At 39.5% G+C, this 72,089-nt stretch overlaps 2 protein-coding genes and 2 pseudogenes across 4 annotated transcripts; 1 reads left to right on the top strand and 3 right to left on the bottom strand.

The window, feature by feature from the left end:
• Positions 1–10,845: 10,845 nt before the first annotated feature.
• Positions 10,846–12,216, bottom strand: LOC103292832 (ATP-dependent RNA helicase DDX39A-like; annotated as a pseudogene).
• Positions 12,217–12,946: 730 nt separating this feature from the next.
• On the top strand, positions 12,947–13,834 carry LOC129151505 (28S ribosomal protein S7, mitochondrial-like; annotated as a pseudogene).
• A 10,557-nt stretch (positions 13,835–24,391) lies between these two features.
• On the bottom strand, positions 24,392–36,853 carry SAMD9 (sterile alpha motif domain containing 9). Its single transcript, XM_028157047.2, has 2 exons — positions 36,795–36,853; positions 24,392–29,202 (listed from the first exon to the last, which is right to left on the bottom strand). Exon 2 carries the CDS (start codon positions 29,192–29,194, stop codon positions 24,452–24,454), a length of 4,743 nt encoding a protein of 1,580 aa, XP_028012848.2. The 5' UTR covers positions 29,195–29,202; positions 36,795–36,853; the 3' UTR covers positions 24,392–24,451.
• A 13,502-nt stretch (positions 36,854–50,355) lies between these two features.
• SAMD9L (sterile alpha motif domain containing 9 like) lies at positions 50,356–66,099 on the bottom strand. Of its 3 annotated transcripts, XM_054726533.1 has the most exons (3): positions 65,906–66,099; positions 61,892–61,966; positions 50,356–55,447 (listed from the first exon to the last, which is right to left on the bottom strand). In XM_054726533.1, exon 3 carries the CDS (start codon positions 55,424–55,426, stop codon positions 50,663–50,665), a length of 4,764 nt encoding a protein of 1,587 aa, XP_054582508.1. In that variant the 5' UTR covers positions 55,427–55,447; positions 61,892–61,966; positions 65,906–66,099; the 3' UTR covers positions 50,356–50,662. The 3 variants fall into 3 exon arrangements, with proteins under 3 accessions (XP_054582508.1, XP_054582509.1, XP_054582510.1); XM_054726534.1 differs by lacking the exon at positions 61,892–61,966; XM_054726535.1 differs by lacking the exon at positions 61,892–61,966 and having other exon boundaries at positions 50,356–55,443.
• Positions 66,100–72,089: the final 5,990 nt, after the last annotated feature.

The following is a 72,089-nucleotide window of genomic DNA, read 5'->3' as shown; positions in this document are numbered from 1 at the left end:
TAGATTTGCTACAACACCAGTCAAAATTCCAGCAAGTTATTTTGTGGATATTGACAAACTGATTCTTATGTTTATATGAAGAGGCAAAAGACCAAGAACAGCAAACACAGTATTAAAAAAAGAACAAAATTGGAGAATGGACACTACCTAACTTCAAGACTTACTCTACAGCTACAATAATCAAAACAGTGTGGAACTGGCAAAAGAATAGACATAGAGATCAGTGGAACAGAATAGAGAGGCAAGAAGTAGACCTACATAGATACAGTGAACTAATCCTATCTAATAAGAGGGCAATATGCAAATTAACCATCACTCCATCACAAAGATGGCGACGCCCATAGCCACAAGATGGTGGCGCCCAGTCCCCTCAGCCCTGCTGGAGTACCCCAGTCCTGGGGGGTGGCCGCTGAGAGCAGGCAGTGTGAGCGGCCTGGCAGAATGCTTGCTTTGTCACTGCGGCGACAAGGCAAGCGTCCCGCCCCAGCCCCGGAGGGCCTCTGGGCTGCGGAGAGCCTCTGGGCAGTGGGCACGGAGCTGCCAGGCCCCACAGAGAGCTACTGGCACATGGATTCATGCGCAGGGCTACTAGTCTTTGATAAAGGGGCAAAGGTAATATATAATGGAGAAAAGACAAATTGTGCTGGGACAATTTGACATCCACATGCAAATGAATCTTGACACAGACCTTATATCCTTCACAAAAATTAACTCAAAATGGATCATAGATCTAGATGTTAAAAAAAATGCAAAACTATAAAATTCCTAGAAGATAATACAGGACAAAACCTAGATAAACTTGAGTGTAGCATTTACTCAAAAATGAATGGTTTGTAAATTACAATTTTGTTTTCTATTACTCTGCTGTGACACAGGGCATAACATTTTCATAAGGCTTTTTTGGGACTACAGTCAATGATTAGCAACACATAATAGTAGTCCGACTCTCTAAATAACAAGCACTAGACAAACTGGACACCCTCTCACAGGTGCACAGATCTGCACAGAAAAATACTAAAATTTTAGACTTGAACTTGTATACTTCAATTTATTTCCCCTTTGTAGTGTATTAAGAAATGACATGCACTTTAATTTGCCAAAAGCCATGCTTATTTTCTTGCAGCAACATGTACTTCTATTATGTAGTAAAGTGGATACCAGAACTACAAAGGTAGGAGGTGTAAGTGAATTTTTATTGGGAAGGGAAGTTGTCAACTGAAACAGCAGCAAATGAAGAGTGAATGAGGAAACTCCCTATTGTAACGGAATCACAAGACCTCCATCATAATGACTTTTTAGGTACAACACCAAAAACAATCCATGAAAAAAATAATGGATAAGGTGGACTCCATTAAATTTTAAAAACTTTTACTCTGGAAAGAAAATGTCAAGAGAATAAAGGCTAGCCAAAGACTGGGAGACAATATTTGCAAAAGACACACATGATAAAAGACTTATCCAAAATATATAAAGAACTTGACTCTTAAAACTCAACAATAAGAAAACAACCAACCTTATTGATTACAAAGTGGGCCAAAGACTGTAACAAACACCTCATCAATGAAGATACATAGATGGCAAATAAGCATATGAAAAGATGCTCCACAACAAATGTCATCAGGGGAATGCAAATTAAAACAACAGTGAGATAACACCTAGTAGAATGGCCAATATCCAGAACACTGAGAGCACCAAATGCTGGCAAGGATTGTGGAGCAACAGGAACTCTCATTTGTTACAGGTGGGCATGCAAAATGGTACAGCCACTTTGGAAGACAGTCTGGCAGTGTCTCAGAAAACAGCATACTCTTACCATATTAATCCAGCAATCACACTCCTTAGTGTTTACTCAAAGGAGTTGAAAACTTATGTCCACACAAAAGCCCACACACAGATATTTCTAGCAGCCTTATTATTAGGTGCCCAAACTTGGAAGCAACCATGATGTCTTTTGGTAGGTGAATGGATAAACTGTGGTACACCCAGACAATGGGATATTATTCAATGCTAAGAAGAAATGGATTGTCAAGCTATGAAAATGCATGAATGAAGCATAAATGCATATTACTAAGTGAAAGAAACCAATCTGAAAAGGCATTAAAAAAAAACATACAATAAGACAAAACTGTGAGATAGTAAAAAGATCAGTGGTTGCCAGGGCTTGTGGAGTGGGGAACGAATTGGTGGAGAACAGAGGAGTTTTAGGCCAGTAAAATACTCCGTATGACACTATAATGATGGACACATGTCATTATACATTTGTCCAAACCCGTAGAATGTATAGCATCAAGAGAGAACCTGAAGGTAAACTATGGACTTTGTATGGTTATGATATGTCAATGAAAGTTCATCAGTTATAACAAATGTACCACTCTGATGAGGGGTGATGGTAGTCGGGGAGGCTATGCATATGTGGGGACAGAGAGTATATAGGAAATTTCTGAACCTTCCTCTTAATTTTGCTGTGAACCTAAAACTGCTCTAAAAAAAGGTCTTAAAAATAAAAAGCCAAGAAACCAACCAACCTCATGCTTGTCACTTTTCTGCCATGAGATAAAGCAACAATTTCACAAAATATTAATAGAAGGATGTGGAAAGTATCCTTAAATTATGACCCTTAAACCGTTGTATATTCTCTATTCATCATTCCTATTTTTCTGTTTTGTGGACGTAAGGATGTTTTCTAACTAATGTAAAGAGTTTAAAAAAAAAAAAAGCCAAACTGAACGGTAACTTCCTAGGAACTTTTGAAGAACAATTTCACATCGCCTATCAAAAACTCTAATTGCCGTACCTTTGACCCAACAATCTCCCTTGTAGAAACCTGTCCCTGGAAATATTCACATTAAGTGCGAAGAGATGTGTGGGCAAGGACGTCATTGCAGTCATGCTTGGAATAGGAACCAATTGGAGAGTGTTTGCAATGGTTAACAAATTGTGGCACATCTATGTTCACAAATACTGTGTAGCTGTTAAAAGAAAGTATAAACGTTAGAAGTTTATAAGATAGTTTTGGGTAAAAGAAGCAGGCTATAGAACAACGTGAACAATATTATCCCAGTTCTGTAAAACTATCCTCCCCCCCCCCCCCCCATTCTCTCTTCCTTCTGTCTCTGCTCCTCACCTTCCCTTTTCTTTGTAAATGAATAGACTTTGCCCTGAAGGATATGCATCAAACTATTGTCAGTGGTTACTACCTGGAGAAAAGGGGTGGAGACAGGGCAAGTGAGGAATTTAATCTCTTTTAACTTTCTATATGCCTATACTGTTTAATTTTATTTAAAGTATATTATTGATTTCAGAGAGGAACGGAGAGATAGAAATATCAATGATGAGAGAGAATCATTGATTAGCTGCCTCCTGCATGCCTCACACTGGGGATTGAGCCATCAAACTGGGCGTGTGCCCTGACTGGAATCAAGCCGTGACCTCCTGGTTCATAGGTCGACATTCAACCACTGAGCCACGCAGGCTGGGCTGTATTGTTTAATTTTTATTCTCAATGAGTATATGGTTGACTTGTAATTATTTTTTTCAGTTTTATTGAGATGTAATTGACATATAACATTGTATTAGTTTAAGGTGTACAGTACAATGCTTTGATATTTGTGTATATAGCAAAATGATTATCACAATAAGTCTAGTTAACATCCATCAGCTTGCATAGTTACACTTTTTTTTCCCCTCGTGATGAGAACTTTGAAGATCTCTCTTAGCAACTTTCAGCTAGGCCAGTGGTCGGCAAACTCATTAGTCAACAGAGCGGCAAATGGCGGCTCGTGAGCCGCATGTGGCTCGCGAGCCACAGTTTGCCGACCACTGAGCTAGGCAATACAGTGTTATTAACTAGAGTCACCATGCTGTACATTACATCCCTAGAACTTAACTTCTTTTATAACTGGAAGTCTGTACCTTTCTCCCATTTCCCCATCACCACCCCCCTTCTGGTGGTTTCAGAAAGAAAGGAAGAGGAGAAAAAGAAAGACAAAAAGAAAGGAAAGGGAAAGGACACAACAGGTATTTGTACTGCAGAGGCAAAGGACAACCTAATCCTGTGTTAAAGATCGGTCAGGCTTAGATGAATGATTCTTTCTAGTCCATATCCTGACTTTAGGTAGGGCTAAATTTAACCACCCCAGATGATTGCGAATATTATATATATATATATATATATATATATATATATATATATATATATATATATATATATGTATGTATGTATGTATATATTCAGAGCTTTAGATTCCACAACTTCCCATGGTAACCATTTTCATTTACTCGGAAGTACTATTTATATTTGAGTACCTCTGTCCCTAGTGTACAAACAGAACAACTGAGCATCCTATATTAACTCACACAGTGTTAACTTTCAGTGACCTATGTTAAGGTTAAAGGAGGAGCAGTGACCTGGATGAGGAAACCCACCCTGCCTCCTATTTTTATGTTTTCTTTTTAAGAGGCCATCTCTGTATAGCTGGAAGAACTTGAAGGGCAGAGGTGTTCTGTACTAGCCCAGCCTTGGAGTCCACCTTGGAGTCCTGACAGAACTGAGAGCCTAGCTCTGTCTCCTACCAGCTGTGTGACCTTGGTCAAAATAATTAACCTTCCTGAGCTTCAGTTTTCTTATTTGAAAGTGGTTAAAATCATAATGGCAATAGTGATAATAATAACCCCTTCTACCTTGCAGGCCAGTTGTAAGGATTATAAGAATTAGTTAAAGCACCTTGCTCATAGTAGATGCTCCATCATGATTATATTTAATCCAGCCCCCTAAAGTAATCCGGATTGCTGGTAGAGATAAGGACCCATATCTCTTTACTTTAATCTCTTTTGTTAGAGATTCTCTTTGAACCTTTGAGACCATTAACTTTTGGACTATTACTACTTCACCTGACAGTTCCTCGTGCTGCCTCCCTTGTTGAGATTCACTTTGTAGCTCATGAGAGCCTTATTATATACACATATTCCAGGATGTAAAGGGTTAGTCTCTACATGAGGATGGTGGGCAGTTTATTCTTTTATCCTCACTGAAAAGGTTCATGCTAGAGGAAATGGCATTAAACTTCACCAGGAGGGATTTAGATTAGACAGGAAGAACTTCCTGACTGATGATTTCCTTCCCTGCAGTCTTTAAAAATAGAAGAGTTCTCAATGTGTCAGTTTTTAAGGTGCAGTCAGTTAGAATATGTAGATGGTTTTTCAAGATCTTTTTCACTATTGGTATTACTTTGTCCCAGGGCTGAATTTCTAAGAGGAACTCAATTTATGTACATATATGACTTGAAGACAACTTAGAGGAATTTGTACCTCCAAAGCAATAGGGGAAATAAATTAGGTTTGCCTTTGTCTCTTTAAAAAATTTTATGTAAATTTTCCTTTTTTACTTTAAATAATTTTTTTATTTTTCAATTATAGTTGACATATATTATATTAGTTTCAGGTGTACAACCCAGTGATTAGACATTATATAACTTACTAAGTGATCATCCGATAAATCTTATACCCATCTGACATAGTTATTACAATATATATATATTTTTAATTCTTACCTGAGGATATGTTTATTGATTTTTAAAGAGAGAGGAAGGGGGGATAGAGAGAGAAAGAAACATCAATGTGAGAGAGAAACATTGTTTGGTTGCCTCCTGAACATATCCTAACAGGCAGGGAATCAAACCCGCAACCTAGGTATGTGTCCTGACTGTTAAATGAATCCTCAATCTTTGGTGTTTAGGATGATGCCCCAACCAACTGAGCCACCTGGCCAGAGAAATTATTACAATATTGTTGACTGTATTCCTTATGCTGTGCTTTATATCGCCATGACTATTCTATAATTGCCAAGTTGTACTTCTTAATCCTTTCACCTTTTTTACTCATTCCCCCCAACCTCCCTATCATCAGGCAACTGTCAAAATGTTCTTTGTATGTATGAATTTGTTTCTGTTCTTCTTATTTATTTTTATTTTAAATGCAATTCTTGATAGATATGTATTTATTGTTCTATTATTCATATTTTTAATCTTTTCTTCTTTGTATTCTTAAAGATGAGCTCATTCAGCTTTTTCTTGTATGGGAAGCTCTTTATATGTCAATTCCAAAATCTTTGTTGGGTAGAGTAATCTTGGTTGTAGATCCTTGTTTTTCACCACTTTGAATATTTTTTGCTAGTCCCTTCCAGCCTACTAAGTTTCTGTTGAGAAATAAGCTGACAGTCTAATGGGAGTTCCCTTAAAGATAACTAACTGCATTTCTCTTGCTGCTTTTAAGATTCTCCCTTTTACTTTAACCTTTGGCATTTTAACTATGATGTGTCTTGGTGTAGGCCTCTTTGGGTTCATCTTGTTTAGGACTCTCTGTGCTTCCTGCACTTGTATGTCTGTCTCCCTCACCAGGTTAGGGAAGTTTTCTGCCATTATTTTTTCACATAGGTTTTCAATTCCTTGCTCTCTTTCTTATTCTGGCATTTCCATGACGCAAATGTTGGTATATTTAAAGTTGTCCCAGAGGCTCCTTATGCTATCTTCATTATTTTTTGGAATTTTTTTCTTTTTTGACTTGGTGTTTTCTGCTTCCTTATCTTCCAAATCTGACTTGATCCCCTGCTTCATCTATTTTACTGTTGATTTCCTGTAATGTATCCTTCATTTCAGTTATTGTAATCTTCATTTCCGACTAGATCTTTTTTTGTTTTCTCTCACCGTTTTTATGTTTCCTATTGAAGTTCTTACTAAGTTCCTTTACTCTTGCCCTAATTTCATTGAATTATCCTTATAGCCAGTGTTTTGAACTCTACATTGGTAGATTGCTTGTCTCTATTTTGTTTAGTTCTTTTTCTTGAGTTTTGTTCTGTTCTTACATTTGTGACATATTTCTTTTTGTCTTCTCCTTTTGGCAGCCTCCCTGTGTTTGTTTCTATGGATTTGGTAGGACTGCTACATCTTCCAGGCTTGAATGAGTGGCCTTCTGTAGTAGGTGTCCTATAGGGCCCAATGGCACAGCCTCCTTGTTTACCTGACCTGGGTACTCCAGGTGCACCCCCATGTGGGCTGTGCATGCCCTCCTGTTGTAGTTGAGCCTTTATTGCTCTTGGCACATCAATGGGAAAGATTACCCCCCCAGGTCAATAGGCTGCAATGACTGGCTGTAACTAGAGCAGAGAAGTTGCTGTGCAGAGCCTGACCCTTTGGAGCAGGACTTGCTTTAGCGGGGCTCTGGTGTCTGCTGAGACCACCTCTTGAATGTGTCGCTTGTGGATGTGGTTGTGTGGTGCTTTGACATGGTTTGAAGCTGTCTACCAAGTGTGTTGGCTCTAGGGCCTCTTGAGAGATGCAGGCCAAGGTCAGCTGCCACCATGTTCTGTATTGGGCCACCCAACATGAGCTACAAAGTGATCTGCAGATGGCTGCTACTTGTGCTTGGCTTGGAGGTGCCCAGGAGAGGCCAAGTTATGAACTAAAGCTGGCTGCTACTAGTGCCATGCCTGGGGCCACCTTATTGAGAGGTACAGGGCACGCTGAGGCCAGATGCTGCTTAAGATATTAGGAAAGTCTGAAGCATGAGCCAAGACAGGCATTTGTATTGCCTTTACCTCTTAAAAGGCCTTTAAAATCCTACAAAACTGCTTTAGCAAGGTAATAAATAATTCACAAAAAATATTCAGAAAAAGATTTAGGGAACTATTGTGGACAAAAATTTACATTTGTATAGCACATTAAAATTATTCATTATATATATTAATATTTTATTATTATTAGATATTTGAATCAACCCTAAAAGGGTTTAAGATTAGGTCTGAAATCCAATTAGTTGAACGGGATGATCTGTGAACTGCACCATTTGGGCAAATGAGAATAAAGATAAAGTCACACTGACATCTAGTGGATTCCATGAGTTACTGCAACTGTCTGAGTGGCACTTAAACTCTTGATCTCATTCTGGTACATATTTTATAAATTGGACTGGACAGGACCTGAGAGTCCCTTCTTAGTTTAAGAATCCATTAAAACAAAAGTTTTCAAACCTATGTCAGTACTTAAAATGATCATTTTATTGTTTTCTAACTTATTTTTATTGTGGTAACGGAGTGTGAACTGTGTGATGACTTGGAATTTGTTGAGACTTCTTTTAAAAGCTAACTTGTGTCATTTTCATCATTTTCTATGGACACTTGAAAGGAAAATATGCAATAGTCCCTTTTATTCAGGGTTTCACATTCCACCGTTTCAGTTACCTGTGGTCAACTGTGGTCCAAAATATTAAATGGAAAATTCCAGAAATAAACAATTCATAAATTTTAAATTGTGCATTGTTCTGAGTAGCATAGTATAATCTTGTGCCTATCTGCTCCATGCAGCCTTGGAGGTGAATTATCCATTTATCCAGTGACTCCTTGCTGTATACACTCTCTGCCTATCAGTCACTTACTACCACCTGGGTTATCAAATTGACTGTTGTAGTATCACACTGCTTGTGTTCAAATAACCCTTATTTTACTTAATAATGGCCCCAAAGCACAAAAATTATGCCAAAGAGAAGTTGGAAAGTGCCTCTTTAAGTGAAAAGGTTAGTAGAGTTCAATACTGTATTTGGGAAGAGATAGAGATAGAGATAGAGGGAAGACCATATTTACATAACTTGTATTACATATATTGTTGTAATTGTTCTATTATTCTATTTTGTTATTAGCAGTTTTTTTGTTAGCATCTTTCTGTGTCTAATTTTTAAATTAAAGTTTATTATTGGTATGCATGTATAAGAAAAAACATAGTGTATATATATATATAGGGTTTGATATTATCTACAATTTCAGGTGTTCACTGGGGGTGGGGGTGTCTTGGAATGTATCCCTTTTGAGTAAGGGGGGACTAGAGTACTTTCATTTTGTTTTCTTTCTTTCTTTTTTTGCAGGGTTCTATTTAGATATACCTATGAAGTCTAAATACTAATTTGGTTGTCCAAATTTTCTATATTTTATAGATTTGGAAGGTGGGGAAGTTACTCAACTTATCATATTGTGATATAAATGGGATAAAAATCTTTCTTCATGACTATGGTTTGTCAATATCTTATACTTTTGTCAGTTTTTTGCTTTTTATATATATTGTTAAATACATATTGATTTAAGACTTTTGATCTCACTTTAATTATGTAGATTATCTCCTTAACCCCATTATTACCTTTTGCCTTAAATTCCATTTTATCTAACATTAATATATCTACAATAGCTTTTCTTAGGAAAAAATTTGCCTGTTATTTCTTAAATCTCTTATCTTTAATTGTTGTGTGCCATTTTGTTTAAGTTGTGTCTCTTGCAAGCATTACATGGCTGGCTTTTAAAAAATCACAGGGTCTCTGTTTTTTTAATAGTGGCTTTATTCTCCTTACATACACTGAGTGGCCAGATTATTATGATCTCTGAACGCATAATAATCTGGCCACTCATTGTGTGTGTGTGTGTGTGTGTGTGTGTGTGTGTGTGTGTGTGTATTAGAGGCCTGGTGCATGAATTTGTGCATGGGTGGGGTCCAGCCAGCCTGGCCACGGGGAGGGGACATGGGCGGTTGGCTGGCCTGTCTGCTGGTCGAACTCTTGGTCAAGGGGACAATTTGCATATTAGCCTTTTATTATATAGGATATACACTTGAGTGGCCAGATTATTATGCATTCAGAGATCATAATAATCTGGCCACTCAAGTGTATATTGTACTTATTGATTTATTTAAACTTCCACCATGTTTTTAAATCATTTTTTTCTTTGTATTTTATTTTTCTTTTTTCCTATGATCTGTTGGATTGGTAATTAAAAACATTCTTCCCTGTGCCATTTTAGGATATATTATATTATTTTTTTATTTTATATATATCTTTTACTTTTAGCTATTTTTATTAATAAATTATTCAACTGTACATATAGGTATAACAACCAATATGCCCACCTCTCAGCTTTACAAAGTTTTGATAACTCTAACATTTGGCTAAAACTGCCTTAGATTTATAAATTAAGAAAAAAAAAATTACAGGTTCAGTTGAAGCCCCTGTGTACAACCTCATTAATCTCATTTTCCCTTTTTTTCCTCTTGAGAATTAACCTTTGTCATGAATTTGATGTTTATTAATTCTATGAATGTTTTAAATTTTTGTTCTATATTTTCTAGTTAAACAACATGTTTCAATAGTTTTAAATGTTTTGCTAGTTTAAACATAAATAATTTAGCTTTCTTGTCAACATCATATTTTTTACATTCATTCATGTTTATTTACTAGTATATACATCTGGTTCATCATTTTAGTTCCCATATAGTAGTGTAATACACACACACACACACACACACACACACACACACACACACACACACACATTTTTCCTTCATTCTTCTGTTGATGAATATTTTTCTCTCTTAAGTTTTTCTTATTTCAAGCAACATTAGAATGATGTTCTTTTACATTTCTCCAAGTGCACATGCATGAAAATTTCTTTAAAGCAACTCTTATGTACCTCCTAAAATAATCTTAAACTAAGTGATTTCTTGCACAGTTTCAAGATAATACTTAATTTTTTTATTTCAAATTTGAATAGTGGCAAATGTGATTTTTGACTTTTTGTAAATATTGACATTTTAAAATACAATTGTTTAGATATCAAAATAGGTTGGTAGCACCATCACCATCAATATAAAGAAACATAAGCTCTATCATCTATCATATAATAGTCTGAAATTTCATTGTTTTTATTTTCTTCTTGAATTCACATTTCCATTCTAAACAACATTTTTATCCTAATGCAGTGTTTTTCATAATAAAAATTTATTCTCACACAAATCTACAGTTTTTGAACAGTAAAAAGAAAGCCCCAGTGTCGCCTGGAAATAGGACTTGAAGCAGCACGTGGGAAGCAGGGTGGGTCCGGAATGTCAGGTGTGTGGTTACTGGCTCTGCTCAATGTATGTGGAGATGTCAATTTCTTCAGGAAGCTCTGCCACATTTACTTCAAACCTGTCCTGAACATCAGTGAGGATTTTGGCATCATTCTCATCAGACACAAAAGTGATAGCCAGGCCTTTGGTGCCAAAGCGACCCGCACGTGCCACCTGGTGGAGGTAGGTGTCCGAGTCCTCAGGCATGTCATAATTATGTCATAATTGAGGACAATGTTAACTCGCTCAATGTCCATCCCTCGGCAAAACAGATTGGTGGCCACCAGGATCCGCCCCTGAAAGTCCTTGAACTGCTGATAGCGTGATAGGCGCTCCTCTTGGGGCATGCCCCTATGGATGGCGATGGCCAGGAAGTTCTGCTCCATGAGTAGCTGGGCCAGGGCCATGCAGTGCTGCACCAACTTCATGAAGATCACCACCTGGTGAAACTCTAGCACATCCAGGAGGTAGAAGAGTTTATGATTCTTTTCGCTGTCTTTGAGCTTGTCATAGTACTGCTGCAGTCCATGCAGTGTGAGCTTGGTCTCGACGTCCACAAACACCTCCATGGGACCTTGCATGAACTTCCTGCAGACAGGCCGGATCTCCTTGCTCAGGGTGGCGCTGAACATCATGCACTGCTTCTTGCGTGGTGTCAGGTGAAAGATCTCCTGTACATCCCGCCGCAAGTCCAGCTGTTCCAGCATCTTGTCACACTCATCTAGCATGAAGTGCTTCACGTTTCTCAGGTGGAGGCTTCTGTTCCACAGGAGTGCCAAGATGCATCCTGGAGTCCCCACCACAATGTGGGGACAGTTCTTCTTCAACACCTCTTCGTCCTTGATAGAAAGACCCGTGAAGAGCACGGACACCTTGACACTGGGCATGTACTTGGAGAAGCACTCATACTCCTTGCTTATCTGAACGGCCAGCACCCGAGTGTGGCCCATGACCAGGGCTGTCACCTGTCCATTGACGGCTCAATCTGCTGTAGGGTGACCAGGACGAAGACTACAGTCTTGCCCATTCCAGACTTGGCCTGGCACAGGACATCCATGCCCAGGATGCCTTGGGGAATACACTCGTGCTGAACCTCAGATGGATGCTCAAAGCCACAGTCCACTATGGCTCTCAGGAGCTCAGGCTTCAGCAGAACGTCTCGGAAGCCAGAGCTGTGGATGGAAACGTAGGACTCCTTGACATCTTTCTTGGGGGGTTCTGGGAGGCTCTCTGCAGGTGCCTGGGGCTCTTCATCTTCCTCATAATCCAGAAGCTCATTTTCCACATCCTGTTCCACCATATTACTGGTTCCCCATTCACCTCCACAAGCTCCAAAAGTCGACCCACTATGGATGCCTGTCCCACTCCCTGACCCCTAATGCAGTTTTTGATGTTTGAAAATATTTTCTTAATTGCCCTATATATTTTTCTACAACTAAATATAAATAAAAATTAATTTATTTATATTAAAATACATTTTTATTGATTTCAGAGAGGAGAGTGAGGGAGAGAGAGAGATAGAAACATCAATGATGAGAAAGAGTCATTGATCGGCTGCCTCCTGCACGCCTCACACTAGGGATTGAGCCCACAACCCAAGCAGGTGCCCTGACTGGGAATCAAACCATGGCCTCCTGGTTCATAGGTTGACACTCAATCACTGAGCCATGCCGGCTGTGCTAAATCAACATTTTTAAAAGATTTTTTTCCATGACAAAAGACTCTGAATTTTAAAACATTTTATTCTGAACTGAGTTATTAGCACTATTAGTAGTAGTACACAATTAGCCAAGGCAACATAATTACTTTGGTGAATAGTTATTTAACATAAACATAAAAGTTTTATTAGAAACATTAGATAAAATGTATTTGAGTGTTTTTTTATAGTTTATATATACATGGGGAAAATAGTTATGAATAGAAAGATATGAATTAAGCATCAACTCTATTTCTGCTTTCTATTATTATGGCTGAAGCTGCTGAGAATCTTATTCACATAAAAAAGTGGGCGGGTTGTGTGTGAAGGCAGCATGAACGATGGTCAGACCTAGCACTGGTCTAAACAGTGCTGCCTATGGCTTCCAGGGCTAACCCAGGTGAGGTGGAGCCCTGTCGCCCTGAATCCCAGGATCCTCAGATTGACAAGGAATATTACTGCAAGGGCAGAGCTGACTGAGGAGGAGAAGTCTGAGCAGGAGCCATGAAAACAAGCTCTGTTTTTGAAGACCCTTTGATCAGTAACTTCACCAATGTGATGATGAAAGGAGGAAGCAAAGTACTGGCCAGATCCTTCATGACACAGGCTCTGAAAGCTGTGACAAGGAAGCAGTTTGAGAAGTACCATGCTGCCTCTGCAGAGGAACAGGCAAACACTGAACACAACAACTACACCATCTTCCACCAAGTACCGAAGATCTGTGAGCCTGAGGTCGGGCTGGTACCCATCTTCAAAGGTGGCCATTTCTTTCTTTCTTTATTTAAAAAAAAGTATTTTTATTGATTTCAGAGAGGAAGGGAGAGGAGAGAGAGAGAGAGAGAAATGTCAATGAGAATCATTGATTAGCTGCCTCCTGCATGCCCCCTCCTGGGGATCGAGCCCGCAACCTGGGCATGTGCCCTGACCGGAATCGAACTGTATCCTCCGGATTCATAGGTTGATGGTCAACCACTATGGCCGGGCAAGGGTGGCCATTTCTACCAGGTCCCAGTGCTGCTAGCTAACCAGAGGCATTGCTTCCTGGTCATGGAGTGGATGATTACTGAGCGCAGGGAGAAGCTCGGCAGATGCTGATGCCAGAGAAGCTGTCGGCTAGCTGCTGGAGGCATTCCACAACCAGGGCCCTGAGGTCCAGAGGAAGCATGACAGGCATCAGGAGGCTGAGGCCAACCTTGCCCTGGCCCACTGCCGCTGGGAGTAGAGGAGGGCAGAGGCTCCAGGAGGAGCCCAGGACTCTCTGCTGCAAGAAACAATGTGAGCCACTGTTAAATTGAAAAGTACCTGCGGTGGAGGACATAGTTCCTTTATAAAGGCTGGGGGAAGGCCTCACAGGAAGGATGAAGCAATTTGTTTTTTGCTTGTTAGTCCTTCCGTTGTGGGCTAGAAGTACTCTCTCTGCCCCATCTTCTTGCTAAGAGGCAACACATGGACTTGATTTCCCCCAAGGAACTCAGGGCCCAGCCAGGCTTCTTTTCCCTCTGCTCAGGGTAGATCTTAGGGTGATATGAAAGGAAGCAGTTTAGTATCAGAAAGGTTTATTAGAAAATTCTCACCCTGAACTGTGTAGCTGGTGATGCAGTACTGTCACTTATTAAAATCGACTGGAGGAAATTAAAAAAAAAAAAGTGGATGGGGTGTTTACTAAAACTATATCAATTATTTGAACTTATGTTATATTGAGAAAATAAGGCAATTATCTATCATAACCATTGATGATCTATCATCTGACAACTCAATTAGGTCTGCCTTCAATTTTATTGAAAATGAAGATTTGGAAAAAACCTGACTTGGAAAATATTTTATTTTACAGATATTATAGTCATTACTTTCTCACTTTCTGGGAAATATACCAACAGGGCTTTAATGGAAAAATGATTAGTTATATTGGTTGCTTTTTTACTTAGAGGCATCTTGTTTAACCAAATATAATCAGAAAGTTTTTTTGGGGGAAATGAATATGTTGTTAATTTTAATATAGCTTTGCTAATGTAATAATTTTTATAAAATGCAGTACTCTCATGTTCTAAAGATATTTTCATCAATATCGTAGAACTAAGATTTATCTTAATTCAATTCACTGAAAATGACAACCTGAAATTTATTTTGCAAAACTATTAGCCGAATTAAACTCTTTGAGAAAGTGTGACTTCATTTTTAAAAATTCAGATATGTGTTAATACAAATTTTAAGGTATATTTTAAAAACCAATGAGAAACAAAAATGCCCTCTTTATTCAAAAATAAGTCACCATAATATAGATTAAAGTGGCCAGGGGCTTGTCTTTATATCAGTCAGGATAGGTAATTTATGTGCTAGTAACAAACAGTCACATTTCAGTGGCTTTCAAAAAAACAGGGTTTGATTATTTTATTCTACATTCCATCTTGGATTAGCTGAGCTCTACTGTATCTTGTCCCACGGTAGGACCCAGACTGATATAGCTGCCTCCACCTGAGGTGTGGCCCGTTATTGTAGCAAAAGTAAGAGAGTTCTGTAATGGTTTATTTTGGTAATTCAGTGATCTGAGGACTGTAAAGTCAGCAGTGCATTTGTAAATGGGGTGAGGAAAAGCACAAAGTATATGAACCTTAGAGTGCATGGAGCAGGTGTTTTTTGTTTTGTTTGTTCTTAGGTAGATCACTTTTAGGAAAGAATAGATATGAAAATTAAAAGTCTAAAACTGATTTTATTTTCTATACCCTGGTATCCATTGAAATGCTTTTATGTACCCTCAAAAAACAAATATTCTGGTGTGAAGATCAACAATTTAAAGGAATATAATCAAAAGTGGAATTGCTGGGTTAGAAAATGTACATCTTCAACTTTATAAAATATTGCTAAATAAATCATATTATAAGTATATCTTACATAACAGTATATTTTATGTCATATATAACTGGTAAGGAAATATTGGTCTTGAACTATATACTTTAGGCCGAATGGACCTAACAGACATATACAGAACATTCTATCCAACAGCAGCAGAATACATTCCTTCTTATATTTACATGGAACATTCTTGAGGATAGATCATATGTTAGGCCACAAAATGGATCTTAGCAAATTTAAGAAGACTGATACTCATGCCAAGTATTGTTCCAACCACAGTGGTATGAAACTAGAAATCAGTAATAGGAGGAAAGTGGGAAAATTCACAAATATGTGGAAATTAAATAACACACTAAAAGAAGGTCAAAGAAGAAATAGAAATATTTCTTGAGACAAAATGGAAATAACATACTAAAATTCATTATATGCAGCTAAAGCAGTTCTAAGTGGGAAGTTTATAGTGATGAATGTCTATGTCAAGAAAAAAGAAAGATATCAAATAATCTAACTTTATGCCTCAGGGAACTAGAAAAAACTAAGCTGAAAGTTAGTGGAAAGAAGGAAATAATAGGTTGGAGCAGAAATAAGCCATAAATTGGAAGAACATTAGGAAAGAATAATGAAACTAAGCTTCTGCTTATTTTGAAAGATAAATAAAATTGACAAACCTTTAGCTAGACTAAGAAAGAAGAGGAAAACGCAAATAAATAAAATCAGAAATTGGAGACATTACAACTGCTACCACAGAAATACAAAGGATCATAAGTGACTATATCCATGATTATCTATCTATCTATCTATCTATCTATCTATCTACCTACTTACCTACACATATAGGAGTATTATTCAACCATAAAAAAAGAAGGAAATTCTTCCCTTTGCTACATGGACAGACCTTGAATACATTCTGCTAAATGAAAAAGTGAGACAGAGAAAGAGAAATAATACATGTTCTCAGTTACATGTGGAGTCTAAAAAAGCCAAAGTTGGCCAGCTGGCGTGGCTCAGTGGTTGAGTGTCAATCTATGAACCAGGAGGTCACAGTTCGATTCCAGATAAGGGCACATGCCTGGGCTGCAGGTTCGGTCCCCGGTGTGGGGCATGCAGAAGGCAGGTGATCAATGATTCTCTCTCATCATTGATGTTTCTATTTCTCTCCCTCTCTGAAATCAATCCTACCTAATAATAGACAAATATGCAAATTGACCGTACCTTCGCTATGCCCATGATTGGCCAGGAGGCGCGGGGGGGGGGGGGCGGGACTCGGGGTGGTCGGGGTAGCTGATTGGGCCGGCGGGACGCTGAGCTGCATCGCCAGCAGCGGCATGAGCTCAGCGTCTGCGCCATGGCTGTGCTGCGGCACAGAAGGGGCCTCTGGGGCAGCGAGCTGACATCCCGCCCCGCTGACCATCAAAAGCGGGGGAGCTGGGTGCCTGTCCGCTCAGGCACCAGGCCTTTCAGAAGCTTCCGCCACGCCTGAGGCTTCTGAAAGGCCTGGTGCACCAGCGAACGAAAGCAAAAGTGTGGGAGCTGGATGCCTTTTCGCTCAGGCAGAAGGCCTTTCAGAAGCCTCCGGCGCCTGGTGCACCAGCGGACAGGCACCCAGCTCCCCGTGATCAAAAGCGAAAGCGTGTAGGGGACCCTACACGTGCATGATTCAATCATGCACTGGGCCTCTAGTAAAAATATATAAAAATAAAAAATAAAAAAGCCCAACTTATAGAAATAGCAGAATGGTGGTTGCCAGAGGCCGGGGGTGGAGGAAGTGGGGATATGTTGGTGAAAGGGTACAAACTTCCAGTTCTAGGATGAATAAGGTCTGGGGATCTAATGTACAGCATGGTGACTACAGATAACAGTACCGCAATTTGAAAGTTAAGAGAGCAAATCTAAAATGTTATCACCAAAAAATTAAAAAGAATTAGATAAAGATTGACTTAGCTGGCAATTGGGATTTGAAAATTGTCAGAGGCATCCATGTTGACAAAGAAACAGATCATCAGAGCTTTTGAGTGGTTGTTCATATAAGCAGCTCGTTATGGGGCATAATTTGAAGTGCATTGGACTGGAATAACTTGACTCTAAATCTCTACACTGTTACCAGCTCTGTTTCTTCCATTACCTGAAATTCTACCATTAGAGGTTTCCTTTTTGAATCTTAGAGTTTGATTTGTCAGTGATTATTTAGTTAAGTGAATTAAATCAGTTGTTAGAAACTTTTTAATTGGTAGAATGAAAATTTCCTTCAAATAAGATTTTATATAGGATAATAGCATATAAATTTAAAAAATCAAAAATGTTCTGAATGAAATGGGTGCTAGAAAGTCCTACTGCTTAGGCTGTCTTCATTTTTGTTATAATTTTTCCTCCCATAGAACCTCCCAAAGACTCTCCACCAAAATTTTGGGTTTTGCAGGGCAAAGTTTAGAAAACAATCCACAAAATTACCATCAGCAATCAGTTAAGGCAGGGGTATAGGAGTGTCTGACCTGAGGAGAGTGGAGGAGAAAAAGGACCATATCAAAATTTTTTCTGTTTTTTTTTTTTTTTTTTTTTCATTTTGGTGAGCTCCAGGCTTCCTAGTACTAAGTGTGAGACTTTTTCTACAAAATTTTCATCCCTTCTGGAATTGGCTGAACTCCTTCCTTGCTAATCACATCCATCGACCAGGAGATGCTTCAGGGCAGCGGTTCTCAACCTGTGGTTTGCGACCCCTTTGGGGGTCGAACAACCCTTTCACAGGGGTCGCCTAAGGCCATCGGAAAACACAGATATTTACATTACGATTCATAACAGTAGCAAAATTACAGCTATGAAGTAGCAACGAAATAATTTTATGGTTGGGGGTCACCACAGCATGAGGAACTATGTTAAAGGGTCGCGGCATTAGGAAGGTTGAGAACCACTGCTTTAGGGCAAAGAACAGAATATATATGCATCAGTCAGATCCCAGAAGGAAATAGATGACACATGCAAATTCGGATAATTTGAGGAAGATTATTAAAGGAAACATATAAAAAGGCATCAGTGGAGGGAAACCATTAAGCACTATCCTGGAGTTAGTGGCAGCAGAGCTATTTCCTATGAGGCCTGAAGAAATGAAGACAAAGAGGTTTTGGAAACCCAACGGAAAGTCTTGTGAAGCAAGATCCTTAGAAGGAAGCAGTTACCTTCACTCAGGAACTCAACCAGAAAGGTGGCTTTGCAAAGAGAAAGACAGGGTAATAAATATCCTTGCTGTTCTCCATCCTTCCCGTTTCTGAGTCTCCTAATGGCCAACCCCAACTGGAAGCCAGAAGGCAAGAGGGGTCCTATTGATGTAGTCCATATAGATGAGCAACTTGGGCAGAAAGGAGGGTGGAGAAGGGAAGAGAGGAGAGTTAAGGGGTATAAGGCAGCTACCAGAACAATGAAAACCTTTGGAGGATAAAATCTACCAACCAATAGTTCCAGTGCTGGCTAATGCAAAATCATGTGCTAAGTACAGAGTAGTAGAGAAAATAATACTTAATTTTTCTAAAGCCTTCAGCAATAATTCAGATTAGACAACTGATGAGCCTTTGGGTATTGGACAATGGATTCCAGCTTCTACAACCCTACTACGACTTGAGCATTTTATTCTCTCTCTCTCTCTTCATTGTATCAATAGGGCCTAGCAACTACCAACTAATTCCACAGGCTTAGTAGTTACTGTTTTTTCTTATAAGTCTCAAATGCCAGATGTATTACATAGGTCAGTGCATCTCCTTCTACTGTACCCCATCCAGATTTACCACAGATGAAAATCTTACTAACTGCAGTGCTACAGCATGCCCGGGGCTATTAACAGTTAAGTTATTTTAAGTCATAGGAATTATTTATACATATATTTTGTATATATAATATTTATATTATACATTTACACAATATACATTTATTCTTTACTCAAGTTGACCTAAGTTAGAGAAAACTTACAAATAGACTAAAAAAGTAAATTTGAAAAATTCCATTACAGTTAAAGAAATCACATTCATGGTTTTAAACCTTCCTACTAAGACAACTGATAAGCCAAATATATATATATATATATATAAATTCTGGAATATATACATGTGTAATACATATGAATAAATTTATACATGTTACATACATGAATTTACTTGTTTTCAAAGTTGTTGGTATAAATTATTGATAGTATTCCTTTAACATTTTTTTAATTGAAAAACTTTGGAGGGGAAGATTGTAGATACACAAGTAGTTGCAAAGAATAATACAAACAGATCTAGTGTATCTTTCAGCTAGTTTCCCCCAATGGTAAAATATTGGAAAGCCAAGAATGAAACCATAAGTAGGATAGTGACATTGATATAGTCAAGATACAGATAATTCTATACCTGCAAGTATCACTTCTATTGCCTTTTTATAACTATACCTATCTTTCTCCCTACTTTCCCACACTGGAACTTAACTCCTGGCAACCAATAATCTGTTCTCTATTAATATAACATTCTTGAAATGATAAAATTGTACAAACTGAACATTGAAATCAGCTGTTGATTCCTCACTTTATTCTTCTTTTAAAAAATTGTTTTAGCTATTCTACTTCCTTTGCCTTTCCATATAAATTTTATAATACTCTTGCTGCATCTGCAAAAAATCTTGCAGAATTCTTGATAGAAATTGCACATTAAACTATATATTAAGTTGGGCAGATTGATACTGTATTGTATCTTCTAATTCATGAACATATCTCTCCATTTATTTAGATTTTTTATTTCTTAGCACTTTATAATTGTCAGCATAAGAGTTATAAACACGTTTTGTTAGACTTACAATTCAATATTTGAGTAATTATACATGGTATTGATATTTTAGTGTCGATGTGTTCATTGCTCATATGTAGAAAGAAAATTAACTTTTGTATGTTTATTTTTTAAAATATATTTTATTGATTTTTTTACAGAGAGGAAGGGAGAGGGATAGAGAGTTAGAAACATCGATGAGAGAGACACATTGATCAGCTGCCTCCTGCACACCCCCTAATGGAGATGTGCCCACAACCAAGGTACATGCCCTTGACCGGAATCGAACCTGGAACCCTTCCGTCAGCAGGCCAATGCTCTATCCACTAAGCCAAACCGTTTAGGGCTGAATGTTTATTTTATATTCTATAATCTTGCTGAACTCACTTGTTAGTTCTAGGTGGGATGTTTTTTTTTGTGTTGTTTTTTTTTTTTTTTGTAGATTACATTGGATTTTGTACTTAGAAAATTATGTCATTTTTAAATGAAAAGTTTTTTTTTTTCTATTTGTTGTTATTTCCTTTTCTTGATTTATTGCATTAGCTTGAACTTCCAGTACAATGTTGAATAAGAATATAAAGATCAGGTATCTTTACCTTGTTCTCAATCTTAGGAGAAAAGCACACAGTCTTTTACCTTAAGTATGTTGCTAACTATAGGGTTTTTTGTTTGTTTGTTTGTTTTTGTAGATGCTCCTTATTAAGTTGAGGAAGTCCTCTTCTATTCCTAATGTTCTGTGATACTTTATCTCAAATGGATGTTGAGTATTGTCACATGATTTTTTTATCAGTTGATATAATCATGTGATTTTTCTACTTTAGCCTGTTAATATGGTAGTTAATTAATTTTTTGGTAGTTGATTAATTTTTGAGTATTCAGTCAGTCTTGTATCCCTGGTGTAAACCCTACCAATACTTTTAAAAAAATAGTTCTCTTATTAAACTGTCATCAAATAACTCCTTTGGAATGTGCCTTTTGCTTCTGGTCAGGACTTACACTTGTAAATCATCATCGTACGCGAAACACTAAAATATAGGCTTAAACTCTATGTCTTCCAACTAGGAAGAGATGATGATGAAATCTCATTAAAAGGTAGATTCTGGATTTAAAACTGAACACTTCCCTTCTTCCACTAATGAAAGAAAATGCACTTTTTTACTTATGTGCAAAATTTTCAGTGGAGAGGTAGGACCATCATGCTATTAAGACTGCCTTAGAATTGGAAACTTGGCTACAATATTTTAATGATGGTATGTATACATATATAAGTTTTAAAAATACAGAAAAGGCCCAGCCAGTGTGACTCCGTAGTTGAGCATCGTCCCATGCATCAAGAGGTCACTGGTACTATTCCCTGTCAGGGCACATGCTCCATGTTGTGGGCTCGATCCCCAGTAGGGGATGTGCAGGAGGCAACTGATCAAAGCTTCTCTCTCATCGATGTTTCTATCTCTCTCTCTCCCTCTCCCATCCTCTTTCTCTAAAAAACAATAAAAACATATTTAAAAAAAAAACAGGAAAAAAAAGACAGAATAATAGTATACATATTTTAACTGGCTCTGTGTTTTTTGCCGATAAAGTGCAAAAAAATCTATAAATATTTAAGTGCATATGAACTCTTTTCTAGTACATTCTAAATTGTGCAGCAGGGGATAGAAAATAATATAAAAAACTAGAGGCCCGGTGCACGAAATTCGTGCACGGGGACGGGGGGTATCCCTCAGCCCAGTCTGCACCCTCTCCAATCTTACCTTCTAAATTCTATTTTTCAAGACTAAATTCCATGGACCTAAGGAAAACATAAAGCTAAATGGGTAAAAAGAAATATGATAGATCAATTAGCTTGTTCAATTTATCCAGCATCATTCAGTTTTATTTTTATTTGCAAAAGGAAAACCCACATACATTTATTACTCTGCTGTTCTTGGCAGTGTTAGACCTGGATTATTATAATGTGAAAAAAATTATTGTGTTAAAAGGTTATTAAGTTTTAACTTTGGTCCTAAAATGATAGAAATCAGATATCAAATTAGTTGATAAACTAAGATGCATATTTGCAAAATAAATGTCTAAGAACCAATTAGACAGCTGACCTACAAAAAAGATGTGAGTTGATAGCATAAAGCAGGAGTTGGCAAAATTTTTCTCTAAAGAGCCAGATAGTAAAAATTTAGGTTTGTGGGATATATGATTTCTGTTGCAACTACTCAACCTTGTTGTTGCAGTGCAAAAGCAGCCATAGCCAATACTTAAACAAATGAATGTAGCTGTGTGCCAATAAAACTTTATTTAAAAGACAGGCTGGATTTGGTCTACAGGCTATAGTTAGCCAGCTGGTGGCATTCAGGAAGCGAGGCATTTATGAAGAGGTTCTTATGGCAAAAGTTCTCCCAACACCATGAGACTCTCATCTCCAGCCTATAGAGCAGGGGATGGGGGAATGGGAGGGGACTTCAAGAAGTCTTTGTGAAGTGCCTGACCTGTGTCTTCCTGACATTATGGGGCATATTGTTTCCAAGACTGGAAATTAGCTCTACTAACTACCAGTGGTAGAAGTAATATCCATGAGTGTTTCTTGTGCACCCAAGGTAAGTTATGAGAGAGAGAGAGAGAGAGAGAGAGAGAGAGAGAGAGAGAGAGAGAGAGAGAACCTGTCTAAGCTGGTTTAGTTTGAGTTCAACAGAATCACCTGGTAAGACACAAGGACTCCATAAGAGACAGTCTGTGTAGAGCAGACTGAAACCTGGGGCAAAGTGGGAAGTGGCCCCAGAGAAAAATGTGACTGGACATTCTCATTTTAAAAATTGAGACTGTGTTTAACCAGATAATTTTTTTTTAAAACCATGAGTGAGCTGAAAGTTAGGGAGCTGAAATTTCATTCAGGAGCAAGAGACTGTGTGCAGCCCCCCTCCCCCCAAACACACACATAACCCACTATTAAAAATCGGAATGGAATTGTGAAGGAAAAAACAAATTGCATTTTTTGTTTTAGAAATTGTTTATAACATAAAATTTCAAGAGCATAGTCCAAAGAACAGAAAAGAGTATGCAGAATTCCCATATATGCTTCATGCAGCAATTGTTAACTCATGTCCCATCTTGTTGCAGTTATACTGTTTATCTACTTTCCTTTCACCATCTCCATACTTTACACATGGAATTACTTTGAAGCATATCCAACATCTGTATTTCCTTTCAATTGGAAGAAAGATCCTGAATTGATCCAGATTCAGGTTCAATTATTTGGTGATGTGTGCACTCCTATAATCTCATATATCTGGCTCTCTCTCTGTTAATATTGATCAGGATTTAGGAAAGTATGATTCATCTGCTATAAAGTTGTTTATCAGCTTTTTATCAGTTTTTGCAACCATTGGTGATTGTCCATGTCCATAATTTTATTGGATGAAAATTGCATTTTGATTACCTCTCACTGGTTGTGCTTATTCAGTGCAAAGGTTACATGCATATCTTCCCAGTATGTTAGGATTCCGTGGATGGGAGTCAAATTAGTCTTTTTTCACAAGAGACCTTTTTATTCATTAGCTTTGGAGTTCTGGTGTTTTTTGTTTGTGTTTGTTTTTTTGGTTTGTGTGTGTATAGAGTTCTATAACCGCCCCCCCCCCCCAACAACACACACACACACACTTTTGCTCAACTGCCTCCTACTACATGAAAAGGCAGTCTAATTCTCCAGCCTGCTTTGGTAAAATCTGCTGACTTCTGTGGGTATGACCTTCAGAGAACTGGTTGCTTCTCTGCTTTGAAAGATCCTTGAGTGCTGGTGTGCTTGGTAAGAACAAATGTTGCTCTTCAGCTTGAGAGGATTTCACCTTTTTAATGAAATGCTTCCCAATATTATAATGTATTGGAATCATAACTATTTTCTCCTATTCTGAAAATTTTTTCCAGTTGAGAAGAAAGGAGGCACTCTACCTCAGTCCATGCCTTGGTTGGGTAATTGGGGGAAGTGGTGGAGTTCTGTGGGGCTGACTCATTACATTCACTTTTCCTAATTCCATCCCTAGCTCCTTCTTATCTTGTCCTTATCTTGTCCTTGATAGTGTTATACAAACCAAGGAAGATATTTGATACTGTCCACATTTCTCACTTTTTTTTTCTTTTTCAAGAGGAATTTAAAGTCTTAGGTAAAAAAAAAAAAAAAGATTGTACTGAGATCACATTCCTGCAGGGAGAAGATCAGGCTCTTAAATAATCTCAATATCATAAGCAAGTGGGCCTCCAATGGAAAATCCCAGGTAAAAGGACACTTTTTCTATGCTTCTACCACTTCTTAGTTGACCCCAGAAAGCAGGTGTGATGGGTATTGTGATTCGTTCATTGATTCCATATTCTATGTATAAACAGTTATTTTCAGCTCGTCCCTTTAAACGAAGCAAAAGTTCTTGGACTTTTTTCTCCTTCCATACTTCTCCACTCTGCCACCAGATATTAATATCAAGTGTTTTTCCAAAGCATTGATCAATTTTCCCTTTGTGGACAAGTCTGTTCATATTGTTACCTTTCCCAAGAAAGAAATATGCAATTGGTTGCTTCGTACGATACATATGTTTATACTGTCCCCTGAAAGAATTTTGTAGTGACCGAGCATGTTTTTCCATTTGTTTAGAATCTTGATCTAGTTTTTGGTTTTCTGGCCAGAATAAGAGGGAAGCTAAGAAATAAGGTTCTGATAATTGATGAGACGGTCCTATTTGTTGCAAGATTTCTCGAAGCTGATCTTTCAATTTTTTAGTTGGCATCACAATTTTGGAGGTAGGTTTAATGCAATAGAGAATGATATTGGCCAAGATGAAATTCTGTTTTTCCTTTTGCTGGATTCTGACAGTGGATTGTTCAAAGAGAAAAGTGTATTTTTTCACTATATCTTCCATGGTTTCTTGATTTTTGGTAAGGTATTCCAAGAGCCCAGAAAACTTGTCTGCTTTTAAAACTTCTAGGCTTCTCCGATACAGCTCTACTCGAAGTGGAAAACTAAGCTGTGATCCGAGATCTTTGTTTTGTAATTCCTCGGAGGGACCAAATATATCTGCATATTTCTTAAAATATCCAGCCACCTTTCTCCGAGTTTTGGACTGTTCATTTTGCTTAATGTTGTTCCTTGGTTTTAGAAGGACAAAATAATCATCAAAAAAATCAAAGGACTTTTTCAAAGAAGATCGCAATTTAGTTAGATAGGGAATAAAATTCTTGAGGGCTAATTTAAATTCATTGTTTGGATCCCCAGGAATATCACTATTTCCTGATATAAAATTGATCATGTCTCTTTTAGATAGTTCATTTTTATTGTCAAAAAAAGGAATGAGCTGGAGAATCTGGATTGCATAGAGCCCAACTTCTATCTCCCCTTGATAACCAGCAATATTGTAAGTATCATACCGCCTCTTTGACTTCTGATTAAACCTTTCCGTTGCCTCATCCTCTTTATATTCACTTTGCTGTTGAGATTCCTTGAATGCTTCTGAGGCATGAACTGCTAAATCCAAAAGTTCAGTTAGATCAGCAACTGAAATGTTTCTGTTTCTTTCATTATTCTCTATCCACCATCTTATTTTACTTTTGTAGACTTGACCCAGTGTATCTGAGATATAAGAATTGTTAGGTTCTATGTTTTTTGCTTGATTTGCCCAATGAAGGGCACTGGTAAAGTCCCTCTCTTTAATGTAGAAATGTCTTGCCAAGGCTTGGCAAATGAATGCATTTGGGTTAAACCGAAGAATACCTTCCAGTAATACTTTTTCAACTGCTTTGTTCCCTTCATCTTCATGTAATGCTTCAATGAATGGGGAAAACCAAGTCCCTGTTTCACCTTCATGTTCAATTCGCTGTCTTGTGAGCAGCAGTGTTTGCATATCCTGGAAAAATTTGCTTCTTCCTATACCAGTATCATAGAACACATTTTCTGTTAGCATATCCCACATAATTTGACTTTTATCCAAATCATAGCTTATCTTCAATTCTTCCAGTGAGCGGATAGCAATCAAAGGGTGTATAATGCGCACTCCACAGTATTTCCCACATTCTATGACCTCTGTTTTTATCAGAATTGTAGAGTAGGTGCCCATCTTATCTTCAAGTTTTTCTGTCCCCCAGTAAGCCTTCTTGGATGTGATTCCTAAAAACTTTTCACACTGTGAAAGTGAAATGGTGGTATCAGGCACATATGAATTAAGAAGAGCCAGAAAAGAAAAGAGCTTTGCTTCCTTGGTGGAAATATTTTGTCCTTTCAGGATATTCCTGACAACATTTTCTATGTACTCTTTATTAAAATTGGTTTTCATGATCATGAAGGAATAAAAATCTTTAAAGTTTTTATGTTGCTCTTCAATTTCTTTCAATTTAAGCTCAAATGCTCTCTGTTCTTTGGGAGATAGTTGTTGTATTAGGGCGATACTGTCTGACATCTTCGCACATTTTTCAGGATTCTGTGATCTTACGCAATTTAGGATGATCACTAGAGGTTTCTCGTATCGGATGTACTTATTAGCTATAGCTGTTTGAATAGAGGCCTGCAGAAGATAGATATCACCTTGTTCTTCAAAATCATCAACGAGAAGCAGTACAGGTAAGTATTCCTGATGGTTTGCTGTCCCATAGGTGATTAAATTAGTCACTTGTTTTCCAATTTCAGAAAAATCCACTGTCTTGTTCTTCAGCACAGCACATCTGAATTTCTTCCTTAATTCCCAGAGAACATGCATAGCCAAGGTAGTCCCACCACAGCCTGGATGATGATACAGATGAATAATTTTGGAACATGTTGACTTTGAAGAATCTGCACAGCTGTGAATCATTCTTTCAAGTTTTTCATATTTATCCCTTTTGACAAAAGGTGAAGAATAGTTTTCAGAAGAAAAATAGAAGTTCCACCATGATACTTTACCACCTCTATAGAAGTCTTCCTCTTTTAAAGCCTTGTATTCAAGGAATTTTTTTTCATCGTTTTCTAAGAGTGTACCTTCACATTCATTTTCACAGAGAATTTCCAGAGCAGTCATGATACCTTCTTCCATTTCTAGAAGGACAGTTGATGAACCAATAGATGGCAAAAATCTCTGTGAAGATTTAGTCACAGATTTTAGTTTAAGAATAGTACCATTGATCTCTTCAAGACTTAAAGAAGAAATACATTGGCTTGATAATTCATCTTGTTTTGTTAACCTTGCTTCAAGTAGATCTTTCCATCTCTGACATATGTGTGAGTGTACACAAATACACAATATATTTTCTATTCCTTTGAGATCTTGGTAGAAAGCACAGAAGGTCTCAATGAGGGGGTCTCTTGGGTCATCCACAGAGGAGAGTAAAAGAAATACCACCAAAAACTTCCCTCTTGGCATTACGTCTTCATGTGTAAGAAATGATATTAATTTCCTGACTTCAGATGCTTTTTCTTTTTGCCAGGAGCTTGGATCTAAGGGTTTGTATTTTTCACTGTCAAGGTCTAACCTACCATTGCAGAAAATCCAGCTGGGTTGCTGATAAAGATTCAGACTAGAAATCTTCTCGTTTGGTGTGGTTTTCCCCTCTACATATAGACTTGGCAAGTGAAGGTTTACTATTCGGCTTTCTTTGTAAGCATTGACTACCCCCTTGCTCACAGATTCAGGATCAAAATCCAATATAGCAAACCATTTTATTTCCTTCAGAAAATCTAAGTGTTTTATTTGATTAGGATGGCATTTGTTTGTTACAAGAATGTACCATTCATAGTATGAATTATCTAACAAATCCTTATTTCCTGTCAACAATTCAATAAGCTTTGGACCCTCACTGTTTTTATTATTTGTTTTTATTCTGCATTTTTCTTCTGCTTCTTTCCTATGTTCTGCCAATGCTTTTAAGCCTAATTTAAACATTTCGAAATCTACCTTTTTTTTCATGATGTCTTTAGAGCTGGCCCCATCTCGCACAAACACTGAGAAATGTTTTCTTTGTTCCCATACTTGGTTGTTGCAGTTTTGCATTTTAATCTGGAAATAATCATGTTCACATTCAGAGTATTTTGGAATGACATCTACTTCAATAACAAACCTGTCAGATGGAGTACTGTTTGGCAGTAAAACTTCTACAAACCTTGGCTCTCGAATGCACTTCTTTGCTTTTTGGACCTGATGGTCTTCAAAATATTGGTGGATCATCCGATTGAAGTGGTCAATGAGGGCTTCTTTGGTGACGTTGTTGACATTCACACCAACAATTTTTCCGTGGGGCTTGTCTTTTACTCCAAAATGAATGGTGCCATTGGTCCGTGAATTCATACAAGCTGAAGCAAATTTGAAAACTTCATTGCTAAATTTCATTTTAACATCCTCCTCTGTGGCTTTTGTCGTATTCGTGAGCTCTTTGAATTCATGTATTGGATCAATGAGATTGAGTGGTCCTGTTTCAGGCTGTAGACAAAAATCCATTTTGTAACGATACGGGTCACTGAATTCATCAAAAGGATATGATACACATGTCAGTTCTATGGATGGCTGCTTTTCCTTTGTGTCATCTATTTCATCTTCTACGAACTCACTTTTTAGTGACTTAGAAACTGTAGTCTTTGTAGAGGCATTAGCCATATCTGATTTCTCTTTACCCTTTTGTTTTTGCTTTGAAGTTTCCTCATTTTCCTCTTGCATCAAAGTTTGTGGTTTAGGCGCCTTTTTACTGCCTTTTTTCTTCTGACATGTCTGAATAGGATCATCAGAGGATGCTATCTGCAATTTTTTGAATAGTTGTTCTATTTGGATAGCTGGTCCATGTGTTATGCCCATATCAATGAGATGACTTTTAGTTAGAAACTTCAGGACTGCTCCATTCACATCTTGTGTGGTCAAGATTTGCCTGTATTTTTGGTCAATTTTATGACTAACTAACCACCGATTTACATCATCTTTTGTCCAGTCATCTGTATTTTCTGGCAGGTTTAGTTGTGCTGCCATTCTGATATCTGTATATAGAAAAATATATAATTAATATTTTTATAAATAAATTTTAAAATAATCAACCAATTTTTCCAATAGGTAATATGTATTTCTTATGCAGTTTTAAAAGTTCAAAGATTGTGCATGCTATCTAGTTATCCTCCTGAGAGAAAATTAGTGTTACCAGTTTCTTCTGTATCCTACCAGAAAAATGCTAACAAATACAGCTCTTCTCCCTGCCCTCCCTCTCCCCCCCAGGTCCCCCCACTCCCCTGGCCAATGAAAGACAGCATAGTATACACAATTCTTGTCACCTTGCTTTATTCACTAACTATATGTTGGGGCACTTCCAGACAGTATATATAGAGACATTTCATCCTCATTAATGCTTATTTGCTATAATGTGAGTTAGTATTATAAAATACTCAATTCTGCTATAGAAAATAAGAGAAACAAAGGAGGATATATGGAACTAAATAGAGAAGTATTTGTGAAATGAGGAGATATGAAACTAAGTATAGAAGCAAATAGTTGTGAAACATGCTATGATAGGTGTAGATAAAATATATAGAACATATGAGTGTTAAACATAGGAAGGGATAGAGGGGCCAAATAGATATTAAGTATTATTAAGACACAATTGAAGCACTTGGTATTGTTAAGGTCTTAAATGGGTCTTAACTGGGTAACACCTTCTTTATCTTTTGGGTCCTCTACTCAAGAAACAGAAATAAAATCCAGAATAGCTTATGAGGCTGATTAGTGAGCTATAGCTGTAGTCAGGCATACATGTCCCTCTGCATCTCTCTGTACTTGATTAGAGCAAGTGCATGTCATTGACTCATTGTATTTTCTATATGTTGATCCCCCTTGGACAGACCTCAACTCTGGTTCTCAAAATTATACAGTTGGTGGAGAATGCTGATGCAGCAGAGGAGAGAGGATATATGATCTTTCATAACTCGGATAATAAGATCCTTCTACCTTCTTGTAACTTAAAAAGTGTATTATCCCATATCTTCTCCCTGATCTTTTGTTGTGTATTTAAATTGATTTAATAAGCCATGTGCCTTAAGCATCTTAATTTAGTGTGGGAGCCTTTCTGTTCCATGACTTCTGGGATAGCTTGCTGGGTAGGGAAAAATTATATTAATTTTTCACATAATAATTGATAATGGCTTATTCCTGGGCAGTAACAAATGGCATTACTATTTGGTCTACAAGTTGGAAGATGAGTATCTGGAATATTCATGGCAATCTGGGTTACAGAAATATAGCACTGGTTAGAAAACATAAAATCCAAATAGCTTTAAGTACAATCCATAAATGGCTCCAAAATGTGAGTCATTTTGATAAAGCCATCATGGGAGAAATCAAATTAACAGAGGAGATAAGCTTGGGGAATTATGGCAAATAGGTTATATAGGCCCACTTCTATGAAACAATGCACAGGAATATTGCCTCCAAATGTAGATATAAATTCAAGGTTAGGATTTACCTTCCATTTGAGACATAAAGATGCTGGAGTGGTGATCTAAGGTTAAAGCTATTATTTTTGGTTAGTAATTTCTGTATGCATAGAAAGTGAATATTATCTTATGCCCTGGCCAGTGTGGCTCAGTTGGTTTAGTGTCATCCCATGTACTAAATGGTCACTGGCTCAATTCCTGTCAGGGCACATGCCCATCTTGCGAGGTTGGTCCCTGGTCAGGGTGCGTACCGTAGGCAATCAATCTCTCTCATACATTGATGTTTCTTCTCTCTCCCTCTCCCTTCCATTCTCTCTCAAAAAAACACACAACAAAACAGTAAAAGTAAAAAGCTTACATATCTCACAGCTACAGTAATACAAAATAGTAAAAAAAAAAAAAAAAAGGCAATTTGGTGGGAATTTTACTCCTTTACAACACTATGACAATGAGAAACCTAGAAGATTTAATGCCTTCTTAAAAAATGTGAATTAAATGAAGTTTCCTTCAGCAATCTAGCTTATATAGATTAAGAAGTTCAAATTTTAAGTTATCTGGGAAAAGAAAAATGAGTGGAGAGGGAAATTGCTTTTGGTATACTAATCTTCAAAGTAAGCCCCTTTTGTGGGGCTACATCAAACATAAGACTGTGCATCAAAGGACACAATTAACAGAATGAAAAGGCAAGCTATGGAATGGGAGAAAATATTTGTAAATAATGTAACTGACTTGTTAATATCCAGAATATAGTAAAAACTATAACTCAACAACAACAAAAATAATCCAATTAAAAAATGAACAGTGGACTTGCATATGAAAAGATGTTCACCATCACTAATCATTAGGGAAAAGCAAACCAAAACCACAATAATATATCATTTCACAACCATATGATAATTGGTAAAAAAAAAAAAAAAAGACTGAAAATAACAAGTATGGTGGAAGGAACTCTTGTGTACCATTGAGGGGAATGTATAATGCAACCAACATGGCCTACCCTAAAAGAATGGTTAAAGCAAGTTATCTAAACAGCAAGAAAATGATTAGAGAAGGAACCTTGGAATATTAGGAAGGAAAATAAGAACATGGTGAGCAAAAATATTGATAAGAATGATAGAGTTTCTCCTAGTTGGTTTTCTAAATTGTTTGTTGAAGCACTGTCTGAATGTATATAGTGGAAATAGTTAAGATAATTAAAAGTGGATAAGGTAAAGGGATATATAGGTACTAAGATTTCTTCACTTTACTCAAACTAGTAAAATAGTACCCCTACACTGTCATAAATTATCCTATCTAATAAAGAGGGAATATGCTAATTGACCCTCATGCCATTGCAAAGATGGCGATGCCCACAGCCAATAAGGAGGGACTATGCTAATTAACTGCCCACCCTCAAAGATGGTGGCACCCACAGCCAATAAGGAGGGAATATGCTAATTGACTGCCGTGCCCTCAAAGATGGCAGTGTCCACAGCCACAAGATGGCAGTGCCCAGTCCCCTCAGCCCCGCCAGGACGCCTGCCTCTGGAGTCCCCCTATTCCCTCAGTCCCCCAGCCGCCCAGGGCCACATGAGGCACAGGTAATCAGGGCCAGCTGAGGCTTGCGCTGTTGGCAGTGGCAGCAGCAGAGGTGTGATGGGGGCATCACATGTTGCCTTCCCCTGATCACCGGGTCGACTCCCACCCCTGAGGGCTCCCGGACTGTGAGAGGGGGCAGGCTGGGCCGAGGGACGCCCCCTCCATGCATGAATTTTCATGCACCGGGCCTCTAGTTCATATATATTGTAATATCTAGAGCAACCAACTAGGAAAAGCTATACAAAGTTATATACTTAAAAAGACTGTAGATAAAAGTGGAATTGTCAAAGAATTTCAGATAACACACAGGAAGTCAGGAAAATAAGGTAGAGATATGAAAATTAGAGAATAAAAAGAAACAAAAAATAATAGACAAAAGTATTAACATATAAATAATGACATTAAATATAAGTAGTCTAAACACAGAAATTAAAAGGCAGAATTGGTATACTGGATTAAAAACATGACCCAGGATATCCTGTCTATAAGATACTCTAAATAAAACAATATAGATAGGTTGAAAGTAAAATTATAGGCAAAATATATAATATAAATATTAATAAACTCAGGAATAGCTATATTAAGGCCAGATGAAGTGTATTTCAGAGCAAGGAATATTAACCCAGAGGAATATTATATACTGATAAACAGGTTTATCCAACAAGACTCCAGAGCAATTTTACAGTGTTTGCACCAAACAAGTAAGTTGCAAAACATGTGAAGCAAACACTGATAGAACTTTTCCATTTTAGGAAAATCCACAATTATAGTTGGATATTTCAACATCTTCCTTTTAACAGTTGATAGAACAACTAGACAGGACATTAGCGAGAATGGAGAAGAATTCAACACCATTGAACAACAGGTTTTAAATCACAGACCACTCCATCCAACAACAGCAGAATATCAGTCTTTTAAGTGTCCAAGATAAGTTCAACAAATTAAAAAAAAAATTAAAGTCATATAAAATATGTATGATGGAATCTTAAAAACTGATAATGAAAGAAAAGGAAAATTACTAAACACTAAAGCCATGCATTCCTAAATAATTCATGAACCAAAGAAAAGCAAAAGAAAGACATTGCAGTAAATGGAAATGAATATGCAACATATCAAAATTTGAGGGACAGAGTTAAAGCAGTGTTAAAAGAAACAGCAATAAATGCATATATTGGAAAGAAGAAAAGTCTCAAAACAATAATCTAAGCCAAGCATGTCAAACTCATGGCCGACGGGCCACATGCGGCCCACAACGAATATTTTTGTGGCACAGCCAATATAACGGTATGTAAGAAACATTTTAATAAAAATTTCACAACTTAATTTTTACAGTATCCTGTTATACATAATTATTAATAACGAACTACAATGTTTGCTAATGACTGATTGAATCATGTTGCATTCATTTCCCTTAGCGCCTTACATGTAGGTGCACCATTTCTCTCCACTAATACTAGTAGTGAATATTTTAGCAGCCGATTGCCATGTCATTAGTCTTGTACTGACTTGTTTGGTGTATGCAATAGGACATGTTTCGCTTTCGGAAACAGGTTTATTTGTGTTACGCTTATTAATTTGTGCAGTTATTCAGTATCTGGTAAGTTAATGTTCAAGAAAAATATTAATTTTTATTAAGGTTTTCTGTTATGTTAATGATTATTCATTTCAGCCCTTTGTATTCAGCATGTCTCTATCAAAATAAACCTACATTTGTATGGAAATTGAAGATTTTGGTTTTTTTTGCGGCCCACATAAACATAAACCTTGTTTATTTGGTCCATGTTAGTCTTTGAGTTTGACATGCTTGATCTAAGCTCTTAACCCAGAAACCTAGACAACTTTGAAAAAGAAGAGCAAAATAAAATATAGGCAAATAGAAGAAAGGAAATAATAAAGAATAGAAATAAATTGAAAACAGAAATATAATGGAGAAAGTCAGTGATGTAAAGATCTGCTTACTTGAAAAGATCATAAAATTGACAAATCTCTAGCAAGACTGAAGAAGAATAGAAAAGAAGACACATTTACCAGTATCAGAAACAAAACAATGTATATCATTTAATAACTTTCAGATATCAAAAGGACAATAATGAGTACTATGAACAATTTGACAACTCAAATGAAATGGACTAATTCCTCAAAAAACACAAACTTCTACAACTCACTCAATATTAAGTAGATCATTTGTATAGTCTCAGAACTTCAAAGAAAACTGGATTTTTAAAATACGTTTTTATTGCCCTAGCCGGTTTGGTTCAGTGGATAGAGCATGGGCCCTGGGATTGAAGGGTCCTCGGTTTGACTCTGGTCAAGGACACATACCTCAGTTGCAGGTTCCCTGGCCCTGGTTGGGGGGTGTGCAGGAGGCAACCAATTGATGTGTCTCTCTCACATCGATGTTTCTCTCTTGTTTCTCCCTCTACTCTCTCTAAAATCAATGGAAAAATATCCTCAAGTGAGGATTAACCCCCCAAAAATGTTTTTATTGATTTTAGAGAGAGAGAGGGAGGGGGGGGCGGGGGAGGGGGAGAGGGGGAGAGGGAAGGGGAGGGGGAAGAGGGGGAGGGCGAGGGGGAGAGGGGGAGAGGGGGAGAGGGAGAGGGAAAGGGAGAGACTGCCTCTGGCTGTGTCCTGCATGTCATCACTGTAGATCAAACCTACAACCCAGGCATGTGCCCTGACCAGGAATTAAACCAGCAACTTTCTGATGCACGGGATGATGCTCAATCGATTGAGCCATGCTAGCTAGGCAGAGAAGTGGATTTTTTAACTTAAAAAAATCTCCCCTCAAATCTCCAGGCACAGAAAGATTCACTGTAGAATACTACCAGACATTTAGAGAATTAACACTGAATCTACACAGTCTCTTCTAAAAAAACTGTAAACGTGGTAAAACTTACCAGTTCATTTTATGAAGCTAGTATTACCCTGATAGCAAAGCCCTTGCAGACCTAGCCTGCAGGTGGGCTCCCATGGACCCAGGTTCTGCCCCACCTAAGAGCCAGGCCGGTTCCTACAGACCTAGGCTCTGTATTTGCCCCAGTGCTGGGCTGGCACCCATGGACCCAGATTCCAGATTAGCTCCCATACAGTGAGCCTCCCAGCCTCCAAAGCTGGCTTTTATGGACCTAGGCACATGGTCTGGCCCCAGGACCAGGCTGAATAATTAATAATAATAATAATAATAATAATAATAATAAAAGTGTTGGCAAAGATAAGAAGAAAAGGGAACCCTTGTACACTGTTGGTGGGGGAATGTAAATTGGTATAGCTTTTATGGAGATGAGTATGGAGATTTTCCCTAAAATTAAAAATAGGACTATATATGATTTAACTATTCCACTTCTGGGTATATATCAGAAGGAAATGAAATCATTATCTAAAAGAGACTATTTGCACTCACATGTTTATTGCAGCATTTTCACAACAGCCAAGATATAAAGACAACCTGAATGCATGTCTGATGATATACTAAGTGAAATAAGCCAGAAAGAGAAAGTTACTGTATTTCTTATTTATATGTGAAATCTAATAAAAAAGTCAAACTCATAGAAAAAGGAATAACAAGGGGTTGGAGAGGAAAGGGATGGGCAGATGTTGGCAAAACTATACAAATTTGAAGTTATGTAGAGATGTCTAGAGAGCTAATGTATAAGCATGATGACTATACTTAATAGTACTGTTTTGAATGCTGGAAATACGCTAAGAGAGTAGATTTCAGGTACACTCATCACAAAAATTAATGATATCTGTGTGAGGAGATGGTATGTTAATTAGCTTGACCATAGTAGTCATGTCACTATACATCTATAATAATAAAAGCAGGATATGCTAATTAGACCGGCATCCTTCTGGATGTCCTTCCAGACAACCTTCTGGATGAAGCCAGGGCTGCAAGGGAAGCCCTGGTTCCAGGTGCCAGAGGGAAGCCAGTGCAGGCAGCTGGGGGAAGGAAGGCCTACTCTTGCATGAATTTCTTGCATTGCAATTCTAGTATGTACATAAAATCATTATGTTTTATACCTTAAATATAAACAATTTTTTAAAGTACTGCATTAAAAAATTTTAAGATACAGTGTCAATAATACTTGGAGAGGATATGTATAGTCTAAATGCTTTTATAAAACTAGAAGAAAGCATAAGCTAGTTGTAGAATTTCCACTTAGCCAGCTTTCCTGTGGTTCTGGATGATGTTCGTTCTGTCTTTTGGTTGTAGTTTTGAAATGGTTGTGCGAGGCAGTTGTTTAGGTGTTTACCTATGCCGCCATCTTGGTTTCTCCAGAAAGCATAAGCTAAATGTCAATTTAATAAGTTCAAAGAAGAACAACAGAATAAAGCAGAACTAAATGAAAGGAAGGAAAAAATAAAGATAAGAGCAGAAATCTATAAAACGGAAACAGAGTTACAACAGAGAGAATCAAAGAAGCCCAAAAGTTGTTCTTGATAAAGAGTAATAAAATTGACACACCTGTGGAAAGAGTGATCAAGAAAAAAAGAGATGGCACAAATATCAGATGCTGTAAATTTGAAGACTGAAGTGAACTGAACAAATTCCTTGAAAATATATTTACCAAAACTGACTGAAGAAGAAATGGAAGGGGTCCCACTTCCCAATGTGATGTAGTCGATTCCAGCGGGACACCAGCACTCCCACTATAACAACTAGGAAAAAAGAAGTCAGATAAATTACAAAACATATTTTTGAAGTATTCACAGAGTTGTAGATGGACTTCATGACAAGGACTAGTTGAATAAAAATTCCAGAGAGAGAAGATACCTTCCTAGGTAAGCTTTGGGGCATTTGCTCTAGGCTGAGGTTGAGGACTAGACCTGGCCTTTTGGGAGAAGAGAAACCAGTGGGGCTTTTCATGGTCACATGGATGGATGTGATTGGAATCTAAAACTGCCCAAGAATCTTTAACCATTTTGGAAATGCAAAGTAAAAGTACAATTAGATAATACTGTATACCTAGCATAATGGCTAAAAAAAAAACACACCAAATGGTGGTGGTGAGGTAGAGTCAGTGGAATGTTCATACATTTCTGGTGGAAATATAAATTGTTTTAGCCACTTTGGGAAACTATTTGGCAGTTTTAATAAAGTTAAATGTGCCAGTAATAATAGAAAACATAATGTAAGGTACCATTTCTATGAAGTTCAAGAACAGGCAAATTAATCTATTATAGTAGACTTCAGTGGGTACCTTCTGGCAGGGCAATATTTTCTGGGGAGTGGCACAAAAAATACTTCGTGAAAATAAATAAGGGAAACCTTATTCAACATGGACCTGGGAAGCCATGGAGGGAGAGCTCTCCTCTTCCCTGCTTGTCTCAGTAATAGCAACTGCTTTGCACTCATTGCCAATAAGAAACTGCCACCACCTTGTACACTGCCCCCAGCCCCCACTAATGCGCTCCTGTTAAAACAACCCTCCCCAATATTCTCCAAAAATCCCCTCCCAAACTGACCTCCCTTTTGTCATGTTGTACTTGGCGATGGTCCACCATAGTTTGCATGTCCAAAATTACAATTCCTCTGCTATTCCCAAATAAACTAATTTGCTGCTCGATAACCTTTGTTGTTTATTTTTTAAGATTGATAATTTTATATCTTGGTTTGGTTAGTGGTTACACTGATGAAAACAGAAATTTCATAGAGCTATACCCTTAAGATGTGTTCATTTCATAGAAATTACACTTCATGTGAAAAGCCAATGACGCCTCCAAAATGCATGGTAAAATAAACAGATGAATAAAATAAAAAGGATACTTGCATAGAAAAAGATAAGGGTATGTTACCAATCAAGGATAATGATTAACTCAATTCTGGGCACATGAGGTCTCAAAGTTACACTAGAGATTTATTATTGCAGCCTTAATCACGGGATCAGCTTTTAGTTGATTCATAGTGGTTTTATAGTTATCTAAAACCTGATCCTATTGCCCTCTAGGAACTCTGCTATGTGAGTCATTTTTCATATGTCCATCTAAATCTCATCTACCCCACCCTGTAAATGTACACCTCACTATTGTCATACCTAAAGCAGGAGGCGCCCTTGCCAGCTGTGTTCAGGCTTCTGAAACCTCATACCTGGAGCTCTTCTGCCCCGTCTTATCAGTATACTTCTCCAGTAGTCTTCCTGATTTCCAGTAACAGTTTTATAAACTCAGCCCTTGTATCCTATGTGATACCTCAAAGATCAGATTATGAGACGGAGTGTTGAATTAGATGTATTATTTGATTCATGCATGAGCTGCAAACCATGTACACGTGAAACATAAAGCCAGGTGAATGGGGTGCCAGGACTGAATGTTTGGTTGAGAATGTGAGCAAATAAAAAAGGAATGGCTTTTGACTATTTTCTCTACCTGATTATGGATCTATTTTATTTAAAAAATTAAAATTTATTTTGGGATGACATTGGTTAATAACGTAAGTTTCAAGTATACAGTTCTATAATACTCCATCTGTATATTGTATTGTGTACTCACCACCCAAAGTCCAGTCTCCTTTTGTCACCATATATTTGACCCCCTTTACCCTCTTCATCCTCCTCCATTCCCATTCCCCTTTGATAACCACCATACTGTTGTCTATGTGTATGATTTTTAAGTCATGATTGAACAGCTTGAAGTTTCACACAGCTTCCTCTAAAGCCTTTATGAGAGTCATTCAATAATGTACTTTAAATAAAGTGTTGAAGATGTTGGGAGAATATTAACTAGAGCAGTGATTTTCAACCACTGTTGTCCCAAGAAATTTCCAAACATGTAATACCTGACTATTTAGTCAGGGTCACTAACCTCTTTTCCCTTAGATTGTCAAATAAAAAGAATGACAATAGCCAACACAACAATAGCTGTCTGGAATCAAAATTATACCTTTTTTTTATCAGAGTGGCAAAAAGTATATATTTTGGTGTGCCACGGAATGTTAATAATTAATTCATGTGTGCCATGAGATGAAAAAGGTTAAAAATTGCTGCACTAGAGGAATGATTGCTAGTTTCTATGTTTTCCACATTTACACTACTTTTCAGAGGCATTTCACATATTAATGATTCCTTTATATCCTCTCTTGTTCCAAAAAATTTTTTTTAGATATTTCAGAAACTTATACAGGATCACACATATGTGAAAACCCTGGGGTAGAGAAACTGGTGGTGTTTTGTATTGTTTTTTGTTTGTTTGTTTGTTTTGCGGGGGGCAGGTGGGGGAGGGCGGGTGCAGGTGGTCCTAGCCAGTTTGGCTCAGTAGATAGAGCCTATGGACTGAAGAGTCCCAGGTTTGATTCCAGTCAAAGTCAGGAGGCAGCCAATCAATGATTCTCTCTCATCATTGATGTTTCTCTCTCTCCCTCTCCCTTCCTCTCTGAAATCAATAAAAATATATTTTTTTAAAAAATCAGGGGGAAGACTAATCAGGGAAGATAGAAGGTGGGAAAAAATGAAGCCATGGAGTAAAGTAAGTGCCTAAAACAACTTTTCAGTTCTATATATTTTACTAAAAGTGGCCTGAAATTTTGGTTCTGAGTTTCTCAGCAACCACTATAAAAAAAGGAAACAATTTGTTACATGATTAAACCCACATACATTTATTTGTTAACTGTAGGGTTTGTCAGCTTTTCTAAAGAGAGTTGAATTTCAGGCCTTTATTTAGAAATGTAACCCCATAGCCCCTTGTTCCTTGCTTTGGAGGAAATCAGACATAAGAACCTAGGACAGTTAACAGGAAGGTATAGCTGCCATTATTTCAAGGACTTCCTGTAGCAGTCTCTGTTCTGTTTCTCTATATCTGTCATCTGACACTAAATATTTGAGAATCTATCCGGGAGTTTTATTTTCTGGCAGCTGCCTACTTCTAAGAGTAGATGGTAGAAAGTATCTTTGATTAATGTAAAACACATCTTTAAATTTTCATTAAATGTTCTTTCTGAAGATGCTAATACCTTGGAGAATTTCATCAATAAAAGTGCCTTTAGTTAACAATTGCATCTCTTATGGAATGTTATGACTCATTTTTCACCTAATACAAAGCCAACTCCTGTCACAGAAGTGAAGTCTAACATGTCTAGGCTTAAATATTATTTTTTATTTTGAGGTATATTTCAATATTCTAACTGAAAAGTAGATTCCTTCCTATTCAATAAAATGCTGCTATAAATAGCAATAATGATATTGATAATAGATATTGTACTTACCCAGATTGTCTTGCAAATTTCTTCTACATAAATGGGAGGAAAACCATGGATTTTAGTGCAGAAAACATGTAATGTCTGTGTTTTCTTCCTCCTACAATGTCAGAAAAAGACATTTTCTTCTTTAGAGTTTTCATGAACGTTTATTTATACTCTGCTTTTACCTCAGTCTGAGCTCTAACTGGCTCAGAAACAGCAGGGTGTGTCTCAGAAATGGGTGTGTCGAAACTGGCAGATACGAGAAAGGAAACCCGTCATCTGCTGCTTTTCAGTTTCGTTTTCCTAGAGCTAAGTTTATTTTGCTCTGTAAAATGCCTTTCTCTCTCTCTCTCTCTCTTTTTTTTTTTTAGCCATTACTCTGCCACCTTCTGGTCTGTTTGATTAAAACCCAAAGGTTTCAAATCTGTTCTTTGCTTGAGAGTTTTGAGGACTGCAGAGAGCCCTGTTGTCTTGGCTACAGACAAACTCTGGGACAGTCTGAGTGGATCCTCTGGGAATACTGGTTTTCATTGTTGTTGGGAGCCTTGTGGAGCTCCTGGTAGGAATCAGCTTAGGTTGGTCTTTCCCTGGCCTTCCAAAGTGGGCTAACCATCCAGATGTTTTCCTAAAGTGTAAAGGAATGGCTTTCAGAGACTTTTGAGCCCTCTATCAATGCTAAGGGTCTCTGAATTAGTTCTGCAGGCAGAGCAGGGTTAGTCTCCCCCACTCCCATGGCCACTTTGCAGGGATTTACCTTTTTAAGGTCCGTCTCAGGGTAAAGAACTGCCTAAGAGCCACAAAAACAATGAACATTAAAAAAATTAACAGCAGGTGCTAATACTTATTGTGTATACTCAATTAGCTTTTGGTTCCCACATCCCACTGTTGATTCACACAGGTTTTTATATGGGTTTTAAACATTTATTGGGCACTTACTATGTACCATGCAGTGTTAACTTACTCTTTGTAAAAATCCTCTGAAGTAGATGCTATTTTTATCTCCATTTTACAGCTGAAGAAAGTGAGGCACAGAGATTATATTTATACTGGAGTACTAGAGGCCTGGTACATGAAATTCGTGCATGGGGGGGGGCGTGTCCCTCAGCCCAGCCTGCACCCTTTCCAATCTGGGACCCCTTGAGGGATGTCCGACTGCCCGTTTAGGCCCAACCCCGGTAGGGCCCACAGGACACCACACACACCGGTAGGATCGGGCCTAACCGGGCAGTCGGACATCCCTCTCATAATCCAGGACTGCTGGCTCCCAACTGCTTGCATGCCTGCCTGCCTTCCTTTTTGCCCCTAATCGCTTCTGCCTGCCAGCCTGATCACCCCCTAACCACTCCTCTGCCAGCCTGATTGATGCCTAACTGCTCCCCTGCCAGCCTGTTTGCCCCTAACTGCCCTCCCCTGCAGGCCTGGTACCCCCCAACTGCTCTCCCCTGCAGGCCTGGGTCCCCCCCAACTGCCCTTCCCTGCTGGCCCGGTCGCCCCCAACTTCCCTCCTCTGCCGGCCTGGTCACCCCTAACTGCCCTGCCCTGCAGGCTTGATCACCCCCAACTGCCCTCCCTTGCAGGCCTGGTCCCTCCAACTGCCCTCCCCTGCTGGCCATCTTGTGTCCACATGGGGGCAGCCATCTTGTGAGTTGGAGTGATTGCCAATTTGCATATTACTCTTTTATTAGATAGGATAGAGGCCTGGTACACGGGTGGGGGTGGGGGTTAGCTGGTTTGCCCTGAAGGGTGTCCCAGATCAGGGTGGGGGTTCCCTTGGAGCGTGGGGCAGCCTGGGAGAGGGGCCTGTGGTGGTTTGCAGGCCGGCCATGCCCCTGGTGACCCAAGCGGAGGCCCTGGTATCTGGGATTTATTTATCTTCTATAATTGAAACTTTGTAGCCTTAAGCGGAGCCAAGCCTCCTGCTTGTTCCATGGATGCAGCCATTTTTGTTGGGATTTATATATCTTCTATAATTGAAACTTTGTAGTGGAGGCCAAGGCAGGCCAGGGCTGCGGGAGCTTGGCTTCCTCCATCACCAGGGGCAACCCAAGCCTCCTGCTCTCTCCAGCTCTGTGGCTGCCGCCATTTTTGTTGGGATTTATTTATCTTCTATAATTGAAATTTTGTAGCCTTGAGTGGAGGCCTGGGCTCGCCAGGGTGTGTGGAAAGCTTGGCTTCCTTCATTACCCAGGAAACCCAAGCCTCCTGCTTGCTCCATGGCTGCAGCCATCTTGGTTGGGTTAATTTGCATACTCGCTCCTGATTGGCTGGTGGGCATGGCTTGTGGGTGTAGTGGAATGATGGTTAATTTGCATATTACTCTTTTATTAGCTAGGACTAGGGGCCCAGTGCACGAATTAGTGCACCTTGAAAGGAACTGTGGGCCGCGAGGCTGTGGTAAGCACAGGGGCAGGTCTTGGACCATCCTCCAAGACCCTGCCCAGCCCCTCCCACTGTGGCCCTGGTCCCCTGTCTGCCAGCAGCCCAGCTCCCACTGCTGCCGCTCCCATGCGCTGAAGGCACCACACGCACCCGTTGAAGGTACAAAGCGATTGGGGCCAGTGCCGTCAGCAAATGCGAACGGTGGCTGCTGTCCTGATCGCCCCTCAGGAGCAGGGGGTGGGGGAGAAGCCTTCAGGGGCGATCAGGGCCGGCAGCTGCCGCTTGCATCCACTGATGGTGCCGAGTGCAAGTGGTGGTTCTGGCACTGGCTGCAGGTGCGAGTGGGGCCAGCACTGGCAGCAGGTGTGTGTGCCAGGCAGGACCGTGGTGCATGGGAGCAAAGAATTTTCAGTAACCACCAGAGGCTCGCCTTGATGACAGCGACTGGCGCCCTGCCTTGGTCTGGCGCCCCCACTCACCTGCTTCACCATCCCTCCATGGCCAACGCCCGCCATGTTCTGCACATGCCCCCTGGTGGTCAGTGCACATCATAGCTACCTATTGTTTGGTTGTTTGGTCTATTTGCATATTAGCCTTTTATTATATAGGATATGTGTATAAGCATATATAGATACATATATATGTACACACACATATGTCCATGTTTATACATCCTCTTGGTTCTGTTTCTCTGGAGAACCCTAGCTAATATGACTAAGGCACAAGTAGTTTGACAAACTGGAATACACCACACCCCTAGTTATAAAATATTTCTGTATGGTATGTCCCTCCTCAGTCACTCCTAATGTCCTCCAGAGGAAGCCACTCTTCTGATTTATTTTCCACCAGAGATGAGTTGTACATGCTCCAGGTGTTCATACACATAGAATCATATACTATATACTCCTCTGTGACTGGCTTCTTTTATTCAACATAAGGTAATTGAGATTGGCTCTAGTGTTGCATGTATCAGTAGTTTGTTCTTTTCTTATTGTCAAACTAGAGGCCTGATGCATGAGATTCATGCAAGGGGCTCGGCCCCTGTCACCACAGCCTTGGGCCCCCGCCGCCAGAAGGGCGTCTTGTCTAATTAGCATATTACGCTTTTATTATTATAGATGTATTCTGTTTTGTCAATATAACACAATTTATTTATCCAGTTTCCTTTAAATAGACATCCCATCCCAGTTATTTCAGTTTTTGGTAGTCATGAATAAAGCTGCTATGATTATTTTTGCACAAGTATTTTTGTGGACATGTGTCTTCATTTCTCTTTGGTAAAAACCTTGACATGGAATTGCTTGATCAAATAGGTGTGTGTTTAACTTTATAAACAACTGTTAAGGCTTTGTCAAAACTTGTACCAGAAGCAGTACTCTTTAAGGTATGGTAAGTCTGTGTGTCAGGCCACTGTATAAGTCAAAATGAAATAAGGAACTTGTGTCATCTCACCTGCTAGTGTAGGAATCCTATTTAATAAAAGAGTAATATGCAAATTGACCATCATTCCAACACACAAGATGGCTGCCCACATGTGGACACAAGATGGCCGCCACAAGATGGCCAGCAGGGGAGGGTAGTTGGGAGGGAACAGGCCTGCAAGGGAGGGCAGTTGTGGGTGATAAGGACAGCAGGGGAGAGCAGTTAGGAGCAAACAGGCTGTCAGGGGAGTGGTTAGGGGGTGATCAGGCTGGCAGGCAGAAGCCGGTTAGGGGCAATCAGGAAGGCAGGCAGGCAAGCAGTTGGGAGCCAGCAGTCCTGGATTGTGAGAGGGATGTCTGACTGCCTGTTTAGGCCCGATCCTACCAAGATCGGGCCTAAACAGGCAGTCGGACATCCCTCAAGAGGTCCCAGATTGGAGAGAGTGCAAACTGGGCTGAGGGACACCACCCCCCCGTGCACGGATTTTGTGCACCGGGCCTCTAGTAAAGAAATAATGATATTCAGCACATCAGTATCATGAGCCTGAGGCTGCCAGGCACCACAATTTTACCCCCATCCTCCATCTGTGAGTAACAGGTGATTTAGTATCATTGGTACCCATAATACCTGGCCTGATGTTATAATATCAAGTATGTTCTCACCCTCTTAGGAATGGTCAGATGTGGCACCCATTGGCAAATGTTTATGTTTTTGCAATATCTGTAATGAGCATAATATTTACTGTTAACTCTCTAGGTATTACTAATTTTCCTTTCTGGATGGACCTGTGTATCATATACCATGACTCACTTTGAATGATATTTTCCATTTTTCTAAGACTGTAAGAACAAGTTGAATCTTCCTGTGGCTATTTATTCTCAATACACATCTTCAGTTTTTGAACACATGAAGCTCCTTGAAGAGCTGACTCCCTTCAGGAACTGGCTTGTGCCCTATGAGCGTCAGACACAACATTGTCAACTGTCTACCCTAGAAGGCCAACTTTCCCACAGGGACTAGGCATGCTTGGACAAGAGTCTCTATTTCACATGTGTTTTAAAAAAAGAATGGTTAGACTTAGAGCATGTGGTTATTCAACTTTAAGCAAACCATTGACCTTTGACTTCTCTTTAAGAATTTCTTCCTTATTGTTACATTTCTCTTAGCTAAGAGTCTATTTGTTAACTTTAAGTACTAGTCACATGTTTATAAATCCCACATTGGGTGTGTATTTCATAACATAGGTATTTCCAAACTAATATACCAGTTATCCCTTCAGGGGAATACCAAGCTTAATATAAATTTAATTTTCTCTAATCCAGTGTCTGTTTATTTCATCATATGTTTTGAGGAAATATTGAAAGCATTGTTAATATGGGAAAGTACAATGATTATTCTACAAGGGATTTGGTGATATAAACAGTTTATATTTTTCACCCCTGATGAGATATTTACTAGTAAGCATGGCTGGCTTTTACTGAGCCCTATTGGCTTCATAGTGCTCAGTAGAAGCCAACCACGTTTAAAGATACTCTGCCTCTTAGATCACTCATGCATATTTGATAGGAATAATATTTCCTCTCTCAAATAAGAATGAAAAACTAAACATTTCAAATTGTTTGAAGAAACATCCTGGGTATAATTTTTTTTTTTTTTTTACTTTATACTTAATTTGGACATGAGCATTAACTAAAAGAACTATGGGTATGTTTTGTTATGTTCCCTGTTACCAATGTGATAATTAGTTTTTTAACTATTGAAGAAATATTGTTTTTAATTAAAAGCATATAAATTGATGTAATGCAATATACCTGTATATGAGGATGAGTGTTGGAAAATGGATAAACAATATAGTGTGAGAAAACGAAGGTTGTGTGGTTAGGGGAAGGGGCTTGAATTAGAGTATCAGTGACTAAGTCCCTTTAACCAAAGACTGAAATGGAGCAACACAGTGTTTAACGTCAAGCAAAGTTGGTAAAATACACCCTTCTTAGATCAATAAAACCATTTATTTAGTGTTTTATAAAAGTAAATTGCCTTTAATTCTAAACAAAATGTGGTCTATTTATACAATGAAAATTTATGTGACAATAAAAAGGAATGAAGAATTGATACATGATACTACATAGATGACCTTGAAAACATTATGCAAAGTGAAAAAAGCCATTCATGAAAGACCACATATTGTATGACTCCAATTATATGAAATGTCTAGAATAGGCAAATCCATAGAGACAGAGAGTTCTTGCCAGGGGTTAGGGGAAGGGGTGAATGGTGATTGAGTGCTGTGGGTGCATGGTTTCTTTTGGGGTGATGAGAGTGTTCTAAAATTGTGCTGATGGTGCTAATGATATACTAACAGACATTGAGTTGTGTACTTAATTTTTTTCTTTTAATTCTCACGTGAGGATATTTTTTTCCCATTGGTTTTCAGATAGAATGGAAGGGAGAGAGGAGGGGGGAGAGAGAGAGAAAAAAAACACATCAATGACAACATGACAGAGGAACATTGATTGGTTGCCTCCTACATGTGCCCTGACTGGGGGCGGGGATTGAACCTTCAACTGAGGTACAAACCCATGACCCTCTGAGGAAAACCAGCCAGGGCTGAATTATGTACTTTAAATGGGAGAATTTTATGGTATGTGAGTTATCTCAATAAAGACGTTTAAATTTGCTTCCTAATAAGAGCCTTCTGAGTGGCAGACATGTAAGGTATACTATCCAGTTTAATCCTCATCAGATGCTTGCAAACCAAGTTTATTTTCCTCATCTTGCAAATGAGAAAACCAGAGTTCTAACTTACCTATGTATACTGGCCGGATGAATGATTCTCACAGTTTGGCTTGCATTGTAAGCCTGTCTATTTTCTAAGTATGAACTTTTCCCACTGGCTGTCTTGTTTACCCTGTTTCCAAATTATAAGACCTAATGAGGCAACCATTTGTTGTGCTGTTATCAGTTGTGAGTTAATTTACCTATGTGAGTAGAGCTGATGATTTATGGAGTAGGTGGAGCCCTGAGCAAGCTGCAAATAACCTGAGGGTACTGAGTCCTCATGAGTAGGGAGCTGAGGAAAAAAGTGGTAACTCAGTATCACAAATACTTAGTCCAACAATTTCTTTTCATACTTTGTTTTCCCCAATGGCAATTCAAAGAAAAGAGAGAGGGAGAGAGGAGAGAGAGAGAGAAAGAAAGGTGAGGAAGTTTGAAGAAAAGAATCAGTGCCCAGCCAGGTGTGGCTCAGCAGTTGAGCATTGACCTAGGAACCAGGAGATCACCGGTTTGATTCCCTGTCAGGGAATTTGCACAGGTTGCGCGGTTGTGGGCTTGATCCCTACTAGGGGGCATGCAAGAGGCAGCAGATCAGTGATTCCTTCTCATCATTGATGTTTCTATCTTTCTTTCCCTCTCCCTTTCTCTCTGAAATCAATTACACACTGCACGAGGGGAGGGGGGTTGCTCCTCAGCCCAGCCTGCACCCTCTCCAGTCTGGGACCCCTCGAAGGATGTCCTACTGCCGGTTTACAGGGATCAGGCCTAAACCGGCAGTCGAACATTCCTCTCACAATCCGGGACTGCTGGCTCCAGCCGCTCACCTGCCTGCCTGCCTGCCTGCCTGCCTGATTGCCCCTAACCACTCTGCCTGCCGGCCTGCTTGCCCCCAACTGCCCCCCGCCGCAGGCCTGCTCACCCCCAACTGCCCCCCTGCTGCCGTGCTGGCCCCCACTTTCCCTCCCCACTGGCCTCCCTGCTAGTCTGCTTACCCCCAATGGCCCCGCCCCCTACCAGCCTGATCACCTACAACTGCCGTCCCATCCTGGCCTGATCACCCTCCGGTGACCCAAGCTCCCAGCCCCTCCTTTTTTTTTCTTTTTTTTTTTCCAGCACCTCCTTGAGTGGAGGCCAGGGCCGGCTGGAAGCAGGTATCTGGGATTTATTTATCTTTTACAATTGAAACTTTGTAGCCTTGAGCGGAGGCCAAGGCCCGCCAGGGCAGGCGGGAAGCTTGGCTTCCTCTATCGCCAGGGGCAACCCAGGCCTCCTGCTCACTCCAGCTCTGTGTCTGCCGCCATCTTAGTTGGGTTAATTTGCATACTCACTCTGATTGGCTGGTGGGTGTAGTGGAGGTACGGCCAATTTGCATGTTTCTCTTTTATCAGATAGGATATATTTAAAAATCAGTTAAGATTGTTTTTATTTTTAATGGACTTTTCTGAGCAGAAATTGGACCCCATTATTTTTGAAATATAGATGATAGGAATGGAATTTAAGACTAAAATTTCCTGTAGATAGAATACAAATTCACCTTTGAAGACAGACTAAGCATTTGTTTTGGGGAAAGCATTTCAATGGGCTCTTCGATTCTACAAGAGTAAAGAATCTCTTCTGAAAAGAGGGGTTGAACTTCTCTGCACAATAATGTAATACCTTGTCCTCATTGTGGGTGGGGTGACATCTCTGCATTTTATATTTCTTTTCAGAAAAAAAAACACATAATTCTTTCAGGGGACCTTAGAGGGTCTATAGCAGGGTCCTCAAACTTTTTAAACGGGGCCAGTTCACTGTCCCTCAGACCGTTGGAGGGCCAGACTATAGTTTTAAAAAAACTATGAACAAATTCCTGTGCACACTGCACATATCTTATTTTGAAGTAAAAAAACAAAACGGCAAAAACACCCGCATGTGGCCCGTGGGTCGTAGTTTGAGGACGCCTGTTCTATAGCCTAATATCCCAGTCAAGGGTTGGTTTTTAGGGGTTGTCTCATCTGGAAGAGTTGAGCAAGGGCTACCCTACAACATGGTTATTGAAAGAGGTGCTGAGGAGAGGGAAGCCCCTTAAAAAACCTTGTACAGGAGCTGGGCCTATAAACTCTGAGGGTAGTCAAGGATGACAGGAATATGTAACAGGTTCCATCCTTCTATTATAACTTTTTCCCTCTTATGTCAAGCCTTTAGTTAAGTGTAACTAAATACTGTAGCCCAGTCTTAGCTGAGTTATGAAGGATGAAGGGACTGGCCTGTGAGCACTTTGGGGTGGGTAGCCACTTGGGAGAGCCTGCTACCAAATGGGCAGGTGGACTGCAGAAGAGGGGAGCAGCAATTTGGAGCAGGTTCAGCAGCAGATCTGGCTTCTAACAACAGGGACCTATTCGTGGAGAATGTGAGTATTCCCCAAAGATTCATAGAAACTGGTGAAAAGAACCATGATGGGAAATAGACATCTTGATGACAAGAGGAATTGGGTTTAAAGCCTGTAATTTCTAAGTTATGTTATAGGGAGATAAAAAGTAATGGATAAATAAATAGATACAGAATTTGTTAAGTATTCCGTTTCATCTATATTATGATGTGTTTCACTTCATAGGCAATAAATCTCTCTTAAAATCTGAGCCTCTAAGCTGTTTGTGGCTGTTCTGGCTGGTGTTAAGTCCAGGAACAAGCTTCTGGAGATGGCATTCCCAGCAGGAAAGCTGAGAGCACATATTGCCACGAGGAAGTTACCTAATCAGGCAGGGGTTACTTCTTGGTGGTTGGTTACTTAACTGAGTGTGATGGAGAAATTAGAATAGCCATATTCTGAAAATGTTGGGTGAAAATAAGGAATTATTTGACAGAGAAAACAGCATTCATATAGCACAGGCTGAGAAGTAAAGAGGGTAGTAAATGAAAAAAGAAGCCAGGGAGTTGGGATCTAAAGAACAGGTGGAACTAAGACTGTGTTGACAGGAGGCAAGAATGGGGAAACAGTTTCATCTGTACCAAATGGGAGCAAGAAGATGGATGGAATTCAAGTTTGTGGTTACTTGGTTGTCTTCTCTCATCCCCCTCCCATAGCAACGAATTGAGAGAAGGGCAAGGAGTATAAGGAATTGTGTGTATATGTGTGTGTGTGTGTGTGTGTGTGTGTATGTGTGTGTGTGTGTGTGTGTGTGTGTAGGGGTAGGTGGGGGATGGGAACAGAATGTTTACCTTCCACATACATTGTTATTGATACCAAGATGAGGAAGTGGCACTCTGGTGTGGATCTCTGTTTTTTAGTTCAGTAAACTAAGGAGGGGCTTTCTCTTCCATACTCATCTAATTTAAATCTCTGCTTTCACAGTGAAGGAATAATTCATAACTCAGAAAATTCATAAGCGTGATAGAATTTAAACAGATTTTATTGACATACAATCAGTAATGATGTCACCAGTGGATATCAATTGAAACTTCTTAATTAAATATATTAGTCTGAAAGTGCATATTTAAAACATTGAACAATTGACTCTACAGTGTGCCAAGTTCTGTGTGTAGACATGTTTAATGCCCTACAAAGACTTTTAATTTACTGGGGGAGACGAAAGCAAAATCTGTGATCAGAGGTAAGCTAATAATGCCATTAAAATGCCATGGGGATAGAGGGAATACGATCAGAGAGAAATATGAATAAAATAAACATATTTGAGCTAATATATCTTCTTAAATAACTTCTATGTCATATGCTAGAGGGCCTTCAATGGAAAACCCTAGATAGAAGGACACTCTTTCTATGTTGCCACCACTTCTGAGTGGACCTGAATAAACAGACATCATTGGTATTTTAATTTTTTTCTCTGTTCCATATTCAATAGAGATTTTCTTGCCTTCAGCCAGACCAGTGAGACGGCGCAGGAGGTTTTTGACTCCCTCTTTTTTCCACACATCTCCACTCTGCCAGAAGGAATTTATATTTTGTTCTTTACTGAAGTACTGCTCTATCTCAGCCTTGTGAACAAGACTGTTGAGACCCCTCTTCTTCCCTAGGTAGAAAAGTGTGCTTGGCTGCTTGGACCTGCACATGCTCCTGTACTGTCTCCTGAAGGCTCTATTTAAGGATGAAACATACTTTTCCATTAGCTTGGAATCTTCATCTAGCTCTTCATTTTCTGGCCAGAACAGGAGGCAGGCCAAGAAATAAGGGTCTGGGTATTGGTGACTTAGTTCTACAAATTGTAACACTTCTCTGAGATGTTTTTTAAGTGTGGTAAGTGGCTGAATAAACTTGGAATTGGGTTTTAGACAATTAAGAATAATGTTGGCCAAAATGAAATTTTGTTTTTCCTTTGCCAGCCGTTTGTTTGGATTTTCCCTAAAGAGGAAAGTGTATTTGTTCACTATGCTTTCCATAATGATTGCAGCCTCTTTGTGATTTGGATTAAGATATTCTAGAAGTCCAGAAAAACTATCTGCTTTCAAAGCTTCTAGATCTCTCCTGTAATTCTCCTCTTGGAGTAACTGACTCTCTTTGCTTGGTAATGGACCCACATCCACATGGCAGAAATGTTCCCTATATTTACGGAAACAACGACTGATTTTCTTGCTTAATAAGATCTCCGCTGTTTCTTTTTGGATATTCCTTGTTTTCAAAAGACCCATATAATCAGTAAAAAAGTCAAAGCACTTTTTCATATCAGATTGTAAATTTTGTAAGTAGGAAGTGAACTTAGATAGAGCCAAATAATATTCATTTTTTGTTTTTGTAGGAATATCCCACTTTGCTGATAAAAATTCTGCCATAATTTTTTTAGATGATTCATTTTCTTTGTGAAAACAGGGAGTGAGCTGAAGAATCTGAATAGTGTAAAGACCAACTTCTATTTCACCCAAGAAACCAGCTGTATTATACATGTCATATTTTCTTTTGGACTTCTGTTGTGACCAAGTCTCTGTTTCATAGTCTTTCCTATCAGTTTGCTCTTGGGATTTTTTGAAAGCTCTTGATGCATTTTCTGCAGCTTCTAGAAAATGTGTTAGATCATTTACAGTGATATCCCTACAGTTTTTGTTTGTATCCAACCACCATTTGATTTTACTTTTGTAGACCTGACCAAGTGTATCTGAGATATAGGAATTTTTAGGTGCTCTCTTTTTGGCCATACTTGCCCAGGTCAGAGCAGTGTCAAAGTTCTTCTCTTTAATGTAGAAATGTCTTGCTAAGGCCTGACAAATAAATGCATTTTGTGGGAATCGAAGAGTTCCTTCAGTCAAGACCCTTTCAACTTCATCATTCTGTAAAGCTTCGATTAACGGAGAAAACAAAGTGTCTGTTTCATCTCCATACTCTTTGCGCTGTCTTGTAAGCAGAAGAGTTTGTACATCATGTTGAAATTTGTCTCTTCCTATTCCAGAATTATAGAATAAATTCTCTTTTAATATCTTCAAAGCAATTTGACATTTATCCAAGTGATAGCTTCTTTCTAGTTCTTTTAGACAGCAACTGGCAATCAGAGGGTGTATGATGCGCACGCCTGCACATGCCCCATATTCTGCCATTTCTGTGTTTATTAGAAGTGTGGAATAGGTTCCCATCTTGTCTTCTAGGCTTTCAGGTTTCCAGGGTGTACTAGTGCCTGTGATTCCCAAAAATATTTCACACTGTGACACTGAAATTGTAAAGTCAGTAACATAAGAGTTGAGTAGAGCCAGGAAAGAAATGAGTTGTGCTTCCTTGCTGTCAATATTCTGTCCTTTTAGGATATTCTTGACTACATTTTCTATATATGCTTCATCAAAATTTTCTTTCATGATCATGAAGGAATAAAAATTTTCACAGTCGTTGTGTTGCTTTTCAATTTCCTCCAGTTTGGCTTCAAAAGCTCTTCGTTCCTTGTCAGAAAGTTGGTATTTTAGTGCAATACTATCTGCTAATTTTGCACTTTCATCAGGATTCTGGGATCTCATACAGTTCAAGATAATTACCAGTGTTTTTTCATATCTCAAACCCTTCTCTACTAAAATGGAATGGATGGTATTCTGTAGAATGTAGACATTTTCCTGTTCTTCAAAATCATCTACTAGGAGAAGTACAGGAATGTAATCCTGATGGCTAGTTGCCTTATAGGTAATCAACTTGGTTACTTGTTCTCCAGTTTCTTTAAAGTCAGTTGCTTTGTTTTTTAACACAGCACACCTGAAGTTTTTCTTTAGGTCCCACAGAACATTCATAGCCAATGTTGTACCCCCACAGCCTGGATGATGATAAAGATTGATGATTTTTACAAATATTGGTTTAGGAGACTTTGCACATTCCTCTATCAGAACTTTAAGGTCTTCATAATTATCTCTTTTGACAAAGGGTAAAGAATAGTTTTCAGAAGAAAAATAGAAGTTCCACCAAGATACTTTGCCACCTCGATAAAAGTGCTCTTCTTTGGTTTTCTGAAATTCTTGGAATTTAGATTTATTTTTCTCGATATCTGTGTCTTTACACTCATTTTCACAGAGAATTTCCAGTGCAGTCAAGACATCCTCTTCCTTTTTCTCCAGGATAACCGAAGATGATCCAGGGGAGGGCAAAAACCTTCTTGATGACCGAGTGACTGGTTTTAGTTTAAGGATAGTACTGTTTATCAATTCTAAATTTAAAGTGGAAATACTATGGTTTGTTAATTCATCTGTTATTGTCAGTCTTGCTCGTAGTAGATCTTTCCATCGTTGATAAATCTGTGAGTCTACACAGATACACAGTATACTTTCCATTCCTTTCAGAGCTTGGTAGAAAGCACAGAAGGTTTCAATGAGTGGATCTCCTGGGCTTTCCACCAGAGAGAGTAATAGAAATACTACCAAAAATTTCCCTCTTCTCATTAGATTTTCATCTGTGAGAAATAAAATAAGTTTCCTGACTTCAGAAGCTCTTTCTCTCTGCCATAAGTGTGGCTCTAGAGGCTTATACCTCTCCTTTTTCAAGTCTGATCTGCCATTGCAGAAGATCCAGCTGGGCTGATCGAAAAGATTCAGGCTAGAAATTGCCTCTCTTGTAGTAGTCTTTTCCTCATATTGATTTGGAAAGTGAAGGTTTGCTACCCGGCTTCTTTTGTAAGCTTTGGCCACCCCCTTGCTCTCAGATTCAGGATCAAACTCCAAAACAGCAAACAATTTAATTTCCTTTAGAAAATCTAAGTACTTTGTTTGGTTTGGATGGCATTTATTTGTTACAAGAATGTACCAACTGTAGTATGAATTATCCAGTGACTCTCGGTTTCCTATGAGAAGTTTAACCAGCTTTTGTCCTTCACTCTCCTTCTTATTTGCCTTTCTTTCATATTCTTCTTCAGCCTCTTTTCTCGATACTGCTAGTGACTTTACTTCATTTGTAAACGCTTTGAAATCCTTATCCCGTTGCTTGACATTGGCCAGGATATCCTTAGAGCTAGCCCCATCTCTTACAAACAGTGAAGCATCTTGGTTTTGTTTCCATATGTCAGCTTTACAGTTTTGCATCTTAATGTAGAAATACTTTTCTTTACATACGGAATGTTTTGGAATAACATCTACTTCAATGACAAATCTGTCAGATGGTGTGTTGTTCTGCAGAAGGACTTCCACAAACCTTGGCTCCCGAATGCACTTCTTAGCTTCATTGATCTCACTTTCTTCAAAATACTGTTTGATCATTATATTGAAGTGGTCAATGAAGGCATCTTTACTGGTGACTTCCATACCAACAATTTCTCCATGGGCGCCATGGGGTTTGTCCAAGACGCCAAAATGGATGGTGCCATTGGTGCGTGAATTCATACAAGCTGATGCAAATCGGAAGACTTCATTGCTAAATTTCATCTTAATGTCCTTTTCTGTGGCTGTTTCTGTATTTGTGAGGGATTTGAACTCATGTATTGGGTCTATGAGATTGAGTGGTCCTGTTTCAGGTTGTATAAGAATATAATGTTCTATGTAACGATGGCTGCTGTGGAACTGGTCAAAAGGATATGGCATACAAGTCAACTGCTCAGCTTTTAGCTTTTTCTTTTTTTTGTCTTTAGTGGTCACTTCTTCATTTAATGCATTTTCTTTTGTAAGAACAGATTCTTGTTCTTTGGTATCTCTGGTCTCTCTAATATTATGATCAATATTGGATGGCATTGATTGTTCTTCTTCTTTTTGTGTCTGTTGTGGCTTTTTTTGGTGTTTTTTGGAGGTTTTGGTATGCTCTAATTGTCCGGAATCCTGATTGTGATTTCCAGGGAAAATATTATTCAATCTGTCATACATGCGTTTTATCAAAAGTGCTGGACCCCGTGGTAGCCCCATGTCTCTAAGGTCCTTTTCAGTTAATTCCTGCAGGACTAATCCTGTCACTTCTTCATTGAATAGAATTTGCCCATATTTCTCATCGATCTTAAGGTCTTCTGTTACCCATTGTTTCACACGCTCTTTGTTCCAGTCTTTGGTCATTTCAGGTAGATTTACTTGTTCGCTCATATCACAGCTGCAACTTTCTTCCTTGGAAAAAGTAATACAACAAGTATTTTAGTATGATACTTTATCATCGAAATCAGAGTCAATTATGTATGTAATTTCATATAAACAGCATATATAAAATACTGTTCAAGGTTGAGTCTTAAAACTGCTTGGTACTTATTTTAACTTTCATAGTTCCAATTAGTGCCCTTGTTTCCTATATGATTATGATTGTGATTATGACATAAGCAGTAGCTGCTAATTAGGGTGGCATACACCTTTATCCTTATAATAATTTTCCCTTTTAAGCTTAACTTGGTGAAAGTTGCTTTTTTTCATAACTCAAAACCAGAATCTTAAGTAATACAGAAATTAGTTCACATAGTTGAATATTGCAAATAAACTTTAAAATACAAAACTGGATAATTAGATGTGGGTTGGAGAATAGGAAACTACATCCACAGCTAGGAAGCTGGCCATTTCTGTTACATAGTAATAAGGCAGTTGGTTAACTCATCACTTGTCTTTTGGAACTCAAACTGTTAGGCTGACAAGACTGGAGCTTTGGGGGATGTGACAGCAAAATGTTAGATAACTGATTTGGTTAGCTAAGTCTTGCGGCCCTCAGAGGTACTATAGAGTTAGCTGTAGTTCACACTGGGCTGGCAGGCCTGAAATTAGATAAGGAAAATAGTATGAGTTTTTAACTTTGTTAAAACCATTTTAGCCTAAAGTATTGATGTGAGAGTAATGAAGGTCCTACAATTATGTCTCGGTTGAATTGCAAGTTTTGAATATCCTGAAACACTTGAGATCAGAGGTTCTCAACCTTGGCTCACTGGGACTCCACATTCTGAAACTGATTTAATTGGTTGAGGGAGTGGAGTGGAGATTAGGCGTTAGTACTTTTTAAAAATTGTCCGGAATATCCTATTGTACAGATAAGGTTGAGAGCAGTTCTCACAGTGTAATCTCTAGATCAGCAGCATCAGCATCACGTGGAAGCTTGCTAGAAATGTAAATTTCCAGACCCCAACCCAGTCCTATTGACTCAGAATTAAAAAGATGAATCAACAATGTTGTTTAAATAAGGGAAATAGGAAAGTAAAGGTATTATAAGGATAAGTAAACTAAAAGCATTAAGGATCAAACAAAACGATACATTATAAAGAAAGAAAATACAAAGCATATACACTTTTCATATATCCACAGAATATGTATAAAACCATCATGTACATTCATAAAGACGAAAGGCTTTAACCAAAGCATAACATAGAAAGATTAGGAAGGATATTTATCAGACAGAACTATTTTAGTCTGCCTTCCACAACAGTCCTCACTCTAACAGACTCAGATCCCAGGAACTAGAGAGAAGGAAGAACCTTAGAGAAGAAACAGAGACTTAAAATTTTTATTTGTTTATGCAAACTGCCATCAGTTAAACCAGAGGTGAGACCAGGCAGGGGTGCTAATAGATGTGGTGTATTCCAGAGAGGAGCTGACCTGTGCCTTGCCCATTCATCTGGGAATCTGGGATTGACAGCCTCACCAGTGTCATTAGGTCCCTGTGGCATGAAAATCAGAAACTAAGACAGTCTCAAGGGTTGTCAGTAACAGAATGAATAACCCTGGACAGCTTGCCACCCCTTCCTATAATGCTAGATGTTTGCAGGAGATGACTGTATAACAATGGCAGAGTTGAAAATTGGATGAGAAAGAAAAATAATATTAGGCATGTCTTCAGGGACCCCTCTGGTGGGAAAAAAAGATTTACAGCCTTTTAAAACAAAGAATGAGTGGACCACCGAGGTAGGAATTATTTGAATTCATGGCATAGGGTGAACCCTACTGAGGAACAGTGAAATGAGTTATTTCTCAAAGGATGTCAGCATAGAACCAAGACAGATTGTGGCTGATAAATGGGTGTCCCCTCTTAGCTGATGCCTCACTAATTTTTGTGTAAGACTGCCTCCCAGCACTAACACTACCAAGAATGTCAAATCTAGGTGGAGGGGATGGATAAAGGCAAAACAGTCTTAAGTTTCACTTTTTCAACATGATATAATAGAGATAATAGAAGATTTTTGAAGTCCCTTAGATAGAAGGCAGAATAAAAAATATGACTTCCATGTTATTTTAAATTTCAGTGTTAAAATATTTCAGGCTTTGAGAGTTTGCTGAGTATTTGCTTTTTATACATTTTAATGTATTTTGACCTCCATTCTGTAGACAGCTGAAGGGAAGAGACACTCATGCCCTCAGACACTATTCCTGTCATAATTTTTGGTGGCTCAATAGATACGTAGATGATCATTTCAATACATTGGCCTTGCACCCTCTTGACTGCCTCTTGTCTAATGATCTTGACCTCCATCCATCTCCATTCTCCTGGTCACACTATTGGCCTTATCATAATTGTTATGAGTTTAATTGTGACCCCCCAAAATTCATGTGTTGAATTATTAGCTTCACTACCACAGAATGTGAGCTTGTTTGGAGATAGGGGTGATTGCAGATGTAACTAGTTAACCGGAGGTCATTAGAGTGGGCCCAATTCAAGATGACTGGTATCTTTATCAGAAAGGGAAATCTGGACACAGAGGCACATGTATAGGGATAACATCATGTGAAGATGAAGGCAGAGGTCAGGATGATGCCTCTATAAGCCAAGGAATGCCAGAGATTGACAACAAACCATCAGAAGCTAAGGGAGACGCATGGAGCACATTCTTCCCCATCCTTCAGAAGGAACCAACCAATTTCTTGATCTTGAAGACATCCAGCCTCCAAAACTGTGAGACAATATATTTTTGTTGTATATTCATGAGCCACTCAGTTTGTGGTACTTGGTTACAGTGGCCCTAGGAAACTTAATAGAATCACAATACCTACAAGCCTTCCATCATCTCAGATGCAAACATTTCACCATCATCTCCTGCCTCTAAGATTCACTACGTTTAGTGCTCAAACTCTTTATTTCTTTAAAACCAAGACTTTTAATCCATTGATACTATTACTTCCTCATTTTCCTCACCACTTGTCATGCCCTCACTGCCTCTCATTCACTCTGTTTTCAACATAGCAGCCCACATGATCCTGTTTAAATTTAAGTGTAATTACATCACTCTGCTCAAGACCCTCCAATGATTCCTCATCTCACTCAGAGTCAAAGCCAAAGTCCTTATGTAAATTCCTACTTGACATGCTCATTCCGCTTTTTTAAAACCCTCATCATCTCCACCCACTCTGCTCACTCCACTCCAGTCATTCAGGTTGTCTTGCTGCTCCCCAAACATGCCAGGCATGCTGCTGCATCAGGTCTTTGTAGTAGCTATTCCTTCTGCTGGGAATGCTCTTTCTCAGGACACATAGCTCACACTCTCACTTGAGCCTTTTATTCAAATTCAGTGAGGCCTTTCTTGGCTAGCCTTTTGAAATTTCAGTCCTTCCTCTAGTGCGTTCCATCACCCTTCCTTGCTTCATTTAAAAAAATAATTTATAAACTATATTTTACTTAATTATCTTCTCATTTTCTGAATATAACTTCAGGAGAGAAGACATTTTTGCCTTTTGTTCAGTGGTGAATCCCCTAATGCCTGACATAAAGTAAGTACTCAGTAAATATTTATTGAATGAAGAAATTAATATTTTTAGAGTAGTGAAATGCTTGAACTGTATTTTTGGAAACTCATGAGTTAGCATTGTCTATGGAACAAAGGACTTTGGAAATTTCTTTTTTCTTACCTTTACTCATTTCACTCATCCCCATCCCCTGCCTTTGCAATCACCAATCTATTCTCTGTATCTATGAATTTGTCTTTTTTTTCAATTCAATATATAAATGAGATCATACAGTATTTGTCCTCCTGTGTCTTACTTATTTCACTTAGCAGGTTTTCAAGGTCTATCCATGTTGTCACCAATGGCAGGATTTCTTTCTTTCTCATGCTTGAATTGTATGTATTAACCACATTTTTTAAATCCATTCATCCCTCAGTGGACACTTAGGTTGTTTCCATAAATAATGCTGCAGTGAACATAGGGGTGCAGATATCTTTTTGAGACAGTGTTTTTATTTTCTTTGGATAAATACCCAGAAGTGGAATCACTGGGTCATATGGTAGTTCTTTCTATTTTTGAGAAACCTCCTTAATGTTTTTTATTGGTGGCTGTACCAATTTACCTTCCCACCAACAGTGCCTTTGGGCTCCCTTTTCTCTATATTTTCACCAACACTTGTTATTTCTTGTCTTTTTTATAATAGCCAATCTAACAGGTGTGAGGTGATATCTCATTATGGTTTTTAAATTTCTTCATTTTGTCATTAGATCAGAACCAAATCCAGCTTCCAAGTCAGATGGTCATAATGAGTGAGAAAGGAGTTTCATTTTGTAAAAAGAAAAGTTGGTAGACATATGTACTTCATCCACAGGCTCATAACAGCAACCTGAGCCCCAGTTTCCTAACACCTCTTAGTAGTTTTTGCTGTCTCATTTACAGTCTCTGAAGGAGCATGTTCTCATACAGGGTTTTCTATCCTAGGTCCTCATGAGCCAAACTTCCAGGGGCCTCTGCAGTGTTAACTGTTCTTGCTACTCTGGGCAAATGGACTCTCCTCTGGAGATGGTCTTATCACTCTCTACAGACTTACTGTGTTCACATCTGAGGCAGTCGCTTATCTTATCCAGAGTACTCCAGCATTCTATAAGAAGCAGCACATGAAGGATTTCCTGCTTATCAGTCACTACATGCCCAGAGACACTGTGTGTGTGTGTGCGTGTGTGTGTGTGTGTGTGTGTGTGTGTGTGTGAGAGAGAGAGAGAGAGAGAGAGAGAGAGAGAGACAGAGAGAGAGAGAGAGGGAAAGAGAGAGAGAGAGAGAGATTCGCTAGGGAGATGGAAGCACCTGTCTCAAATAGGGTGAATGATATGTGTCCTACCAAACCTGTCTTTTTAACTTATCTTACAGATTCCCCATTGTTCAAAGATGAAGACCCTTCATAACATAAACAAATTTCTCAGCTGCCCACCCCTTGACAGGAGCTGAGAAGATACATAATGGTTTGAAGCTATTATATATTTGGTAATGCTTTCACATGAATTTGTCACTCTGTCAATTTTGAGCATCTTATATGGTCTAACATCTATATTTGGCTGGAGCCATGTATTTAATTCAAGGTGACAATGATTTGGGCAAAAAGGTTTTAATAATGCTTCGACATAATTCCTTGGCATAATCAGTGTCTTCAACCTAGTTTAGGGTGATGACTTGTATACACACACACACACACACACATCTATATATCTATATATATCTATATATATCTATATATCTATATATCTATATATATATAGATCTATATAGATATATATATATATATATAGATATAGATATATATATATGGCTAAGTGACCGACTGTTCATCCATCCAACCAACCTACCGACCGGCCATACATATGACACCCACTGGCAATTTAAAATAAATTAAACATTGACTCCCGCATGCACAATACATATAAAGCTCTTGCTGGCACCAATCGCACATGTGTTTTAATTTTTTAATACTATATTATATATACTATTTTGATATGTAATTTTTTGCAGTAATGTAATTACTGCACGAATCTTTCTTCTAATTAATTTCCTTTCAATGTGCACAAATCTGTGCACCAGGCCACTAATATTTATATAAAACTCTAGTATACTTCACTGCCCTGAGGCTTATAAAGTCCTTTTGTGAATATTATTTGATTTGATTTATATCTTAAAGTGTTGGCATGTTTATTAAACACGAGGGGCTTTATATTTGTCAAGAAGCTACCTAGTGTAAATAAAGGGGGAGCAGCCTGGCCAGCATGGCTCAGTGATTGAGCATTGACCTATGAACCAGGAGGTCACGGTTCCATTCCCAGTCAGGGCACATGCCTGGGTTGCAGGCTTGATTCCCAGTGTGGGGCCTGCAGGAGGCAGCCGATTGATGATTCTTTCTCATCATTGATGTTTCTATCTCTCTATTCCTCTCCCTCTCCCTTCCTCTCTGAAATCAATAAAAATATTTTTAAAAAATAAAGTAAATGGGGCCGGGGGGGAGGGGGGGAGGTTGTTATCAGGAAAATAAATTCATGATTAAATTGTATCTCCTTTCAGCCAACCTATTTTCCCATTCATGGTGCAGGGAAGTTGGCCCAGAACCAGAGAGTTGTCTTGGTTATAGTTTTTGTTCTGCTTTTTCAAATGGGTGAAGGTGTTCTGGTTGGAGCTGGGGAGAAGACCTCCACCTTATCTCCTTTATTCTGTTTTGGGAATATTTTGAACCCCAGAGTTCTCCTTATGCGTACTTAATTTCAGGATCTATTTCCCAAGGACTTGTATTTTCTCTTGGGCGAGGCGTGGGGTGGGGCAGGTGATCAGGAAGGATCAAACCAGCAGGGCAAGCACTGGTGCCCAGCCCTAGCTCTAAGAGGCTGGGCCCTAGCATGTTTTTACCTCCAGGAAGGAATTCTTGCAATCTTGATTGGTCTCCAGCAGGCCCACGCCCTGCTCTGATGTTCAGAAATGAAACTGCAAAGCAAGTTAGTTTCATTTTACAAAGTGCACTCTAAAATTCTGTATTTCTTTGCATAGTCTCTGTACAAGCTAGTTATGAAGGAAATCCTTAAAATAATTAAACTTTGGAGGGTTTAATCTTTAACTAGATGTAAACTTTTTGATATCATCTTGAGTTGTATTGGACAGAATTGGGCATCTCTTGGCTACAATTTTCTACACAGTTTGGTATGTTTCAATTCCTGATCTTCTGATCTATATTTTACTTAGCTCTTTGAGCATCATCACCAGAGCCTTCCTTCCACCTCCAGAAATACTCTGCACTCTCTTTGTGGGAAGGTTTCTTTTTAAAAGAATTCTGCAGTCAGTGTAAGTTACATCTAGCAACATGTATATGAAAGCAGTGAGATTTCTAATCCTTTCAGAATTACTTTGTTGGAAATAGCTTATGTACACTTGAAAGTATATTCATTTTCATAGTTCTGATTAGTTTTTAGAATTAGTTTTAAAATATAGCCTTTAAAGAAAGTTGATGAAATATATCTTTAAAGCCCATACCAGAGCTTTATTGAAAACTTCCACTTTATATCGGCAACTTAAAATAAGTCTTCATGAGGTTCTTTGGTTTGTTAGATTAGTCACCTTTTCTTGCATTTGCAAGAGTCATGTTCCGGAAAGCACCTACAAGGAAGTAGAGATGTAGGCAGAACAGACCTAGTCCTGAGACATACTTGTTGAGATTCTGTTACATCAAAAAAAAGTATGACTCAGCAAATTAAAATGCAAGTGATTGGACTGTTGCTTAGAAATTGTTTATGGGACATCTTTTCCTCCAAACTTTCTACTTTGAAAATTTTCAAACATACAGAAGATTGGAAAGAATAGTGAAAGAAACATCCTTCACCTAGCACATCTCTTCTATATTTAACTATTTTTAATAAAATCAATAAGCAATCAGAAAAGTGTTGCAGGCATTCTTTCTTTCTTTCTCTTCTTCTACATTCCACGTTCAATGTGGAGCAAATCCTATAGGCTTTATCTTCAACATATGCCCAGCATCTGACTACCGACCACTACCTCACTGCTGCCACCCAGTCCAAGCCCCATCTTCTCTTCCTGCATTATAGAAGTTGCACCCTCACTAGTTTCCCTCTTGCTGTTACTGATCCCCTTGGGAATGGCTGAAAATAGCAGCCTGAATGAGTCTGTTCAAATGTAAATAACAGACCAACATTCTGTTCAATCCCTCCCAGTGGCTTCGCATTTGACTCAGAGTGAAGCCAAGCTCATTATGAACTAACAGGTGCCTTACATAACCTGGCAGCCTGTTACCCCTTCTTTTATTTCTCTCTATATATCTGGCCCAGCCCCTTGATTTCCTTGTTGCTTAACACAGGCAGTGCCTGCTCCTGCTTCGGGCACCTCACTTGTTTCCTCTCCCTAGAATGTCCTTAGACACCTGCACAGCTCACGGCCACCACACATCCCTCAGGTCTTTCATCAAATGGCATCTTCTCACTGAGGCAATGCTTGGCCTGTCTACAGAAAACTGTAAATCATCTCCCAGCATTTCCTCTTCCTCTTGCGGCTTTAAAAAAATCTACTTAGGACTAATCACAAGCAAATATTCCACATATTTTTACCTGTTTGTTTTCTGTCTCGCCCGTTATTCTGTGAGCTTAATGAGAACAAGAACTTTTGTGCATTTTGTTGCCTAGCACATAGTAAGCTTCTTAACAAAAATTTGTTGAGTGAATAACATAGTTTCTGAGAGTAGTTAAAAATAATAAATATTTGGAAACCTTTGAGTTTGCAATGTCTGTAAGTCAAAGGACTAGGGCACTTCTTTCATTTGGCTTAAATTCCAGACAGAAATCTGAAGAAATCTCTTTTGTGCTACCCCGTAGGCCAGAACTAACTCTAATTTCAATCTTCTGGTAACAAAGAATGAAAAGGAAGTTTTATCAAAAGGAAAGGAACATTAATTAATAAACACTTTATCCTGTAGTCCTTCTCGGTGTCCCGTGTCAGTTTTCTTCTATGTCCCTACGTGAGGCCATGACTCAGACCTGTTTTCCCCGGAGGAGGCCCCTTCCTGCTCCCGGTGCCCTGTGTCACAGCCTCAGCACCTCCGCTGTTTTCATCTGCTGCCCCTGCTCCCGGAACTGATCCTGGGGAGCGCTTTCCCCTTTCTGCAGGCTCACTCCTCAGGTCTGATGATGCACTACCTTCCCTTAGAGTCCTCTTTCAGCGATTTAACCATCCACCCTCTCTGAATAATCTAAAGACTGAGAGGGCAGAGTCCAGATTTTCTCTGTGGATTAGCCAGTGATTATTACAATATTCAACTGGGGCTCAACATTCTAGAAACGAAGCAGCACATCAGGAAATTCCCACTGTAGTCCATCCCTTTTTCTTATAGCTCTTTGACCGGTACACAGCTAGTGGCTCATTGTGTGCTACATCTAGTGTAGGGGATACTACAAGGGGAACTTGGTGCCATCTAATAGGTGACAGTGTCATTTCACTTCCTGTTAATCAGATTCTGCTAATAGATACCAGGGAGATAGAAATCCTCTTCTCTAATAAGGTCACTGGCATTTATTCCTCCAAATCTGGAGCTTTCTTTCTGTTACAAGGAAAAATCTCAATGTAATATACTCAACTCTTTAATAACAGCCTTGGACTGAAGATAATAATGTCAAAAGTTTCTCAACTTCCTTCCCCCCACATGGTAACAGTTGTGAACATATAATAATTTGAAGCCATTATATTTAATAATGCTTTTCCAATAATTTGTCAACTTGAAGAGAATCTGCATATATAGTGTTGGACCTAAGTAAAAATAAAAATCACTATGACTGGTGTGGAAAAATATTGAGAATGACTTGACATAACTCTTGGTTTTCCAGGAGCCCTCAGCCTCCTGTTTTGAAATAATCATGAACATAAATCTTAGTAGTAGTAGTAACATTAATTATAGGCAAAGCAGCAGGATGCCATTCTTGAGTGATTAGTTGTCTCTTTAGTATTGCAGGAGAAGGACCAAGTTAGCAGAGCTCTTAGGGACAAGTGCTGGTCCCCACCCACCCTCACCTCAGGGGGGTCCTCAGTGGCCCCCAGATAGCTATGCGCTGAGGAGTTCTGCTCTGCAGGACTCTGAGTTGGTAGGGGAAGGACACTTGGGAGGCCTGGCTCTCTCCCAGGACTGCAGAGAAACTACCACAAACAAGTTAAGTTTCATTTCCCGAAGTTGTTTTCACTTCAGTTTTTAACCAGATTCCTGCATGAGATGGATTTGAAGGAAACACTTCCACAGAAACATTTAAGTTACTGAAGACAGAATTTTGCATAATTTCACATGATCCCTGGTTCCTTTACATTCTTTTATGCTCTAATTCCTGAACTTCTTTACATTGTTTCTCCAATTCTTCTTTCCCACTCCCTACACAACCAGGAACACACTCATCACCTGAAGTACGCTTAAAAAGTTAGCCTCAGCCCTGGCTGGTGTGACTAGGACCTACTAGGTGATTAGGACATTAGCCCGCACATAGAAGGGTCGTGGATTCAATTCTGGATCAAGGACACATACCTGGGTTGCAGATTCAATCCCCATCCCTGCCTGGGTTTATTCAGGAGGCAACCAATCCACGTCTGTCTGTTGGTCTCTCTTTCTCCCTCCCTCTCTCTTTCTTTTTCTCCCTCTTTTCCCCTCCCTCCATCCCTCCCTTCCACTCTCTCTAAAAATCAATGGAAAAATATCTTCCTGTGAGAATTAACAGTTAAATATATTGATGTGTATTTTGTCCATTCATATTTACAATCAATTTCAGTATTTTTACAAGTATAAAAACATGTATTTATATAAAAGGTACAGCTGGAGTTTTTTTGTTTTTTTTTTAATAGCTGTACCTTTATAAGCATAAAATAAAGTTTGAATCAATAACTTACCAGGATTGTCCTGAAAACTTCCTCTTTTTATATAAGAAACAGTTGCTTTTAACCTTTGTTTTCTTACTCCTCTTCTGATGGCTAGGAGACATATAATTGTGAGGATTTTTTTTTTTTTTTAAGAAATTAAGTCCAAGACGTTAAGTTGTGAAGTTTTCTGGTCTCCCAGTGCTATGCCTCTTCCCGAGGGCGTGACAGGGGGCGGGCATAATGAGGAAGAGAGCAAATGAGGAAACAGAACTGCAGGCAGTTTCAGTTTTGCTTGAGAACGCATTTGAGTTTTGAAGAATATTAAATATTTTAAAATGACATGGCAAAAATTCTCAATAAATTAGAACAATTGCTTAGAAACTATTCAGCAGACAGAATTTTAAGTCATAAGAATAAGAAACCAGCTCTGTGGGGGTGGGGGCTGGGGGAAGCTGCAGAGAAAGGAAAACAGAAATATCAAGAGGAAATTCAAATCTTAGTGTAATCTGAGTATCTGTTATGGGCTCCTCAAAACTCATATGTTGAAGTCCTAATCCTTTGTACCTCAGCATATGACTGTATTTGGAGATAGGGTCTTTAATTTAAGGTAAAGTGAGCTCACTAGGGTGGACCTTAATCCACTATGATTGGTGTCCTTGTAAGAGATTAGGACACACATTCAGAAAGACCAGGTGAGGACATGGCAGGGGGTGATACCTCATCGTAGGCCAAGGAGAGAGGCTTCCAAAGAAACAACCCTGCCACACCTTCATCTCAGACTTCTGGCCTCTAGCATTGTGAGGAAATACATTTCTGATTTTTAAGCTGCCCAGCCTGTGCCTTGTAAGCCCTAGCAAACTAATATAGTGCCCCTAAAGTCTTCTGTGTGTGCTGACTCACCACTTATTTCATTATCTTTTGAAAAGTAAAACATTTTTTCCATTATGAAATAAGAATTCATTCAAACTTAAGATATACAGAATATACAAAGAAGGGGAAAGAAAACCAGAGTATCCAAACACAATCTCCATTTTCCATTGTTTAGTTTCTTTCATTTTTTCTATACATGTCTTTAAAATATATATAAATTTAATATTTAGAAACTTAACCAGATCCTGAAGCTTATAACTTCAAATAGGCAATGTATACTGCCGAGTAATCTACAGTTCTTTATTAAGTTTTGTCTCCCTCTCTGAATAAGTATATTCATAATTCTCTGTTTCCCACCCCCTAATATTTTGACCACCATCACTCTCACCTGATGACATTTCTTTCTACCTAAAGGACAAAATTGAAGCCCTCAAATGGGCTTTCTCACATGCTCCATTCTCCAGGTCTTCAAACTCATCTGCACCCCTACATCCCACTCCTAATTTGTCCCTAATAAGAAGTGACTCTCGCCCTGGCTGGTATTTCTCAGTGGTTAGAGCATCAGCCAGGCACCAAAGGGCAGGTACCTGGTTGTAGGTTCACTCCCTGCCTTTGGTTGGGTGCCTGCAGGAGGCAATGAGTTGATGTGTCTCTCTTACATCCGTTTCTCTCTCTCCCCCTCCCGCCTTCCCTCTCTTCCACTCTCTCTGAAAACAATGAGAAAAAACATATATTCTCAGGTGAGATTAAAAAAGAAAGAAAGAAAAAGAAAGAAAGAAAGAAAGAAGAAAGAAAGAAAGAAAGAAAAAGGAAGAGAGAGAGAGAAGAGAGAGAGAAAGAAAGAAAGAGAAGTGGCTCTCAGCCCAGATTCCACTTAACATCATCTGGGGAATTTTCAAAGAAGCACATGCATAGGACCTCTAGTAGACAGACATACATCTCTAGGAAAAAGACCAAACATCAGTGATTTATTTATGTTTTAATCCTCACCGGAGAACATTCTTTCCATTTGATTTTTAGAGAGAGTGGAAGAGAGGGAGGGAAGCAGGTGTGGGGGCGGGGGGGGGGGGGGTGTAGAGAGAGAAACAGAGAAACATCCATGAAAGAGAGGCACATCAATTGGTTACCTCCCACACGTGCTTTGACAGGGCCAGGGATGGAACCTGCAACACAAGTACATGCCCTTCACCAGGAATCTAACCCCTGACCCTTCAGTCCTGGGGCTGGCACTATAACCACAGCCAGGGCAAGGATCGTTAATTATTAAAATATCTCTAAGCAGTGCTAATGTATGGCGGGGTCTCTCTTTTCCACATCCAGCATGGAAAGAGAGATCATCTGGTTCTTTGAGTAGAGGGGCTGGGGATTGAGAAATAAAAGAAAGAGACAAGACACAGAGATAGAAGGAAAAAGCTGGGACCGGGTGGGACCGCTGCCATCTTCTGATGGAGAGACAGTGACCCAGAGCCAATGCAGTGTGTGTATTTTATACCCCCAAATACCAGGAAGTTTCACCAAAAGTCAAGACAAAGAAGATTATTTGCATTCTTGAGTAGGCCCAAGTCCTATTCATTCCTGGTGCTTGACTGGGTTTACATATCACAGGCATCCTCCAACTACAGCTCCCAGGCCACATGCGGGTGTTTTTGCCATTTCGTTTTTTTTACTTCAAAATAAGATATGTGCAGTGTGCATAGGAATTTGTTCATAGTTTTTTTTTAAACTATAGTCTGGCCCTCCAACGGTCTGAGGGACAGTGAACTGGCCCCTTGTTTAAAAAGTTTGAGGACCCCTGACATATCATGTTGTAGTGTACCCCAAATCTCACAAAGGACTCCTCAAAATGTCAAATTATGGAGTCATTTATTCAAAAGCTGGCGGCTACGAGGGGCAACAGCGCTCCAAATCTCGCAGCCCGGAAAGGTTCGCCACGTCTGGCTTATATGCAGAATATCACAAAGGTATCGATTACATCTTTGGGTTTGGAATGAGGAACCTGGTTTGCACAAAGCAGTTACAGAAGCGAAATTGAGCAAGTTAGTTATCTATACAGATTAAGTATAGTTTTGGGTCTACGGATCACTGAATCAACATAAACACATTAATGGAGCCACTGAGGCAATTTAGAATAATTGTGCTGTCCTGGTCTTGGGACCACTGAGTCAACTGAAACACATTATCTGTAGCTACTGAGACAATTTAGGGTAATTGTGCTGTCCTGGTTCCCAGGTACAGAAGAATGTACTTTGATAACCAGTAAGGTCACAATCAATGGGATATTCAAACCACCATCCATGGAGTATTCAATCGATTGGGATAGCATACATAAGTTCAGAAAATCAGAATAACTTTTCTATTGTTTTAGCAAGCAAATAAGTACAGAACCCAAAACAGCAGGGTTAAAGTTAAAGTTAAAACTGCAGTTTCTACCTGAGATGATTGCTACCATACTTCAATCAAAACCCACTCCCCGACACCTGGGCAAAGATAAGAGTCAATGCTGAGAACACATCTGCCTTTTTGGCAAAGTATGTTCCCAGGGCGTGGCTTTGCCAACACCACTGGGTTCAGCTGACAATAATTAAAGAAAGCCCATGTGCCTTCCCAGGCGCTCTCTACACTAATGTATAACCAGAGCAAGAACATTTGGAATAAAATAAATGAACTCTCTTCCTCTTTCCCTTTCTTATCTTCTTTTTTCCTTTTCTCCCATTTTTCAAACAACTCAGTCTAAAAACCACTATATGGGCAGAGAAAGTAGGTATCTGGTGGGAGGAAGGGGGAGTCTAAGTGGCCCAGAACAGGGCCCAAGATGGTGGCTCTTCAGAGGGGTGGTCTCAGGTGGGGAGTCAGAAGCTGGACAGTGTGAAAATAGTATCTACCTTGCAGGGGTGACCAGTGTGGAGAATCAGAGCCTGAGGAAGGTGAGGAGGGGGAAACCTGGCATGGAGTGTCAGAGCTCAAGCACCATGGCGGGCTGGCCTGGTGTGGGAGATCAGAGCCCAGGCAGAATAAGAAGGTGTCCCTCTGGGAGAGTAGTCTGAAATGAAGAGTGTCAATACAAACATTGTACTGGACAAGTTAAAGAGGCCAGGAAGACTTTATTCAAGACAATGGCAACAGCAGGGGAGAGAGAATGAAAATTGAAGAAAGCAAAAGGTACGAAGGTTTATAAGCTATGGGGTGAGCTAATGGAAAAATACTGAACTACAGGGGATATGTGGAGCACATTGAGTGACTCCTGAGTTTGCAAATGTTTTTCTCTGTGTGTAGGCCCTCTGGGTTTTCTAGTTGGCACCCATCTAAGTTAGGCTTCCACTTTCCCACAGAGACTGGGAGGCAGGGGTGCTATCTTTTTTTGATGTCTACATTTTAAAGACATGTTCCCTAGTGCTTGAGAAAGACAATCATGGGTTGTAAAACTGGCAACAGGCTGGGAGAATATTCACATACATTTTAAAGAGGCAGAGAAAGCATTTGCAATTACAGATTTTCTAAAAAATTAGAGGCCCGGTGCACGAAATTCGTGCACTGGGGGAGGGGTCCCTCAGCCCAACCTGCACAGTCTCCAATCTGGGACCCCTCGGGGGATGTCTGACTGCCTCTTTAGGCCCGACAGGGATCGGGCCTAAAGAGGCAGTCAGACATCCCTTTCACAATCCGGGACTGCTGGCTCCCAACTGCTCGCCTGCCTGCCTGATTGCCCCTAACCACTTCTGCCTGCCAGATCACCCCCTAACCCAGTGATGGGCAACCTTTAGAGCTTAGTGTGTCAAACTTCGCCAAAAAACAGCATAACTCGGGTAGTGTGTCACTGAGGAAAAAACTAACTCCAAGACTCTAGTCGCAAATGTTTCATCCTCAGGAGCAGCAAATGTTTCATCCTCTACATGCTGCCGCATGTCATCAGAAATGGCTACGTGTGTCAGTGCTGACACGCGTGTCATAGGTTCGCCATCACTGCCCTAACCACTCCCCTGCCAGCCTGATCGACGCCTAACTGCTCCCCTGCCAGCCAGATCATCTCCAACTGTTCTCCCCTGACAGCCCGGTCACCCCCAAATGCCCTCCCCTGCATATTCTCTCTTTATTAGATAGGGTTTTTTCTTTAACATATTGGACTGCTCTAACTGGTTTGGCTCAGTGGATGGAGTGTCGGCCTGCAGACTCAGGGTCCCGGGTTCGATTCTGGTCAAGGGCATGTACCTTGGTTGGGGGCACATACTGCAGGAGGCAGCTGATCGATGTTTCTCTCTCATAGATGTTTCTAGTCTCTATCCTTTTCCCTTCCTCTCTGTAAAAAATCAATAAAATTTATTTTAAAAAAACATATTGGACAGTGTACCTGCTGTGGTCTTGACAAAACAGTAAAAATGTAAACCCAAACTAAAAGAATCATAAAATAAACTCCTTAAACAGGACTTTCATGAGACTTGGAAAGGTGATATCCTGTGGTTGTTTCTTCCTTTTTTTCTTCTCTTTCTTTTTCTTGATGTTTCATCTTTTGTCCTTTCTTACTTTTCTCCTTCTATTCCTTTTCTATCCTCTCTTTCTCTAAACTTTTCCTTGGAAGAATCATCAGTACTTGACTCGCTCCCTGGGGGGCGCGGGTGCCTCCCAGCCAGATACCTAGGGCTGCCTCTGGGAGGGGTTGGCGGGCTGGGGTTGAGGGGTGCCTCTGGGAGGGGATGGCAGTGTGGGGTCCTGGGCTGCCTCTGGGAGGGGATGGCAGTGTGGGGTCCTGGGCGCCTCCCATCCAGACACTCCGTGCTGCCTCTGGGAGGGGATGGCAGTGTGGGATCGTGGGCGCCTCCCATCCAGACACCCCGGGTTGCCTCCAGGAGGGGATGGCAGTGTGGGGTCCTGGGCGCCTCCTATCCAGACACCCCGGACTGCCTCTGGGAGGGGATGGCAGCGTGGGGTCCTGGGCGCCTCCTATCCAGACACCCCGTGCTGCCTCTGGGAGGCGTTGGCGGTGTGGGGTCAGGACGCCTCCCAGCCAGACACCCCGGGCTGCCTCCAGGAAGGGATGGCAGTGTGGGGTCCTGGGCGCCTCCCAGCCGGACACCCTGGGCGGCCTCCGGGAGGGGATGGCAGCGTGGGGGCGCGGACGCCTCCCATCCGGACACCCCGGGCGGTCTCCGGGCGGCGATGGCAGCGTGGGAGCGCGGACGCCTCCCATCGGGACACCCCGGGCGGCCTCCCGGAGGGGTTGGCGGCTTGGGGGCGCGGAGGCCTCCCGGAGGGGTTGGCAGCGTGGGGGCGCGGACGCCTCCCATCCGGACACCCCGGGCGGCCTCCCGGAGGGGTTGGCGGCTTGGGGGTGCGGACGCCTCCCATCCGG

This window comes from Eptesicus fuscus, chromosome 14 (genome assembly GCF_027574615.1).
Source record: "Eptesicus fuscus isolate TK198812 chromosome 14, DD_ASM_mEF_20220401, whole genome shotgun sequence".
NCBI lineage: Eukaryota > Metazoa > Chordata > Mammalia > Chiroptera > Vespertilionidae > Eptesicus > Eptesicus fuscus.
The sequence above is the reverse complement of the archived record's forward strand: the minus strand, read 5'-3'. Positions and strand labels throughout refer to the sequence as shown.

Excerpts from the sequence above, each read along its gene's own strand:
- SAMD9L (XM_054726533.1), bottom strand. The coding sequence starts at position 55,426 with ATGAGCGAACAAGTAAATCTACCTGAAATGACCAAAGACTGGAACAAA.
- SAMD9 (XM_028157047.2), bottom strand. The coding sequence starts at position 29,194 with ATGGCAGCACAACTAAACCTGCCAGAAAATACAGATGACTGGACAAAA.